This window comes from Zingiber officinale, chromosome 2B, assembly GCF_018446385.1.
Source record: "Zingiber officinale cultivar Zhangliang chromosome 2B, Zo_v1.1, whole genome shotgun sequence".
NCBI lineage: Eukaryota > Viridiplantae > Streptophyta > Magnoliopsida > Zingiberales > Zingiberaceae > Zingiber > Zingiber officinale.
This window is the reverse complement of record NC_055989.1, coordinates 26,164,203-26,236,291: the sequence shown is the minus strand read 5'-3', so window position 1 is coordinate 26,236,291 and position 72,089 is coordinate 26,164,203. Positions and strand designations below refer to the sequence as shown.

The following is a 72,089-nucleotide window of genomic DNA, read 5'->3' as shown; positions in this document are numbered from 1 at the left end:
AACCTATTGTGTTCTTTAGAAGTTAAATTAGGAATCACAGACGGAACTTAACATCATTGATTCCAAATTTAACTTATATGTTCTTAATGGTTTAGATTTGAATTGCAAGCGGAACTTAACACTATTGATTCAAATCCACCTATGTTATTAATTTCATTAAATATTAATTTCCAAAATTGGCTTCCAGGACTTCATGGCGAGGCACATGGCCTTCTTGGATATGGGAGCAACCACCACCACCTAGTCAAAGCCTTTTAAGGAAAGCGAATATTTAATTTCCTTAAATAACTCTAGGTTAACCAAAAAGAACAATCGAATCACAAATTCGAAAAAGAAGAAACACAAACTCGAAAAACTTATTCGGAAAACTAAATCTAATTGCCTCTTGTATTTAGAATTCTTACAAAGAAAATAACTAGTATGATGCGGAAGAAAATTACTAGATATACCTTCTCTTTGTAAGCTAATGACCTCGAGATCTTCTGCCGAATTCCTCGCCTCACCTTGGACGTCGTGTGGGCGATGATCCTCCAAGATGAACACCACCCAAAAGAATCCTTCCTCTTCCTCTAAAATCCGGCCACCGCCACCACCAAGGAGAAGAGAGCAAAGGGAAAGGGAGAAGGGAGAGGGTCGGCCACCAAGAGATCTCCAAGCAAGAGAATAAGAGTTGTGTCTCATGAAGTCCCCTCACCCCTTCTTTTATATTACTTGCCCAAGGCAAATAAGGAAAAACTTTTTATAAAAAATAAAATCATCCAAGAGTTTTTCCTTTTCCCTTTTTATTTTTCCTTTTCTTTCCTCTTGATTGAATCAATCACCAAATCGATGGTTGTGATCAATTCTATTTGGTTTAGGATTGACTTTGGCCGGCCCCTTGCTTTGGCACCAAGCAAGGTGGCTGACCACCATATTTAGGAAAGAAAAAAATAATTTTTTATAAAATTTTACAAGAAGAAAAAACTCTTATTAAATTTTACAAGCTCTCTTTCCTAGAGTTAAAAAAGGAAAGTTTTAAAAATTAAAACCATGTTTTAAAATTTAAAACTTCTCTTATAAAATTTCCTTTTTTATCATGATGATAGAAAATTTTAATTTTAAAACTTATCTTCCTTTTTTTTCTTAAACCATGAAGATGGTTAAAAAAGGAAAGTTTTAAAACTTTTAAAACTCTCTATTAAAACATGTGGGCAAATTCAAATAAGGAAAGTTTTTAAAAATTAAAATCTCTCTTTTAAAACTTATAGTTTTCTACAAAGAGAAGATTTTAAAAATTCAAAAAAAACCCTCCATGTTTGAATATTGTGGCCGACCCCTACTAGCTTGGTCACCAAGCAATAGGGCCAGCCCTTTAAGAGGAGATGTGGCCGGCCAGTGCTTGGTCACCAAGCAATGGACCGGCCCCCTTCTTGGACACCAAGATGGGCCTTTCTTTGGATGGACTTGAGGCTCTAATGAGGCTACGACAGGGACCTAGAGTAGAAATTAGTTTTGGCATTCCGATGAGCTTGAGTATCCCGTGCTCGCCCCAAACACACAACTCAAGTTCATCGATAATAACTCATTCCACTAGAGAGTTATTACTGCACTACCGCATCAATCCCAAATTATATTATGGGCTCCTTCTTATTATGAGTGTGTTAGTCTCCCTGTGTTTAAGATTACAAATGTCCACTAATTAAGTAAGTTACTGACAGCTCACTTAATTAATATCTAGCTCCAAGAGTAGTACCACTCAACTTTATTGTCATGTCGGACTAAGTCCACCTGCAGGGTTTAACATGGCAATCCTTATGAGCTCCTCTTGGGGACATTTTCAACCTAGATAACTAGGACAAAGATTCCTTCTATAATCAACAATACACACTATAAGTAATATCATTTCCCAACTTATCGGGCATATTGATTTATCGAGCTAAACCTCACCCTTTGATAAGTCAAAGAAATAAATATTAAATATATGTGCTTGTTATTATATTAGGATTAAGAGCACACACTTCCATAATAACCAAGGTTTAGTTCTTTTACTCAGCCAGTATAAAAAGAACTTTCCTAAATGGTCTTACTCAATACACTTAAAGTGTATCAGTGTAATTTATTAGTCAAGATAAACTAATACTTAATTACACTATGACTATTCTGATAGTTTGTTCATTTCTATCTTAGTCGTGAGCAACTGTTTATAATTTATAGAGAACCGACAACATGATTTTCTGAGTGTGACACCACACTCCATGTTATCTACTATATAAATTAATTGAACAATTACATTTAACAAATAAATACAGATATTGACCAATGTAATTCTTTTATTTCAAAGTCTAGCTTTTAGTTTACAAAAAGGAAAGTATCTTTCAATCTACAAAAAAGGAAAGATATCAAATCTTTTCTTAATCTTTTGTAGAAACTATAAAAGGAAAGATTTAATTTTAAAACTCACTTTTAAAATCGTGAGGATGGTTTCATAAAAGGAAAGTTTTAAAAATTAAAATCTTCTTTTTAACTTCAAATAAGGAAAGATATCAAACCTTTCACTTAATCTTTTGTAGAAAGCTATCAAAGGAAAGATTTAAATTTTAAACTCTCTTTTAAAACCATGGCTTCCACATAAGAAATATTTTAAAAAATAAAATCCTTTCTAATTTATTTTGGCCGGCCACACCAAGCTTGAGTTCAAGCTAGGGTCGGCCACCTAATGAAACCAACTCACCTTGGTTTGCCCAGCCCTAGCTTGGGTTCCAAGCTAGGCTTGGCCGACCACCTTAAGGTGGGTAAGAAGATGGCTATGGGTGGGTATAATACTTTATAAATAAGAGGCTATGATAGGGACCGAGAGGAGGAATTGGTTTTGGTCTCCCAATGAAATTAAGCTTCCCGTGTTCACCCCGAACACCCAACTTAATTTCATCAATAATAATTCGTACCACTAAAGAAATATTATTGAACTACCTCACCAATCCCAAATTACATTTTGGGCTCCTTCTTATCATGAGTGTGTTAATCTCCCTGTGTTTAAGATGTCGAATGTCCACTAATTAAGTGAGTTACTAACAACTCACTTTAATTAATATCTTAGTCCAAGAGTAGTACCACTCAACCTTATTGTCGTGTCAGACTAAGTCCACCTGCAGGGTTTAACGTGACAATCCTTATGAGCTTCTCTTGGGGACATTATCAACCTAGATTACTAGGACACAGTTTCATTCTATAATCAACAACACACCATATAAGTAATATCATTTCCCAACTTATCAGGCCTATTGATTTATCGAACTAAATCACACCCTTTGATAAATCAAAGAAATGAATATTAAGTATATGTGCTTGTTATTATATCATGATTAAGAGCGCACACTTCCATAATAACAAAGGTCTTGTTCTTTTATTTAGTCAGTATAAAAAGAACTTACCTTAAATAGTCCAGCTCAATACACTCTGAGTGTACTAGTGTAATTTTATAGTCAAGATAAACTAATACCAAATTACACTACGACTATTCCAATGGTTTGTTCCTATCCATCTTAGTCGTGAACACTATTTATAATTTATAAAGAACTGATAACATTTTCTTATGTGTGTGACACCATACACCATGTTATCTACAATATAAATTAATTGAACAACTACACTTAGTATAAATGTAGGCATTTGACCAATGTGATTCTTTTATTTAAAAAATAAATGTTTAAAAAAAGCTAGACTTTTAGTATACACTCTAACAGATAGTTAGCAGATATCAAAGTAATCTAGGACAGGGATATTGGACTTCCGTAAAGCATATATTGAAGTACCTGAAAAGGACGAGAGATTATATGCTAGTTTACCAGGCAGATGATTTGATCCATGTGGGTTACACGGATTCGAATTTCCAATCAGATAGGGGCAATAGTAAGTCAACCTCAGGGTATGTGTTAACTTTGGGAGGCAGAGCCATAACATGGAGGAGTGTTAAGTAGAAATGTGTTTCAGACTCCATCATGGAAGTTTAGTATGTTGCAGCCTCTGAGGCAGCCAAAGAAGCTGGATAGATCAGAAACTTTTTAATGGACTTAGATGTAATTCCTGGTTTGCCCAAAATTATCACAATTTATTATGATAATAGTGGTGCAGTAGCAAACTCGAAGGAACCACGAGCTCATAAGGCTAGTAAACACATTGAGCATAAGCACCACCTGATACGAGACATCGTAAAGCGAGGAGAAGTTGTTATCGCCTAGATTACATCAGAAGATAACTTGACAGATCCTTTGACTAAGGCCCTTTCGGCAAGAAATTTTGATAGGCATGTAGAAGGGATGGGAATCAGATGTGTGACAACATATAAGGAAGCATAGTATTTTAGTATTAGTGGGAGATTATTAGAATGTATACTAAAAACCTAGCTTTTTTGTATGAACATTTATTGAATGAACATTTATTTTGTAATATGAATCATATTGGTCAAATATCTGCATTTAGTTAAATGCAGTTGTCCATTTAATTTATATTATAGATAACATGGTGTATGGTGTCACACAGAAGATCATGTTATCAATTCCTTATAAATTATAAATAGTAGTTCACAACCAAGATGGATTGGGACAAACCATTGGAATGGTTGTAGTGCAATTTGATACTAGTTTATTTTGACTATAAAATTACACTAGTACACTGTGTGTGTATTTTGCATGACCATTTGAGGTTGTTCCTTTTATACTGACTGCATAAAAGAACATAACCTCTGTTATTATGGATGTGCATACTCTTAATCCCGATATAATAACAAACACATATACTTAGTATTTATTTCTTTAATTTATCAATGAGTGAGATTTATTCGTTAAATCAATAGGCCCGATAAGTTGGGAAATAATATTATTTATATGGTGTGTTGTTGATTATAGAAGGAAACTATGTCCTAGTAATATAGGTTGATGATGTCCCCTTGAGGAGCTCATAAGGATTGTCATGTAAACCCTGCAGGTGGACCTAGTCTGGCATGACAATGAAATTGAGTGGTACTACTCTTGGAGCTAGATGTTAATTAAGAGAGTGTCAGTAACTCATTTAATTAATGGGCATTCGATATCTTAAACACAGGGAAATCAATGCACTCATAATAAGAAGGAGCCCTTAAATGTAATATAAGATTGGTTCGGTAGTTCAATAATAACTCTTTAGTGGTATGAGTTAGTATTGATTAACTTGAGTTGGGTGTTCGGGGCAAACACAAGAAGCTCAAGCTCATCGGGAGACCAAAACTAATTTCTCCTCTCGGTCCCTGTTGTAGCCTCTGTAAAGTCTTATATCCACAAAGTCCACTTCTTACCCAAGTAATGGGCTGGACACATCCTTGCTTGGTGCAAGGGGGTCGGCCAAGTATTAGCTTGGAGTACAAGTAGTGGTCGGCCAAGCCTTGCTTAGTGCCCAAGCAAGGGGCCGACCATAGCATGATAGAAAAGGAGATTTTATTTAAAATAAAATTTTGATAAAATATTTTCTTTTTTAAAGACATCCACATGGTTTTAAAAGAGAGTTTTAAATTTTAAAATCTTTCCTTCTATAGCTATCTATAAAGGATTAAAAGAGAGATTTTAATTTTGTTAAAATCTTTTTTTTTGTAGTTATCTATGATGTTTAAAAAGAGAGATTTTAATTTTGATAAAACTTTCCATTTTTGTAACCATGATTTAAAACAAAAGTTTTAATTTTAATATTTCCTTTTTTGTAGCCTTCTATATTGTTTAAAAGAGAGAGATTAATTTTAAAACTTTCCTTTTGTAGCCATCACAATAGGAAATTTAAAAGAGAAAGATTTTAAATGTTATTAAAATTTTCTTTTTTTGCCTTGAACAAGGATTATAAAAGAGAGGTAGAGGGTGCCTTATGGGATAGACATCTCCATAATTCCCTTGCTCCCTTAGGGCCAGCACCTCTTCCTCTTCTTCTCCTTGTGTGACCGGCTCTCTCATCTTCTCCCCTTCACCTTGTTTTCTTCCCTAAGGCCGGTGGCACACATCTTCTTCTCTCCTTTTCTTCTTTCTAAGGTTGGCACTCATCTCTTCTTGGTGGCTGAAACTTGAAAGAAAAGAAGAAGCACTTGGTGGCCGGTTGCTTGGAGAAGAAGGCGAAGAGAAGGAAGTTTCCTATTTTGGCATTCTTTGGGTGGCCGAAACTTATAGGCAAAGAAGAAGGTTTGGGTGGATTTCATCTTGGTAGATCGTCGGCCACACGACATCCAAGAGGAGGAGAGGAATATAGCAGAAGATCAAGAGGTCTTTGTTTACAAAGAAAGGTATAACTAGTTCTTAATTCTGCAGCTACTAGTTTTTCTTTGAATGGATCCTGAAATACCAACACAAGAGGCTAGCGATTTCGTGTTTCATTTTTGTATTTTGATTTAGTGTTTTGATCTTGTGCTTCTATTGAGGTCTCTGTAGTTAAACCTAGGGTTACTGTAAGAAGTTTAAATATCCAATTTCTTTGAAAGGTTTTGTCTAGGAAGTGGTGGATGATCTCATACCCAAGAAGGTCGAGTGTCTCGTCATGTTTAACCTGGAAGCCAATCCTTGAAATAGATATTTAATCAACTTCTGTAACATGGGATGAACTTGGATTAATAATGTTAAGTATCATTTGCAATCCAAGTTTTAACTACTGAAGAACACATGAGTTGAACTTGAAGTAAAAATGTTAAGTTTTGTTTCCAATTCAAGTTTAACTCATGATGAACACATAGGTTGTTAGGAAAGTTCTGTGCTTGTACAAATTTTTGTACAGAGGAAGTAGAACAGAATTCTGAGTAGCGACCAACAATCTATAGAGTAGAGTCCTTGTTCTAGAATGAGGGAGTAATTATGGATTGGTTTTGATGTAAGACTCATATTTATGCTTTATTTCATTGGATGATTTCACTTGCTTTGTTTCGACTACTCGATCTCTATATCATGTTAATTGATTGTGTAGGAATTGCCAACCTCGTAGAGGGAATATCTTAGATTGTACACCCGAGGGGTCCTAGTGACAGGAGTAACCCGTTCACGGACATCTAGGGTACTTCCTTGAAAGGAGAGGCAACTTCTCCACAAGGAAGTAAGAGACCAAACTAAGCTCCTTATTTCTTTCCCTAATGACACCAATTAGAGTTACGTTCTTGTGATCTACAGAGGCGCCCTAGTGACATGGGTTAACCGTAACAAGATTTCATAGGGATCTTCTCTATTTGGTACTTAAGGATAGTTGCTTTAGCTTTCGACGAATGCATGTTGATGGACAATGAGTAAAGGATAGAATGTGATACGCCAATACCACCACAATGAAACTGAACTCCTAGAACTCTTCATAAACCAAGTCAATTACTTCTTCTTTGCTAGTTCTCGCTTCCGCTTCCCAATCTCATTTCTTTAGATAACTTACAACCATCAGTAGTTTAGCTAATCCAAAGTGAGCCATCGTTAGTGCTTATAACTAGTCCTCGTGGGATCGATAATCTTTAATACTGACGACGAATCTGTGCACTTGCAGTTCGTAACAAGTTTTTGGCGCCGTTTCCAGGGAATGTGTCTATAACATTAGCGAAAGTCGTTTTTCTTTATCTTTCCTTTTTCTAACATTATGCATTTTAGAGATAAATAATTTTATTTTTGTTTATCTTTAATTTTTGTATTTTTATTAAAATGCCTAATTTTTTTTATTATTCCATCTCTTTTCTTTACTTTATTCCATATCTTGTTTTTACGTGCGTAGAGCTAATCTTGCAGGACAACTTCTACCATTCGATCTAGAAATTGATAGGACTTTCCTGATAAGAAGAAACCTACAGAAAGCATTTCAAGCAGCACAAGAATCTTCAGAGATGGCTGACAAACTGTTGAAGGACTACGCAACACCTTATGCACGAGGGGTTCGGTCTAGCATCACTCGACTGCCAATTGAAGCCAACAATTTTGAAATCAAGCCTACAGTAATCCACATGGTTCAGCAGAATCAATTCGGAGGAGGACCACGTGACGATCCAAACCATCACTTAGAGCATTTCTACGAGATTTGCAGTACTATGAAAGTGAATAGGGTCCCTCCTGAATCAGTAAGACTACTTTTTTTGGATTCTTCCCGAAAGACAGAGCAAAGCAGTGGCTAAATTCTCTTCCAGCAAATAGCATAACGTCTTGGAAGCAGTGTGAGCAGAAATTTCTGGACAAATTCTACATGCCAAGCAAAATTGCCCACATGAGGAATTTGATTGCAAGCTTCAAACAGATAGAGTCAGAATCATTATTTGAAGCCTAGGATAGATTCAAAAGTATGCTGAGACAGTGCCCCCATCATGGCCTTGAGAAATGGTTGGTTCTACACACATTCAACAATGGAATCAACTATCACACGAAGGTATCCCTCAATTTTGCAGCAGGAGGAGCACTAATGAACAAGAGCCTTGATGAAGCTGAAGAGATCATAGAGAATGTGGCACAGAACCACCATCAGTGGGCAACCGAAAGATCTGGTAGTTCTTTCTCAGGGAATCCAATAAAGGCGTCGGGAAAATTCGACGTAGATATAGTCACACTCATGTCTACAAAGCTGGACGCTCTGACCAAGAAGTTTGAGGCCATGGGAAACAACACGGCCAATGCAATAGTTTGTGTTTGTGAAACATGTGGAAGTACGGATCATGCTCAAGATACTTGCCCCCTAGGGACAATACAAGCACAGATAAACCAACTTGAGCAATGCGATACAATAGTCAGTTACAACCAAAAGTAGAACAATCCGTACTCCAACACATACAACCCTGGATGGAGGAACCACCCAAATTTCTCAAACCGGAATAATCAAGACCAAGGACCAGAAAAACAGAGCTATCAACCTGGGCAACAGAGTTACCTATCTGGATAACAGATTTATCAACAATAGCAACCTTCACAACTGTCTAGAATCGAAAAGATGCTTGAGGAAGCCCTCTCAGAGCAAAAATAGATGAAGAATGAGATCAAGCAATTGACTCAAAGACTGAAAAATTTAGAAAAACATCAGAAGATGCAAGACAGCCAGATAGCCCAGATAGCCCAGTCTTTCTCAAGAGCACAGGGAACATTTCCAAGAAAGCCCGATATAAACCCAGTGGAACACTACAACCGCATCGAGCTGAGGAGTGGACGAACTTTGGGAGACCCCCAAATCATTACTCAGAAAGGACCTGACTCAGAGGAAGAGTCCTCTCTCCTAATGCCCAATCAGATCTAGAACAGGGATGGAGAGGGGGTCATTAAGAAAGTTGAAGGAACTCTTCAAATTCCCCTATAAAGTCAGACGATTCCTTTCCCTCAGAAACTGATAACATCCCAAAAGGATGAAGAGTTCAACCAATTCTTGAAGAAAATTAAGGAAATTTGTATAGAAGTACCACTGATAGACGCACTGCACCAAATGTTGACGTTCGTAAAATTCTTAAAGGGTATTTTATCTAACAGGAGGTAGAAGGGCGACTTCGAGACCGTAGCATTAACAAAAAATTACAGCACTCTACTTATGAAAAATATTCCAACAAAACTTCAGGATCGAGGGAGTTTTTCCATACCTTGAAAAATTAGGTCTGAACTCATACAGAAAGCTTTCTGCAACTTGGGAGGCAGCGTTAGCCTACTTTCGTACTCCTTGTGTAAGAAGCTAGGGCTCCATAATATTAAACTGACTACTATGACATTGAAATTATCTAATCATTCATATAGATACCCAATGGGAATAGTGGAAGACGTGTCAGTAGAAGTAGGCGGATGCATCATCCCCACAGATTTCATTATCCTGGATATGGAGGAGGATCCCAAGATACCGATCATCCTTGGAAGACCATTCCTTGCCACAGCTGGAGCCCTCATTGATGTGAAAAATCACAAGTTATCCTTGGAGATCGGTAAAGAAAGGATTGAATTTGATTTTTCTGATTCCTCTATCTGTGACCCCTCTTCTGAGGGAAATTCTAGCAAGATGAACATACATAAAGTCAACGAGTGCAGATTCCAAGAGAGGCCCCCTCCAGGGAGCAATAAGAAGTACATTTATCCTGCACGAGCGAAACTAAAGGTGCAAACTGGAGCATTAACCCTAGGAGGAGAGCCATGCTTCCATGGGTTTAGTCCAAACTAACTGAAATGGGATCGAGCTAAAGACCTGAAATAAGCACTTCTTGGGAGGCAAATGAAGAGTTTTTCATTTTAGTTCATCATTCAGTTTATCATTTTATTTCACTAAGTAAGTTCAAGTCGAGTACTTTTATTATTTCTTTATTTTTTTATGGGTATTCGTTTTCAGGATGTGCAGAGCCTCCACGAGATGGACGTGAGTGTTTCATGGGCGTGGAGGCGTCAGAGGAACCAAAATGGCGAAAGGCGAGTCACCGTGCGCTTAAAGGAGTCGACCGTGTGACCTCGCACAACCGTGTGAAGCTGACAGAGGGACAAAGGCCATGGGCCATGCAACCTTGCACTACCGTGTTGGTTGCTACTCGAAAAACCTAGAGGTTCCACTGTAGAAAAATTTTGTACAAAGGTCTGAACCTTTTCCTAGCTACCATGTGTTCTTTTAAATTAAATTTTGGATCGCCTGCGGAACTTAACACGTTTGATCCAAAACTTAATCTATTCATTCTTTTAGGTTTTGACTTGGGTCTCCTGCGGAACTTAACACGTTCGACCCAAATCACCTTAAGTTATTAATTCCATTAAATATTAATTTCCATAATTGGTTCCCAGTACTGACGTGGCGAGGCACATGGCCTTCTTGGATATGGGAGCAACCACCACCGACTAGACAAAACCTTTTATGGAAAGCTAATATTTAATTTCCTAAAATAACTTTAGGTTAACCGAAAAGAACAATCAAATCACAAGGGAAAGAAAAACAAAAGAACACTATATCGAAAACAAATTGAAACTCTAGAATCGTATGCCTCTTGTATTTAGTATTATTTCCAAAAATAACTAGTATGATGCGAAACAAAATTACTAGTTATACCTTTTAGAAAGACCTCTTGATCTTCTACCATATTTCTCTTCTAACCTCGGACGTTGTGTGGGCAACGATCTTCCGAGATGAGAACCACCAAGCACCTTCTTCTTCCTTACAAGTTTCGGCCATCAAAACTTCTCCTAGGATGAAGAGGTTCGGCCACCACCACCATGCTCCAAGGGATGCTAGAAAAGAGGCTTCTTTTCTCTCATTCTTCTCCTTCTTAGATCCGGCCACCAAAGCTATCTCCACCATGAGAAGGTTTCGGCCACACAAAGGAGAGGAGAGGAAAGAAAGGGCCGGCCACACCCAAGGAGAAAAGAGAGGAAAAATAGAATAGAGTCGTTAGCCTTGAAGCCTCCTCTACCCCCTCTTTTATAATCCTTGGTCTTGGCAAATAAGGAAAATTTAATAAAAACTTCCTTAATTCTTTTGCCATTGAAAAGGAAAATTTATTTAATTAAAATAATTTTCTCTTTTCAAATTATAATGGCCGGCCACTCTTCTCCCCAAAACAAGGAGAGTTTTAATTAAAACTTCCTAATTTATTTCTAGAAATTTATAAAAATTTCTCCAATAATTTTAATCCCTTCATGATTGGTTAATAAAAAAAAATTATAAATTAAAATCTTTCTTTTAAACATGTGGATAATTTCCAAAAAAGAAAGTTATCTCTAAAAATTAAAATCTCCTTTCAATCTACAAATAAGGAAAGATATTAAATCTTTTCTTAATCTTTCGTAGAAACTAATAAAAGAGAATTTTTAATTTTTAAACTTTCTTTTAAATCATGAATATAATTAAAAGGAAAGTTTTTACCAAAATTAAAATCAACCTTTTAATCTACAAATAAGGAAAGAGATTTTAACTCTTCTCTTAATCTTTTGTAGAATCTTATAAAAGGAAGGATTTAAATTTTTAAACTCTCTTTTAAATTATATTATCCAGATAAGAAAAATTTTAAAATTAAAATTCCTTTTTATTTTAATAGGGACGACCACATGAATTCACCCATGAACATACCCATGGCCGGCCCTAGGTTGGTCTCCAAGCTAGCTTGGCCGGCCCCTATAGGATGGGTAAGAAGGTGGGTATAGGTGGGTATAGTACTCTATAATTAAGAGACTACGATAGGGACCGAGAGGAGGAATTGGTTTTGGTCTCCCGATAAAATTAAGCATCCCGTGCTCGCCCCGAACACACAACTTAATTTTATCAATAATAATTCATTCTACTAGAGAACTATTATTGAACTACCGCACCAATCCCAAATTACATTTTGGGCTCCTTCTTATTATGAGTGTGTTAGTCTCCCTGTATTTAAGATAACAAATGTCCACTAATTAAGTAAGTTACTGACAACTCACTTAATTAATATCTAGCTCCAAGAGTAGTACCACTCAACTTCATCGTCATGTCGGACTAAGTCCACCTGCAGGGTTTAACATGACAATCCTTATGAGCTCCTCTTGGGGACATTCTCAACCTAGATTACTAGGACACAGTTTCCTTCTATAATCAACAACACACACTATAAGTGATATCATTTCCCAACTTATCAAGCTTATTGATTCATCGAACTAAATCTCACCCATTGATAAATTAAAGAAATAAATATCAAATATATGTGCTTGTTATTATATTAGGATTAAGAGCACATACTTCCATAATAACCGAGGTCTTTGTTTCTTTATAAAGTCAGTATAAAAGAAACGACCTCAAATGGTCCTACTCAATACACTCTAAGTGTACTAGTGTAATTATATAGTTAAGATAAACTAACACCTAATTACACTACGACCTTCCAATGGTTTGTTCCTTTCCATCATGGTCGTGAGCCACTGTTTAAAATTTATAAGGAACCGATAACATGATCTTCTGTGTGTGACACCACACACCATGTTATCTACAATATAAATTAATTGAGCAACTACATTTATTATAAATGTAGACATTTGACCAATGTGATTCTTATTTCTAGATAAATGTTCATACCAAAAGCTAGGCTTTTAGTATACACTCTAACAATCTCCCACTTATACTAAAAGACTAAGCTGTCATATCTGCTGCCATACATCTGATTCCCAACCCTTCAACATGCCCATCAAAAGCTCTTGCCTTAAGGACCTTAGTGAAAGGATCTATAGGTCATCACCTGATGCAATCTAGGCAGCAACAACTTCTCCTCGTTTATACGATTTCTCGTATTGGGTGGTACTTGCGCTCTATTGTGTTTACTTGCCTTATAGACTTATGGTTTCTTCGAGTTTGCTACTGCACCAACATTATTACAATAATTTGTAATAATCTTTGGACAAACCATAAATCATATCTAAGTCTATCTTGAGGTTATTGAGTCATTCAGCTTTTATGGCTACCTCAGAGGCTTGCCATATACTAAGCTTCTATGGTGGAGTCCAGAAAAACACCTATGCTTATCACTCTTCCATAGTTATGACTTTACCTCCTAAATTAAACACAAAACCCCGAGGTTGACTTATTATTATCCCTATCCGATTAGAAGCCAAAATCCATGCAGCCCACTAGGATTATATTAACTGCCTTGTAAGCTAGCATATAATCTTTAGTGCATCTAAGGTACTTCAATATATGTTTTACTGTAGTCCACTGTCCTTGTCCAGGGTTACTTTGATATCTGCTAACTATGCCCTTGGCAAAACAGATTTCTGATCTCGTGCATAGCATACATTAGGCTTCCGACAGCCGAAGCATAAAGAACTGCCTTTATTTCCTTTATCTCCTTTGATGTCTACAGAGACATATCTTTAGATAAAGTTACTCCATCCTGAAAAGTTAAGAAACCTTTCTTGCAGTTTTGCATGCTTAAAACGAGCAAGGATTTTTCTGATATATGAAGCTTGGGATAAGTAAAATATTCTTTTCTTGCGATCACTTATTACTTTGATCTCAAGAATATATACATTCTCCCAAGTCCTTTATATCGAATTATTTGGACAACCATACCCTTACTTCTGACAACATTTTGATATTGTTTCCAACTACAAAAAATGTTATCTACGTAGAGTACAAGAAATACCACCACGCTTCCATCACACCTTTTGTATACACAAGACTTATCCGGTTACTAAATCCATAGACTTTGATAAACCGGATGTTCTAAGACCTTAAAGCTTTGCCTCAGTCCATATACTGATTGAGCTTGCACACAAGATGCTCTTAGCCCTTTGCAATGAACCCTTCTGGTTGCTTTATATGGATGCTTTCTTCAAGACTTCCATTAAGGAATGCTGTCTTGACATCCACTTGCCAAATAGATAAAAGAATCCGGATAGACTTAAGTATGGCTACCAGTGAAAAGTTTCCTTTTTCATCAAGCCTTGCTTTGAAAGTTACTACCTTCCTGTCTATCCCTCTTTCCCTATTATAGACCTTTTTACACCCAACGACTTTTACACCATTTGGTGATTCTACAAACTTCCAGATTTTATTAGAATACATATATTCTAATTCTGTTATTCATTACTCTTTGCCAAGATGTTGCATCTTTATCTTGGAGTGCTTTATTATATGACCGGAGATCAGGTTCATGTCCTCCAGGGATCGAGTCCAAAAACTCTCCCAAAACATGAACCTATTTAGGTTGCCTAACAACCCTCCCACTACAACAAGGCACTTTCTGTAATTGTGTATCATTTGTGATACGTGTTGCAGTTTCCTTGTGGTATCTCATCTTGTACAGTTGGTACTAGATTAGACATATCTTTTATTATTTCCTTAAGAACAAATTTTCTTATGGGCACATAGTTTATTACATAGTCCTTTTCTAAAAAAACGGTCATTGATGCTAACAATGACCTTCTGATTTTTAAGACTATAAACCTACTTTCATTTCTCTAGGATAACCCTCAAACAAGTGAATTCCTGTCCAACTTATCATTGTCTCTCTTCTGCATATGTGCTGGACTACCCGAATCCGAATATGCTTCGAAATAGGCTTACGCCTATTCAGCAATTCTATATGAGTAGAGAGTTCTGTCTTTGGAAGGTACTATATTCACTTCCGTTTCCAGAGTATATCCTTAAAATGATTTTGGTAATATTCTAAATAACTCATCAATCTACTTATTTCCATAAGAGTCCTATACCTTCCTTTTTCTACACCATTCTGTTGGGGTGTACCAGGTGCAGTTAGTTGGGATTGAATCCCTACTTTTGATAAGTGACTCCTAAATTCTCCCAAGAGGTACTTGCCACTACGATCTTACCATAGTGACTTTTACTTTAACATTTCTCCGCATCAGCCTTGTACTCTTTGAACTAATCAAAGTACTTAGTCTTGCGGTACATTAAGTAAATTTATTTGTATCTTGAATAGTTGTCTATAAAATAGACAAAATATTCAATACTACCTCTTGTCTGGATAGTCATAGGATCACACAAATCAGAATGAACCGATTTCAACATATCTTTGACTCCATACCCCTTGGACTTAAAAGCTTCTTGGTTATTTTCCTTCCAAGTAAGACTCACAGGTTGGAAAGATTTCCACTACCAATGAACCCAAAAGTTCATCAGCTACCAATAAATCCTACTCAAGTATAACCTAGCTTTAGATGCCAAAGATATAATTGGTTCATTTTCGAAGGTTGCTTTCTCTTAAAATTAGAAGATGTGTTACTAATTTCCATTTGTTGCATCGTGGGAGTTATTGGATTATAAATTGTCAACCATCATACCAGAATAGATAACTTCCCTATTTTTCTTGATAACAACTTTGTTATCAAAATAGACACAATATCTATAATAGTTTAGAAACTGAAATTAGGTTCTTTCTAAACTTGGTACGTAAAGATAATTACTTAAAATCCATATTTTATTCTTATCAAAGGATAAACATCTCCCACTACAACATCTACCACTTTTACAGTAGTGCCCATGTAGACGGTGATTTACCTTTCATTTAGTTGTCGGGTTTTCTAGAACCCTGCAATGAATTGCAGACATGATTAATGGTATCTTGTATCTACACTCCAGGTTATGGTAGATAACACCACTAGACATGTTTCAACTAATGAATTAAATACACCTAAATTGTTCTTAGTTCTAAGAAGACAGTCTACCTTAATGTCCAAGTCCTATTTCCAATCATTACAATTGGGAGTACTAAGTCTTTTTCTATAGTATGACTACTAGGGATTGAAAAACATCCTAAGAATCACAAAAATATTTGGTCAAGATCAACTCCTTAAAATCTCCATGAATTTTGTGTATACAAAATCGAAGAGGAGATTTTATTCATTAATTTTATTATCTCGTCAACTTTACTTCATGACGAATAAAATTAATAGTTGATCTGTCTTTGATCAAATATTTGGTCAAAACTCTTTGAATTTAAAATAACATTGATTCCTCAAACAATATTATTTAAATTCACCAACACCTCAAACACCGTGAATTTTGCATGCCACGTTAGTGTGGACGTATACAAATTCATCATTTGTAAGAGGAGGGTTTTACCCATTGACTATCTTGTCAATATAACTTTTGATAAATAAAATTACCTCAAACATCATGAATCTTGTATGCCACGTTAGTGTGGACGTATACAAATTCAAACATTTGTAAGAGGGTTTTATTAATTTTATTATGTTGCCAATCTAGTTTTATGACAAATCAATAGTTGGTTTCCCTTTGGTCACACAAGTGATAGTAGTGACTCCGTTGGGGAGGATACTATTAAATGTGTCTAAGTGTATACCATTACTTGACACTAAGTCCATTAATAAGATTATGCCCCTTCCGTTGGGGAAGATCACACGCTCTTAATTAACTTCCTATAGTCATCCAAAAATGGAAGTCTATTCTAGTGATCCACAAACAAGCTCATCCGTTATGGAGGAAGGCACTTAGAGCCAACGCGCAAGCTTGTTTGCATCACTTACAAACCAGTAATGGAGACCATGGGATTTACTTAAAAATCCCTCTCCCACTTAGTTATTTATAAATGAGAAATTTTAACTATGCTAGCCTACTAAATATGTAAACCAACATGCACACACAGCACAATATAAAAGCAATAAATAGAAAATCTAATTTTCAACTATTATGGCTTTTATCTCTAGTTGTCCTCCGTGTGTTGCCAACCCTAGCTGCTGCCATCTTTGGCCACCGCCACCAGGTCTAGTTGTCGCATCCATCTTGCTCCTTGTTCCGCTGCGCCTCTGGTCCTCAAAAGGTTCCACGCATTGCAAGACTCGATCCGCGACATAAATAGAATTTTACATTTTTCGATCCTATATTCCTCGAAGGAATGTACATGTATCTAGATCAAAAAATAAAATTCTAATAAAACTAAATACAGCTCCTGCTGTATTTTATAATACAATCATACACACACAATAAAATGCCCTTGATATGTCCAAGGGTCCAATCACACACATAATAACTATAAGCCATAATAGTTGGATCCTGCATCCACAAAGTTAGCACATCCTACTATTAACCTGCCTAAATTATGTATGACATGTGCATAATTAAACTAATACCAAATACACAGAGGCAAAACCCTAGCTCTGATACCAATTGTTGGTTGCTACTCGAAAAACCTAGAGGTTCCACTGTACAAAAATTTTGTACAAAGGTCTGAACCTTTTCCTAGCTACCATGTGTTCTTTTAAATTAAATTTTGGATCGCCTGCGGAACTTAACACGTTTGATCCAAAACTTAATCTATTCGTTCTTTTAGGTTTTGACTTGGGTCTCCTGCGGAACTTAACACGTTCGACCCAAATCACCTTAAGTTATTAATTCCATTAAATATTAATTTCCATAATTGGTTCCCAGTACTGACGTGGCGAGGCACATGGCCTTCTTGGATATGGGAGCAACCACCACCGACTAGACAAAACCTTTTATGGAAAGCTAATATTTAATTTCCTAAAATAAGTTTAGGTTAACCGAAAAGAACAATCAAATCACAAGGGAAAGAAAAACAAAAGAACACTATATCGAAAACAAATTCGAAACTCTAGAATCGTATGCCTCTTGTATTTGGTATTATTTCCAAAAATAACTAGTATGATGCGGAAACAAAAATTACTAGTTATACCTTTTAGAAAGACCTCTTGATCTTCTACCGTATTCCTCTTCTAACCTCGGACGTTGTGTGGGCAACGATCTTCCGAGATGAGAACCACCAAGCACCTTCTTCTTCCTTACAAGTTTCGGCCATCAAAACTTCTCCTAGGATGAAGAGGTTCGGCCACCACCACCATGCTCCAAGGGATGCTAGAAAAGAGGCTTCTTTTCTCTCCTTCTTCTCCTTCTTAAATCCGGCCACCAAAGCTATCTCCACCATGAGAAGGTTTTGGCCACACAAAGGAGAGGAGAGGAAAGAAAGGGCCGGCCACACCCAAGGAGAAAAGAGAGGAAAAATAGAATAGAGTCGTTAGCCTTGAAGCCTCCTCTACCCCCTCTTTTATAATCCTTGGTCTTGGCAAATAAGGAAAATTTAATAAAAACTTCCTTAATTCTTTTGCCATTGAAAAGGAAAATTTATTTAATTAAAATAATTTTCTTTTCAAATTATAATGGCCGGCCACTCTTCTCCCAAAACAAGGAGAGTTTTAATTAAAACAAAAATTAAAACTTCCTAATTTATTTCTAGAAATTTATAAAAATTTCTCCAATAATTTTAATCCCTTCATGATTGGTTAATAAAAAGAAATTTTATAAATTAAAATCTTTCTTTTAAACATGTGGATAATTTCCAAAAAGGAAAGTTATCTCTAAAAATTAAAATCTCCTTTCAATCTACAAATAAGGAAAGATATTAAATCTTTTCTTAATCTTTTGTAGAAACTAATAAAAGAGAATTTTTAATTTTTAAACTTTCTTTTAAATCATGAATATAATTAAAAGGAAAGTTTTTACCAAAATTAAAATCAACCTTTTAATCTACAAATAAGGAAAGAGATTTTAACTCTTCTCTTAATCTTTTGTAGAATCTTATAAAAGGAAGGATTTAAATTTTTAAACTCTCTTTTAAATATATTATCCACATAATAAAAATTTTAAAATTAAAATTCCTTTTTATTTTAATAGGGACGGCCACATGAATTCACCCATGAACATACCCATGGCCGGCCCTAGCTTGGTCTCCAAGCTAGCTTGGCCGGCCCCTATAGGATGGGTAAGAAGGTGGGTATAGGTGGGTATAGTACTCTATAATTAAGAGGCTACAATAGGGACCGAGAGGAGGAATTGATTTTGGTCTCCCGATAAAATTAAGCATCCTGTGCTCGCCCCGAACACACAACTTAATTTTATCAATAATAATTCATTCCACTAGAGAACTATTATTGAACTACCACACCAATGCCAAATTACATTTTGGGCTCCTTCTTATTATGAGTGTGTTAGTCTCCCTGTATTTAAGATAACAAATGTCCACTAATTAAGTAAGTTACTGACAACTCACTTAATTAATATCTAGCTCCAAGAGTAGTACCACTCAACTTCATCGTCATGTCGGACTAAGTCCACCTGCAGGGTTTAACATGATAATCCTTATGAGCTCCTCTTGGGGACATTCTCAACCTAGATTACTAGGACACAGTTGCCTTCTATAATCAACAACACACACTATAAGTGATATCATTTCCCAACTTATCGAGCTTATTGATTCATCGAACTAAATCTCACCCATTGATAAATTAAAGAAATAAATATCAAATATATGTGCTTGTTATTATATTAGGATTAAGAGCACACACTTCCATAATAACCGAGGTCTTTGTTTCTTTATAAAGTCAGTATAAATGAAACGACCTCAAATGGTCCTACTCAATACACTCTAAGTGTACTAGTGTAATTATATAGTTAAGATAAACTAACACCTAATTACACTACGACCTTCCAATGGTTTGTTCCTTTCCATCATGGTCGTGAGCCACTGTTTATAATTTATAAGGAACCGATAACATGATCTTCTGTGTGTGACACCACACACCATGTTATCTACAATATAAATTAATTGAGCAACTACATTTATCATAAATGTAGACATTTGACCAATGTGATTCTTATTTCTAGATAAATGTTCATACCAAAAGCTAGGCTTTTAGTATACACTCTAACATATCGTGTGGCCTGTGCAGAGAAGAGAAAGACACCGGTCGTTCCAATTGGCACAGCCGTGCAAGAAGAACAGTGGAGGAAGGGACACAGGCTGTGTCAATTGGCATGGTCGTGCGATCAAAGCTGAAAAGAAGAAGGCACGGGTCGTGCCAATCGACACGGTCGTGCGACTTTGGCCGAAGGGTGAAAAGAGGTGGCCGTGCCAATTGGCACGGTCGTGCAAAACCATTTCCATCTCCTTCTCTCCCAAAATTTTTCTCCTCCCCACTACACCTCATCAAACCCTAATCCCCACCTCTAGAGTTCATCTTTACTTAGATCTACATCTAGATCTAACACTTCTTCAAGCCACAAATCCGGAAAGAGAGAAGCAACTCCCCTATTTTTCTTCCTTCTCCTCCTCTCCCATCTTCAAGATCCACCTCCACAAGAAATTCCTCAAAGTCTTGCACATCATGTCATAGATCTTGAAGAGACTTCGTCGAGGAAGCAGTGGATCTAGCCAAGGAGATATGCCGGGAGGCGACAAAGGCAAAGGGAAGGCTTCTTCTTCAAAAGGAAAAGGAAAAAGGGTGGCACGCGACGAAGGTAACGAAAATGAGTTCAATATTATTTTTAGAAATCATGAACAAAAAGCTAGATATGATATCCTTTTCGCTAGAAAAATTACATGCACTAAATATATGAATCCCATTACTTTAGATATGCTAGGAATTAGGGATGACGTAGATTGGATGATTAGTTCTTTAGACTAGAACAATATTATGTACGCTCATTCACCAACTTACCCCCTACTAGTCCTTGAATTTTGGAGCTCAATTGATGTTAAATTTTCATCTTAGCATGACTACGTAGGGGTCATAACTTTTAGGATGATGAATAAAGAAATTCGGTGGACTTTTAGTGATTTTAATAATTATTTTGGTTTACCTATTGATGGTGCCCGTGGATTTGATGATGAGATTAGATGGAATGAATTTTGGATGTCAATAATCGGATCAAAAGACCCTTATGAACCTTCTAGAGCTAAGGCATCCCGCATGTAAAACTCGACCTTTAGATATCTTCACTGAGTGATGAGCAAAACTATCTTTGGTCGAGGAGAGAGTGATGAGGTGGTTAGAAAGGTAGAGCTCTATTCTCTTTGGGCGATGTTGAATAAAGTAGATTTTGATTCCGGATTTCATTTTTTACAAAATTTGTTGAGAGCAGCTAAAGCATCTTCGGGGATGATAGTGTTTGGTGGATTGATCACCCAAATAGCATTCAATCTAGGTTGTGACCTTGATGGATTAGAGGTTATTCATGGTAATGACAAGATCGACATTGATTCTTGTCTTACAATAAAGATGATTTGTCGGGATGAGAATGAGTTTGCCTTCCCTAGGAACAATGGTTTTCCATTACCCCTTCCTTGCCCCGAGCGCACTTCAGTTCGCAACCCCACAAACTGGGTGATTACTGACTTAATCCCCGAAACTGTCCCCTCCATTATAGAAGACAGCAAGTACCACCAAGAGCCTTCGTCATCAGGATTCCCGCTGTTAGGATGTATACTAAAAGTCTAGCTTTTTATATGAACATTTATTTTGAAATGAGAATCACATTGGATAAATGTCTGCATTTAGTTATATGCAGTTGTCCATTTAATTTATATTGTAGATAACATGGTGTGTGATGTCACACAGAAGATAATGTTATCAGTTCCTTATAAATTATAAATAGTAGCTCACAACTAAGATGGATTGGGACAAATGATTGGAAGGGTTGTAGTGTGATTTCGTATTAGTTTATCTTGACTATAAAATTACACTAGTACACTATGTGTGTATTGAGTAGGACTATTTGAGGTTGTTTCTTTTTATACTGACTGCATAAAAGAACAAAACCTCTGTTATTGTGGATGTGCGTACTCTTAATCCTGATATAATAACAAACACATATACTTAGTATTTATTTATTTAATTTATCAAATGGTGAGATTTATTCAGTTAAATCAATAGGCTCGATAAGTTGGGAAATAATATTATTTATATGATGTGTTGTTGATTACAAAAGGAAACTGTGTCCTAGTGATCTAGGTTGATGATGCCCCCTTGATGAGCTCTTAAGGATTATCATGTAAACGTTGTAGGTAGACTTAGTCCGACATGATAATAAGGTTGAGTTATACCACTCTTGGAGCTAGATGTTAATTAAATGAGTTGTCAGTAACTCATTTAATTAACGGACATACGATATATTAAACACAGGGAGACTAACACACTCATGATAAGAAGGAGCTCATATTGTAATATGGGATTGGTGCGGTAGTTCAATAATAACTCTTTAGTGGTATGAGTTAGTATTGATAAACTTGAGTTGGATGTTTGGGTCGAACACAGGAAGCTCAAGTCCATCAGGAGGCCAAAACCAATTCCACCTCTCGGTCCCTGTTGTAACCTCTATAAAGCCTCACATTCACCCGTTTTGGTTTTGCTTCCTTCCCAAGAAAGGGGTCGGCCACATCCTTGCTTAGTGTCCAAGAAAGGGGTCGGCCAAGCCTTGCTTCCTACCCAAGAAAGGGGTTCGCCAAGCCTTACTTGGTGCCCAAGCAAGGGGCCGGCTAAACCTAAAGGAAAAGAAAAGAAAAAGAAAATAAAAAAAAGGGGGGAGATTTTTTCTCAACAGAATTAGAGATTTTTCTAAAAAGAATTACGTTGATTCTTTCTTAGAAATTTTCTAAAAAGAATCATATTAATTCTTCTTAAGAAATTTTTTTAAAAAGAATTATGTTATTTCATTCCTAGAGATTTTTTAAAAAGAATTATGTTGATTCTTTCTTAGAAATTTTCTAAAAAGAATTATACTAATTTTTTCTTAAGAATTTTTTTCTAAAAAGAATTATGTTAATTCTTTTCTAAAGATTTTTTCTAAACAAAAATCTATTACTTTTTCTCCTTTTTATTTGGGGCAAAGGGTTATAAAAGGAGAGGAGGTTGTGCCACAAAAATCAACAATTCAATTAAGAATTGATAAGTTTCTCTCCACAACTAAAACCCTCTCCTTTCCCTTAAGGCCGACGCCCATTCTTTCTTTTCTTTCCTCTAGGGCCGGCACCCCACTTCTTTTCTTCTTCCCTTTTCTTCCCTCTAGGGCCGGCACCCCATCTTCTCTTGGTGGTCGGAGATTGGAGGAAAAGAAAATGAAGAGACGAAGCACCTTGGTGGCTGACGGTTTGGAGGAGAAGAAGAAGAAGAAGGCGTTCTTTTCTTTGCGTCTTTTGGTGGTAGGCTGCTTGGAAACAAAAAAGGTTCGGGTGCTTTTTTGTCTTGGTAGATCGTCGCCCACACGATGTCCTAGAAGAGGAGAGGAATATGGCAGAAGAACAAGAGGTCTTTGTCTACAAAGAAAGGTACAACTAGTTATTTATTCCGTAGCACAACTAATTTTGTTTTCTTTGTATGGATCCTGAAATACCAACACAAGAGGCTAGCGATTTCATGTTTTCATTTTTGTGCTTCGATTTGTGTTTCGATCTTGTGCTTTAATTGAGGTCTCTATAGTTAAACCTAAGGTTACTATGAGAAGTTTAAATATTCAATTTCTTTAAAAGGTTTTGTCTAGGAAGTGGTGGATGATCCCATAACCAAGAAGTCCTAGTGCCTCACCTACGACCTGGAAGCCGATCCTTAAAATAAATATTTAATCAACTTCTGTAATATGGTTTAACTTCAAAAGAACACAAGGGTTGAACTTGGAGTAAAAATGTTAAGTTTTGTTTCTAATCTAGGTTTAACTTTGAAGAACGAACTTGGAGTAAAAATGTCAAGTTTCATTTCCAATCCAAGTTTAACTTCTGAAGAGCACATGGGTTGCTAGGAAAAGTTCTGTGCTTGTACAAAAATTTTTTGTACAGGGGAAACAGAATGGTATTCCAAGTAGCACCCAGCAAGTGGTATCAGAGCTAGTTTTCTGCCTCTCTGTGTTTGGTTTTTGGTTAAATTATGCACTTCTCATACATAAGTTTAGGCCGAATAATAGTAGGATGTGCTAGATAGATTAACTCTGTGGTTGCAGGCATCCTAGATCCAACTATTATGGCTTTTGTTGTAACGCCCGCCCCTCTGCTAGGGCGGGGTTACGGGAAGACATACATGCATATTAAAATATTTCTAAAACAGCGGAAGTATTTATTAATATATTATCTTAAGTTTATAAATTATTTTCCTTTTTAACACCCATAACTAATTATCTAACCATTTATGATCATATGAGCATGTTAAGCCTAAATTGAAATTTAAAAAGGTCATGATATCAATTCCCAACATAAGCATGAATAAGTATTATGTAATCATGCAAAACATAAACATAAGATAGACATGGTTCATAACATGCATAAATTAACATAAGCATATCTTTTTCCTTAGCCAAGCCACCACCACACACATCTCTTGCCCCTCCTGCTGCTCCCTTAGTTTATCCATCCTTTACCTTTATCTGCGGTACAAGGAAAAATAACTATAAGCGCACAGGCTTAGTAAGATCCTTTCCTACTCACAAAAACCATGTATCATAGCATAATCACATAAACATATAGCATGGAGTCGTAAACATCTAAAACATCATATCATGTAAAAGAGCATCATAACATATCATATCATACTACAAACCCAAAACGTCATGTTGTATCATATCATAAAAGAGCATCATGTCATATCATATCATATCATAAAAGAGCATCATGTTATATCATATCATATCATATCATAATGAGCATCATGTCATATCATATCATAACATAGAAGAACATCATGTCATATCATATCATATCATAAAAGTACATCATATCATATCATATCATAACATAAAAGAACATCATGTCATATCATATCATATCATAAAAGTACATCATGTCATATCATATCATAACATAAAAGTATATGCAAGATGTCTTTCAAAAATATGCGTCATGTCATGTGTAAGATGTCTTTAAAATAATATCATATAATACTTAAATATAATCTCAACATGAGGGCCCGTCTATGTACCACATAACATAAATGCGCGTAATCCCTAGGACGGGGTAGCTAATCCCGGACCTACTAGGGATACTAGGTCCGTACTACGTCCATCGACCTAAGGGCGAACTAAGGAGCCCATCCCTTGGACACTAAGGTCCTGGTACAAGCCACATAAAAAGTAAAATAGCATGTCTTATTTACTTATCATATCATGAAGAGTGCTCTTAGTCCCAACAAGAAGGGAAGCAACTCTTAGGCCTTTACTTGTCATATCATAAAGAGTGCTCTTAGTCCCAACTACTAGGGAAGCAACTCTTAGGCCTTTGCTTGTCATATCATAAAGCATGCATACTTGAGCATATAGTCCATCATAAGAGTCATTATCATGCATGATTCATAAGCATACAAAAAGGAGCATATGACATATCATAGGAAAAACATAATCATGCATGGAAATCATTAACTAGCATCTCCTAATTCATATCATAGCATGTGAGACACATAGTAAATCATAATTGGGTCTCTAACCCTAATTCCATAAAGTGGCCGAAACTCACAAGGTATTGAATCTAGGTTACAAGCAACATAAAAGCATGTGAACCCTAAACCAATTTCATATCATAAACCATAAAGAACATCATGAGCATGTTTAGTTTAAGTTCCAAGCTTCCTAGGTCCCTCGTCTTGTTATGGCCGAAAGTTACCAAGCCTAGCCCTAGGTTACAAGAAACATAAAAGCATGTGAACCCTAAACCAATTTCATATCATAAACCATAAAGAACATCATGAGCATGTTTAGTTTAAGTTCCAAGCTTCCTAGGTCTTTGGTCTTGTTATGGCCGAAAGTTACCAAGCCTAGCCCTAGGTTACAAGCAACATAAAAGCATGTGAACCCTAAACCAATTTCATATCATAAACCATAAAGAACATCATGAGCATGTTTAGTTTAAGTTCTAAGCTTCCTAGGTCTTTGGTCTTCTTATGGCCGAAAGTTACCAAGCCTAGCCCTAGGTTACAAGAAACATAAAAGCATGTGAACCCTAAACCAATTTCATATCATAAACCATAAAGAACATCATGAGCATGTTTAGTTTAAGTTCTAAGCTTCCTAGGTCTTTGGTCTTCTTATGGCCGAAAGTTACCAAGCCTAGCCCTAGGTTACAAGAAACATAAAAGCATGTGAACCCTAAACCAATTTCATATCATAAACCATAAAGAACATCATGAGCATGTTTAGTTTAAGTTCTAAGCTTCCTAGGTCTTTGGTCTTGTTATGGACGAAAGTTCAAGGACATGAAACTAAGCCTAAGCAACATACAAGCATAAGAATATCAAGCTAACTTCATATCATATCATAAGGAAAACCATGAGCATATTAGATTTGGTTTTTAAGCTTTCTTAGGCCTTTAATCTCATCATGGCCGAAAGTTTAAGGAACATGAATATAAGTTCTAAGCAACATACAAGCATAAGAACATTAAACTAATCTTCTATCATAGGGTACATATCATAAGGAAATAGTGAGCATGTTTAGTTTAAATCTTAAGCTTCCTTAAGATTTTTATAGTTTGGTGGTCGAAAGTTCCAAGAGGCAACCCTAGATTTTTGTAATCTAAACTCATGGAAAAACACATGAACTACTTGTAACACAGGTGAGAGGATACTTACTTTCTTTTGCTTGGTTTTTTTCTTAAAAGAAGGTACCCTTGTGAAGAGGAAGAAGAAAGCTTCTCCTTCTAGTTCTCCCTTTTGCTTCTCTTGCTTGTAAGAAGTAGATCTTGAGAACTTATTCTTGTGAATTAGTTTTCTTAGGGAGAAAAAAACCTTACCTAGGATTCGAAAATGGAAGAGGGAAGAGTCCTAGGTCTCAGTGGAGGAGGAGGAAGGAGAAAGAAGGAGGAGGAAGAAGAAGGAGGAAGAAGTAGCCAAACTTTCTTTCCCTTCTCTTCTCTCATTCCTATTTATTCTCAATGAGGATGAAAAATGTCCCAATTCATCCCCTTAACTCCTCTATTCTCTCACCCTCTTCATTCCAACAAAAATAGCAAGAAGGAAGGAGAAAAAGACAACTTGTCTTTGTCTTTTGCTTGCTTCTTCTCTTAACCAAGAGGAAGAGGAGGAAAGCTACTTGTTTTCTCTTGTTCCCTTACTTACTCATTCTCTTACTTTTAACTACAATTTCCATTCTTTGCTATTCATATATCATTCATGACTCTAGTGGTTATCATACACCAATTTAGCTTTATCTATTATGAGGGGTTCATGGTTCAAGCCTTAACTTCTCTTTCTTTTTATTTCTTTTTGGTTTTATTTCCATTTCCCTTTTATTCTAAAAGAGAATACCCATATGTATAGCTTAAATATTTTGTGGGTGTTACATTTGTGTGCTTGTGTGTGATTTGAACCCTCGGGCATGTCGAGGTTGTGGTGTGTGCATGATTGTAATAATTAAATATGGCTAGTTGTCGTATTATTATTATTGTTGTTTTACATTCTGTTCAATCTAGATTACATGTACATTCCCTTGTGGAATATAGGATCGATAAATGTAAAAAAAAAAATTTGTCACGACTTGTATCCTTGCTATGCGTGGTGCTATTTTGAGGACCTGAGGCGCGGCGGAGAAGGAAGCGAGATAGACGCGACGGCTTGATCCATTGGCGGCATATGCGATGGCTTGATCCATTGGCGGCATTTTGGAGGATAACGTTGGATGAGGTCATAATAGTTGGAAATTTTATTTTCATATTTATTGCCTTTATATGCTGTTTTATGTTCTGTGATGTGTGTTGTGATGTGCGTGTATGATTAAAATTTGTCGATTTTAAATAACTAAGTGGGAGAGGGTTTATTTAATTAAATTCCACGGTCTCCATTACTGGTTTGTAAGTGATGCATTCAAACTTACGCGTTGGCTTGAGTGCCTTCCTCCACATCGGACGAGTTTGTTTGTGGATCACTAGATCAAACTTCCTTTATGGATGATTATAGGAAATTATTTAGGTTTGTATGATCTTCTCCATCTGAAGGGGCACAATCCTATTTAATGGACTAAGTATCAAGTAATAGTATACACTTAGGCGCATTTAATAGTATTATCCCCATCAAAGTCACTGCTATTATTTTGTATGACCAAAGACAAACCAACTATTAATTTTATTTGTCATAAAGTTAGGTTGACAAGATAATAAAATTAATGGATAAAACCTCCTCTTATAAATGTTTGAATTAGTATACGTCCACACTATCGTGACATACTAAATTCATGGTGTATTGAGATGTTGGTGAATTTAAATTATATTGTTTGAGGGATCAATATTATTTTAAATTATAAAGTTTTGACCAAATATCTTATTTTGTGATTCTCAGGATTGTAAAATGGCTTTCAGTCCTCTCGCTGTTATTTTAAAAGAAAACAAATTTACTGGTCCCAATTATATTGATTGGAAACGAAAATTGGATATTATCTTAACTATTGAGAGATATAAGTTTGTACTTTTTAAGGTATGTCTTAACGAACCTAATAGCGATTCTAGTGAAGAGGAGATTGACAGGCATAGGAAATGGGTCAAAGCAGATGAGATGGCGCAGTATTACATTTTGGCATCTATGTCAAATGTGCTGTAACATCAGTATCAGGCCTTACCTACTGCCTATGACATAATGTACAATCTCAAAGAATTCTTCGGACACCAGAATCGGGCTGCTAGGCAGGAGGCTATGAGAAACTTGATGACAACCACCATGACTGAGGGGACACCCGTAAGGGATCATATCCTCAGGATGATGGCTCATTTGAATGAAATACAAATCCTTGGAGCTGAAATCGATGGGGAAACCCAGGTCGATATCATTCTTTTGAGCAGTTCTGCCTGAACTATAATATGAATAAAAGGACATATTCATTGGCGGAATTCTGACAGAACTTCAAGTAGTAGAAGGGCTATTTCATCAAACTTCTCAAATTCACATTGCTGAAAACGTTTTTGCTTCTAAGCTGAAAGGCAGGAAGAAGAAAAAGAAACAAGTTGGTTCATCAAAGAAGATGATTCGACCTTAAGTGACTGGACCGCAAGCAGGGGTGAAGAAGTCGAAGAGCAAGTGCTTCACATGCAAGCAATCTGGACATTGGAAGGTGGACTGTCCTCACAGAAAGAAGAACAATAAAGGTATATCTTATTCATTAGTTGTTGAAACATGTTTAGCAGTGTTATCTACTAGTACCTGGTGTGTAGATACGAGAGCTACTGATCATGTCTGCAATTCATTGCAGGGGTTCTAGGAAATTCAACAACTACATGAAGGGGAGATCATCGTCTACATGGGCAATGCTACGAGAGTGGTGGATGTTGTAGTGGGAGATGTTTATTTATCTTTTGATAGCAATAAAACATTGATTTTGAGAAATTGTCTTTATGTACCAAGTTTTAGAAAGAACTTGATTTCAGTTTCTAAACTATTTATGGATGGATATTCTATTTCTTTTGATGACAAAGTAGTTGTCAAGAAAAATAATGTAGTTGTCCATTTTGGTATGTTAGTTGTAAATTTGTATACTCTAAATCCAATAACTCTCATGATGCAACAATAGGAAATTTAAAAGAGAGAGATTTTAATCTTTCCCTTTTAGAATTACCAAATTTGTTTTGAGGATATACTCTGGAAACGACAATGAAAATTCTGAACCTGGTACCTTCTAAGTCAGTACCCTCTACTCCCACAGAATTGTGGAACGGCGTAAGCCTAGTTTGAAACACATTCAAATTTGGAGTAGTACAGCACATGTGCTAAAGGGAGATGCTGATAAGTTGGAATTACGTACAGAAGTTTGCTTGTTTGTGGCTTATCCTAAAGGAACGAAAGGTGGTCTATTTTATAGTCCTAAAGATCATAAGGTCATTATTAGCACCAATGCCCGATTTTTAGAAGAGGACTATGTGATGAACCACATGCCCATGAGAAAAATTGTTCTTTAGGAAATAAGAGAAGACACGTCTACTTTAGTACCAATGGTAGAAGATGAGATACCACAAGAAATTGCAACGCGTGTCACAAATGATGCACAATTACAGGTAGTGCCTCATCATAGTGGGAGGGTTGTTCAGCAACCTGATAGATTCATGTTTTTGGGAGAGTCTTCGAACTTGATCCCTGGTGAACATGAACCTGATCCCTGGACATATGATGAAGCACTCCAAGATAAAGATGCAGCATCTTGGCAAAATGCAATGAACTCCGAAATAGAATCTATGTATTCTAATCAGGTCTGGGAGCTTGTAGAACCACCAAATGGTGTAAAAGCCATTGGATGTAAATGGATCTACAAAAGAAAAAGAGGGATAGACGGGAAGGTGAAAACCTTCAAAGTAAGGCTTGTTGCAAAAGGGTATACTCAAAAAGAGGGAATCGATTATGCGGAAACCTTTTCACCGGTAGTCATGCTCAAGTATATCCGGATTCATTTATCTATTGTAGCTCATATGGATTATGAGATTTGGCAAATGGATGTTAAGACAGCTTTCCTTAACAGAAGTCTTGAAGAAAACATTCATATGAAGCAATCAGAGAGATTTATTGCGAAGGGCAAAGAGCATCTTGTATGCAAGCTCAATCGGTCCATTTATGGACTGAAGCAAGCTTCGAGATCTTAGAACATCCATTTTGATGAAGTGATCCAGTCTTATGGATTCATTCAGTGTCCAGATGAGTCTTGTGTATATAAGAAACGTGATGGAAACGTGGTGGTATTTCTTGTACTATACATAGATGACATTTTGCTCATTGGCAACAATGTCAAAGTGTTGTCAGACGTAAGGGTATGGTTGTCCAAGAAATTCGATATGAAGGAATTGGGAGAATGTGGACATATTCTTGGGATCAAATTAATAAGGGATCGCAAGAAAAGAATGTTGTGTTTATCCCAAGCTTCATACATCGATACTATCCTATCTCGTTTTAGCATGCAAAACTCCAAGAAAGGTTTTCTACCTTTTCGGCATGGAGTACCTTTATCTAAAGATATGTGTCCTAAAACATCAAAGAAGATAGAGGAGATGAAGGTAGTTCCTTATGCTTCGACTGTAGGAAGCCTAATGTATGCAATGCTATGTACGAGACCGGATATCTATTTTACCGTGGGCATGGTTAGCGGATATCAAAGTAACCCAGGACAAGGAATTGGACTGCCGTAAAGCATATATTAAAGTACCTGAGAAGGACTAGAGGTTATATGCTAGTTACTAAGCAAATGGTTTGCTCCCTGTGGGTTACACAGAGTCAGACTTCAAATCAGATAGGTATAGTAGTAAGTTAACCTCGGGGTATGTGTTTACTTTGGGAGGTGGAGTCATAGCATGGAGGAGTGTTAAGCAGAAATGTATTTCGGACTCCACCATGGAAGCCGAGTATGTGACAGCCTCTAAGGCAGCCAAAGAAGCAGTATGACTCAGAAACTTCTTGATGGACTTAGATGTGATTCCTGGTTTGCCCAAATTATCACAATTTATTGTGATAATGTGGTGCAGTAGCAAACTTGAAGGAACCACGAGCCCATAAGGCAAGTAAACACATTGATCGCAAGTACCACCTAAAACGAGACATCGTATAATGAGGAGAAGTTGTTGTCGCCAAGATTGCATCAGCAGATAACCGAGATCCTTTCACTAAGGCCCTTTCAGCGAGAGCTTTTGATGGGCATTTTGAGGGGATGAGAATCAGATGTATGACAGCATATATGGCAGCATAATCTTTTAGTATAAGTGGGAGATTGTTAGGATATATACTAAAAGTCTAGCTTTTTGTATGAACATTTATTTTGAAATGAGAATCACATTGGTCAAATGTCTGCATTTAGTTAAATGCAGTTTCGGGGCAATGAAAATGATTTGTCGGGATGAGAATGAGTTTGCCTTCCCTAGGAACAATGATTTTCCATTACCCCTTCTTTGCCTCGAGCGCACTTCAGTTCACAACCCTGCAAACTGGGTGATTACTAACTTAATCCCTGAAACTGACCCCTCCATTATAGAAGAAATCAAGTACCACCAAGAGCCCTGGTCATCAGGATTCCCGCACCCTTTCGGATATCTGGAACCTCCTAGGCACTCTTGTTCCTATGGTACGGGACCTTCTAGATTTGATTTTTCTGACTTCCGTGCCTACTTAGACTCCCTTCATGAGAAGCAAAATACCCAACAATGATTGTTGGAGGGCCGCTTCAAGTTATCTGACGACCAGTTTAGGGAGGTACAAGATCATTTTCAATTTACTAGGGACTTCCATAGTCAGGTGACATGGTTCGTTCAGGATTATGAGGTTGACCAGGAAAGAATAAGGAATTTTATGGATGATATAGATATTACTAGACAACAAGTAGATGCTCTTTATCAATATCATCAATACCTTGCCCATTTTCCTGGTATGCCTAGATTTCTCCTCGGCACACATCAGGGACCCCCTTATCCCTGACCCCCGCCACCGTATTGATTTCATCGGGACGATGAAAAGTTTAAGTCTGGGGGGTGTTGTGTCTGCACAACCTGAGTCGAGTCGAGTTTTCTTTTCTTTCTGCATATTTTTTTTTCTATTTTGCATATTTTATTAGTTTGTTTTGTTTATTCATTTCATATTTCTATTTGCATCTCATTTGCACTTTCTTACCTAAAAAAAAATAGTTTTGATACATATTTGAGAATATCAAACCTTCTACTTTTTCTGCTACTTGTCCAATAGCAAAATGACTAGTATTTTTTTAGTTCATGTGTTGTCAAAATAGTGTTAGTATGTTTGGTGTATCTCATTTCTCTATCTTTAGTAGCATGAAATAAGCTAAGTATTGTACGGAGTTTGGTATAAGTCTTGGCCTAACCTTGATCTTATTTTCACTACACTTAAGTACTTAAGTTTAAATAGTAGAAATATTTTTGAAATAGTTATGATTCATCCAAATTGTTTAGTACTTTTGTTCCCATGGTGATTTCTTATTTACATTTTGGTTACTAGATGACCTCGGATCATGGAAGCTCATTTAGAAAAATCAAAAACCCAACATATGCATCTCGCATTTGTGATTACTGCTAGACCTCTATAGCACCAAATAAAATTTAAAAAAAAAATAAAAATATATATATATTTGAATAAGGAATAAAAAAATAGTTGTCGTGAGTGGAAACTAACAATTCACCCCTTTGAGATCGAGTTAGGTTACTGGGAAAATGAATGTTATATTTCTCTTGATTCCGAATAGTATCCTTTGAGACCTTGTGTAATTTAAGGAAAATGAACTAAGTGTGTGGCAGGTAAGTGCCTATCACTGGGAACATTAGGAATTCAATTGTATGATGATTTAAGTAGGACAAAAAATTAAAACTTGAAAAGTTTAAGGTACTTATTGCACCGAGCACAAAGAACTTATGATTAGGTCATACTTAGGTTACTCCATAATCATGCTTATCAATGAAACTAGTTGATAGAGTTAGGAGAATACACTAGGGATTATGAAACACTGCCAGACGCCCATGAACATAGTTTCCAGTGTTTTGCTTGAGGAAAAGCAATGGTTCAAGTCTGGGGGTGTTGTAACACCCACAAAATGATAAGCTATGCCTATGGGTATTTTTTTTAGAATAAAAGAAAAAAAATGGAAATAGAAACCAAAATGAAATAAAAAGAAAGAGAGGTTAAGGTTTGAACCTTGAACCTCTCACAATAGATAATGCTAAATTAGAACATGATAACCACTAGAACCATGAATGATTTATGATTTGTAAAGAGTGGGAATTGTAGTTAAAAGTGAGAATATGATTAAGTAAGGGAACAAGAGAAAGTCAAGTAGCTATTCTCCTCTTTCTCTTGGTTAAGAAAAGAAGCAAGGAAAAGAGAAAGACAAGTTGTCTTTCTCCTCCCTTTGCTAATTTTGTGGGAATGAAGAGGGGAGAAGATGGAGAAGACAAGGGGATGAATTGGGACACTTTTTCCTCATTGGGAATAAATAAGAATGAGTGAAGAGAAGGGAAAGAAAAGTTTTGATAATTTTTCCTCCTTCTTCTTCCTTCTCCTTCTTCCTCCTTCTTCCTTCTCCACCGAGACATAGAGCTCTCTCTCCCTCATTTCCAAAATCCAAGCTAAGGTTTTCTCTCTAAGAAAACTAATTCCTAAGAAGGAGTCTCAAGGTTTACTCCTTACAAGAAAGAGAAACAAAAGGGAGAACTAGGAAGAGAAGCCCCTTCTTCCTCCTCACAAGGGTACCACTTTCTTTAGGAACAACAAGCGAAAGGATGTAAGTATCCCTTCACCTGTGGTACAAGTTGTTTATGTTTTCCATAAGATTAGAATGCTTGAAACCTAGGGTCACAATGTTGAACTTTCGGCCAAGTGTAGATAAAAGACCTAGGAAAGCTTAAGACCAAAACTAACCATGTTCACTATGTCCCTATGATATGTATGCTATGATAGGAGATTGGTTTGGTGTTCTTATCCTTGTATGTTGCTTAAAACTTAATTTCATGCTCCTAAGGTGTTCGGCCAAGACGTGAATAAAAGGTTTAGGGAAGTTCAAGACCTAAATAAGCATGTTCATTATGTTCTTATGATAAGTACCCTAGTACAGGAAACTAGTTAATGTTCTTATGTTGTATGCTTACTTAAAACCTAGATCTATGATTTTGAACTTTCGGCCAAGTATAGATGAAAGACCTAGGAAAGCTTAAGACCTAAACTAACCATGTTCACTATGTCCTTATGATATGTATGCTATGATAAGAGATTGGTTTGGTGTTCTTATGCTTGTATGTTGCTTAAAACTTAATGTCATACACATATGGTGTTCAGCCAAGACTTGAATAATGGATTAGGAGAGGTTAAAAATTTAGGTTATCATGCTCATGACCTTCTTTAAGAAATGGTATGAAAGATTCTAAGTGTTTGCATGCTTGTATGTTGTTGGAACCTAGTGGTATTACACTATAGGGTTTCGGTCATGATGTGAATGAAAGACCTAGGAGAGCTTAAAACTTAGTCTAACATGTTCATGACTCTCCTTAGGATATGATATAAAGTTAACTTAGGGTTATCATGTTTTGATGTTGGTTGAAATCTAGACACATGTTTCTTTATGGTTCGGCCATGGTGAATTTTAGTGTCTAAGGAAGCTTTAAACTAAATCTAGCATGCTCATGATTTCCTTTATGATATGATATGAAGTTAGCTTGATATTTATGCTTGTATGTTGGTTAGAGCTTAATTCCCTTCTTCATGAACTTTCGGCCATGATAAGGATCAAGACCTAGGAAAGCTTAAAAATTGGATTAACATGCTTATGACTTTCCTTATGATATGATATGAAGTTAGCTTGATATTTATGCTTGTATGTTGGTTAGAGCTTAATTCCCTTCTTCATGAACTTTCGGCCATGATAAGGATCAAGACCTAGGAAAGCTTAAAAATTGGGTTAACATGCTTATGACCTTCCTTATAATATGATATGAAGTTAACATGAGATTGTTATGCTTGTATGTTGTTAGAGCTTAATTCCCTTCTTCATGGACTTTCGGCCATGAAAGAATTAGAGACCTAGGGAAGCTTAAAAATTAGATTAACATGCTTATGACTTTCCTTATGATATAATATGAAGTTAGCTTGATATTTATGCTTGTATGTTGGTTAGAGCTTAATTCCCTTCTTCATGAACTTTCGGCCATGATAAGGATCAAGACCTAGGAAAGCTTAAAAAATTGGGTTAACATGCTTATGACTTTCCTTATGATATGATATGAAGTTAACATGAGATTCTTATGCTTGTATATTATTTAGAGTTTAAGTTTATACTCTTTGAACTTTCGGCCATGATGGGATTAGAAGCCTAGATATGCCTCACATGCTACGTTATGAATTAAGAGATGTTATTTAATGATTCCATGCATGATTATATTTTCTATGATAGGTGATGTGTTCATTTATACCTATGAACCATGCATGATAATGTCTCTTATGATGTGCTATATGCTCAAGTATGCATGCTTTATGATATGACAAGTAATATGCTCATTTATGTATGCTTATGATCCACGCATGATAATGTCTCTTATGATGTGCTATATGCTCAAGTATGCATGCTTTATGATATGATAAGTAAAGGCCTAAGAGTTGCTTCCCTATTTGTTGGGATTAAGAGCACTCTCTATGATATGACAAGTGAAGGCCTAAGAGTTGCTTCCCCTTAGGGACTAAGAGCACTCTTCATGATATGACAAGATATGATATGCTATGTTATGACATGAACCATGATATGCTATTTTACTTTGTATGGCTTGTACCAAGGATGGGCTCCATAAGCACCCCTAGGCCGACGGACTATGAACGGGTCTAGTAAAAAGGGATGAGCTCCTTAGTCCGCCCCTAGGTCGACGGTCGTAGTACGGACCTAGTTCCCTAGTAGGTTCGGGGCTAGCTACCTTGTCCTACGGATTGCGCGCATTTATGTATGTATGTGGTACAAGATGGACCCTCATGTTGATATTATGTTCAAGTACTATATGATATGTTTAAAGATATATTGCACATGACATGACACATGTTTTAAAAGACATCTTGCATGATATGATTTATGATATGATATGCTATGCCCTTATGATTTATATGACATGATGCTCTTATGATTTATGATATGATATGCTTTTATGATTTATATGACATGATGTTTTTTTTATTGATGATATGATACATCATGATATTTCTTTATGATATGCTATGCCCTTATGATTTATATGACATGATGCTCTTATGATTTATGACATGATATAGCATGATGTCCTTTATGAGATGATATGTTATGATGCTATGTTTTCACAATATTATGTTAGATAATTATGTTTCCATTGTTATATGCTTATGTGATTATGCTATGATATATGGTTTTTGTGAGTAGGAAAGGATCTTACTAAGCCTGTGTGCTTATAGCTTACTTTCCTTGTACCGCAGATAAAGGCAAAGAATGGATGAACTAGGGGAGCCGCAGGAGAGGCAAGAGATGTGTGTGGTGGTGGCTCGGTTAAGACAAATAAAAGACCTGCTTATGTTATTTTTTTATGTTAACATGAACTAAGTTTATTTATGTTAATGTTCCGCATGACTTCATGATACTTCCGCTATTTTACTTTAGAAAGAAATTTTAATATGCATGTATGTTTCCGCAAGTAGTAAAGTAACCCCGCCTTACTAGCAGGAGGGGCGGGCGTTACAAGTTGGTATCAGAGCCAAGTTAGCCTTCCCGCTACACACACATCAAGCCTCTACCCTGCCGCTCCAAGTAAGACTTTCTGTACTTACTCTATTCTATTTATATATAATAGGAAATGTTTTAGTATCCATGAACCTAAGTATGACTGATATGGATTTCCTTTATGTATGATAAGCGATATTTAATGTGCACGAATATAAGTAGGGATGACTCTAGACTTATGCTAGCTTTATTGTTATTTATGAAAATAGATATGGCTAGAAGACGCGGTAACAGGGCCGATGAGACAGTGACCCCACCAGATCTGACCCAGGTAGTCACAGATCTCCAGCGTCAGATCACGGAACAACAACAAGTAATCACTGCTCTGATGAATCAGCAAGGAAACCCTGTCACCCCACCAGCAAATCAGAATGCAGTGCCCGTCATACCAATAGCTTCACTAGTACCACCGGTAGCCCCTGCCCTAGTGGTCCGACAGGAGACCTACTTGATACAGTGGCTAAGGCTGAAGCCAGAGAACTTCTCGGGTACTTGTGAGCCATGGGACGCCCAAGCCTGGTTCAAGACGGTGGAAAGTATTGTGGAATTGCTGGACTGGCCCATATCGGAAAAGATCAAATGCGTGTCATTCTATTTTTCTGGAGACGCAAGAATGTGGTGGGAAAGAGTTAAGGCTAAGAGACAAGTTAATCTGATGAATTGGACGGACTTCGAGGCAGAGTTCTTCGAGGAATTCTTCCATTGCAGGTAACGAACCGACATTACGATGAGTTCACCGAGTTCCAGCAAGGTGACTTATCAGTGAACGAAGCAGTGAAGCGCTTCAACAGTCTTGCACGCCTCTGCCCAGAGTTAATCGGCACGGAAAGAGAAAGGGTTAGACCGATGCTGAAAATGCTCCGACCCGAGATAGCATTGAATGTGGCCGGCGGAATTAATAGACCGCAGACTACAGAAGAACTGGTCAGCAGTGCCCTGATCACCGAACATTATCAGAAGGCGATGAACGAGAATAAGAATCAGGCACAGACGGAATGACAGAAAGCTCAGGGTACCAAAACGAGCTAGAAAGGAAACTCTAATGGAAAAAGGAAGCAATGGAACAACACTAAAGGAGGACCAGCAAATAAGCTACCTAAGTACCCTCAGTGTACCATTTGTGGGAAGCAACATTCCGGAGTATGCCACAAGGGTACGAGAAAGTGTTACGGTTGCGGACAGGAAGGACATATGGCCAGAGACTGCCCTACCCAGTCCCAGATACCATCCCAGTCGTATAACAAGAACAGGAGTACCCCCTCACAGCTACACCTGATGTAGGATGCCATTGAAGGAACTCCGATTAGCCAAGGGAGATTGGAAGCCCCACCAGCTACGACGAACGCCAGGGTTTTCTCTCTTACCAAAGATGATGTGGCGAGTGCCTCTACAGTTGTCACAGGTCAGCTGCCTATTTTCAGTCAGTATGCTAATGTGTTATTTGATACTGGGGTGACACACTCGTTCGTCTCTACACCCTTCATGAAGAAGTTAGAGATACCACCACAAGCTTTAAATGGCAAATTCTTAACAACCCTACCTTCAGGAGAAGTAATGCCATCTACTCATATGTTGCGAGCCGCACCCATCAGAATCGAAGATAGAGAACTCTACTGTGACCTGATAGTGCTTGACATGCAAGATTATGACAGTATATTGGCCATGGATTTTCTGAACAAGTACGGCGCTTCAATCGAGTGCCGTCAAAGAAAAGTGATTTTCTGACCTGAAGATGAACCGATATTCGAGTTCATTGGGGAACCCAGGGAAAATTGGTGCTACGAGACTGAAGATGTGACTGGACAACTCTCTACCCTGACTATAGCACCGACGCTGTTCGATGATGTATTGGAGAAGCAAACTCATGACCTAAGCATCCAACCGGATAAAGAAAGAAGTATTAGAGGGAGAGAATGACGGATTCCGTATCGCTGATAGTGGAATATTGTACCTCAAGGATCGTTTATGTGTTCCCGACGACCCGGAGTTGCGAAAGAAGATACTAGAAGAAGCCCACGCAACGCCCTATGCAATGCATCCGGGATCCACCAAAATGTACCAAGATTTGAAAAAGAAATTCTAGTGGTCCGGTATGAAAAGAGATGTGGCTCAGTACGTCAGTACCTGCCTGACCTGTCAGAGGGTTAAAGCAGAACACCAGAGGCCTGGAGGATTACTGCAGCCTGTCCAAATTCCAGAATGGAAATGGGAAGATATCTCTATGAACTTTATTTCAGGATTACCTAAGACAACGAACGGCTATGACGCTATATGGGTAATCGTGGATAGATTAACCAAATCCGCCCATTTTCTAGCAATCAAGATGACTTATTCAATTGAGCAACTGGCTCAATTATATGTCAAGGAAATTATTAGATTATATGGGATTCCTAAGACCATCATTTCTGACAGAGATGGTCGCTTTGTTTCACATTTTTGGGAATGTGTCCAGAAGGCTCTTGGCACAAAGCTATTGTTCAGTACTGCCTTCCACCCTCAGACCGACGGATAAACAGAAAGGGTGAACCAAGTACTAGAAGACATGTTACGGGCTTGCGCCTTAGACTTCAAAGGAAGCTGGTGCCGATATTTATGCTTAGCGGAATTCGCCTACAACAATAGTTACCAGGCTACTATTGGAATGGCGCCCTACGAGGCTTTGTACGGGAGGAAATGTAGATCCCCTATATGTTGGTACAAAGGCGGTGAAAAGAAAGAGATGGGATTCCAAACAGAGTTCATCGATAACACCACCCGTGTTATACAGAGCATCCGTCAAAGAATAGAAACTACTCAGAGTCGACAGAAGAATTACGCGGATAAGCAACAAAGGCCATTGGAATTCAGTGTCGGAGACTCAGTATTTCTCAAGGTAGCTCCTATGAAAGGAGTAATGAGGTTTGATAAGAAGGGAAAGCTAAGCCCACACTATGTGGGACCATATCAAGTTCTGAAAAGAATTGGCAAGGTAGCTTATGAAATAGAGTTGCCTCAGGAGATGTCAACATCCAGAACGTGTTCCACGTTTCGATGCTAAAGAAATGTATTCCGAGCACGGACCAAGTGATCGAACCACGGATAGTACAAGTGCAAGAGGACCTAACTTATGAGAGACGACCAGTTCAGATATTAGATCGAGATGTCAAAAAACTAAGGAACAAAGAAGTACCCTTAGTAATGGTCCTGTGGCAAAATCAACGGTTCGAAGAAGCCACTTGGGAACGAGAAGACGATATGAAACGGAAGTATCCGGAGCTATTTTAAGTTCGAGGATGAACTTTCTATGAGGTATGGGGTACTGTAACACCCACGAAATGATAAGCTATGCCTATGGGTATTTTTTTTTAGAATAAAAGAAAAAAATGGAAATAGAAACCAAAATGAAATAAAAAGAAAGAGAGATTAAGGTTTGAACCTTGAACCTCTCACAATAGATAATGATAAATTAGTACATGATAACCACTAGAACCATGAATGATTTATGATTTGTAAAGAGTGGGAATTGTAGTTAAAAGTGAGAATATGATTAAGTAAGGGAACAAGAGAAAGTCAAGTAGCTATTCTCCTCTTTCTCTTGGTTAAGAAAAGAAGCAAGGAAAAGAGAAAGACAAGTTGTCTTTCTCCTCCCTTTGCTATTTTCGTGGGAATGAAGAGGGGAGAAGATGGAGAAGACAAGGGGATGAATTGGGACACTTTTTCCTCATTGGGAATAAATAAGAATGAGTGAAGAGAAGGGAAAGAAAAGTTTTGATAATTTTTCCTCCTTCTTCTTCCTCCTCCTTCTTTCTCCTTCTTCCTTCTCCGCCGAGACATAGAGCTCTCTCTCCCTCATTTCCAAAATCCAAGCTATGGTTTTCTCTCTAAGAAAACTAATTCCTAAGAAGGAGTCTCTGTTGGAGTGTATACTAAAAGCCTAGCTTTTGTAAACATTTATTTGTTAAAATAAAAGAATCACATTGGTCAATATCTGCATTTATTTATTAAATATAATTGTTCAATTAATTTATATAGTAGACAACATGGAGTGTGGTGTAACACTCAGAAGATCATGTTGTCGGTTCTCTATAAATTATAAACAGTTGCTCGCGACTAAGATAGAAAGGAACAAACTATCAGTATAGTCGTAGTGTAATTAAGTATTAGTTTATCTTGACTAATAAATTACACTAATACACTTTAAGTGTATTGAGTAGGATCATTTAGGTATGTTCTTTTGTACTGACTTAGTAAAAGAACTAAACCTTAGTTATTATGGAAGTGTGTGCTCTTAATCCTAATATAATAACAAGCACATATATTTAATATTTATTTCTTTGATTTATCAAAGGGTGAGGTTTAGCTCGATAAATCAATATGCCCGATAAGTTGGGAAATGATATTACTTATAGTGTGTGTTGTTGATTATAGAAGGAATCTATTTCCTAGTTATTTAGGTTGAGAATGTCCCCAAGAGGAGCTCATAAGGATTGCCATGTTAAACCCTGCAGGTGGACCTAGTCCGACATGACAATAAAGTTGAGTGGTACTACTCTTGGAGCTAGATATTAATTAAGTGAGTTGTCAGTAACTTACTTAATTAGTGGACATTCATAATCTTAAACACAGGGAGACTAACACACTCATGATAAGAAGGAGCTCATAATGTAATTTGGGATTGGTGCGGTAGTGCGGTAATAACTCGCTAGTGGAATGAGCTATTATCGATGAACTTGAGTTGTGTGTTCGGGGCGAACACGGGATACTCAAGCTCATCGGAAGGCCAAAACCAATTTATTCTCTAGGTCCCTGTCGTAGCCTCATTATAGCCTCCAGTCCATCCAAATGTAAGGCTCTTCTTGGTGTCCAAGAAGGGGGCCGAACCATTGCTTGGTGACCAAGCAATGGCTGGCCACATCCTCTTGAAGGGGCCGGCCCTATAGCTTGGTGACCAAGCTTGTAGGGGCCGACCATAATAATTCAAAAAGGGAGGGTTGTTTTGAATTTTTAAAATATTCTCTTTGTAGAAAACTATAAGTTTTAAAAGAGAGATTTTAATTTTTAAAACTTTTCTTATTTGAATTAGGTCACATGTTTAAATAGAGAGTTTAAAAGATTTTAAAACTTTCCTTTTTTAACCATCCTTATGGTTTAAGAAAAAAAGGAAAAGAAGTTTTAAAATTTAAATTTTCTATCACCATGTTAAAAAAGGAAATTTTATAAGAGAGTTTTTAAATTTTAAAACATGGTTTTAATTTTTAGAAACTTTCCTTTTTTAACTCATACTTTAGGAAAAAGAGCTTGTAAATTTTATAAGAGGATTTCTTCTTGTAAAATTTTTAAAAATTATTTTTCCTTTCCTTTTAATTGTGGCCGGCCACCTTGCTTGGTGCCCAAGCAAGGGTCGGCCAATAGGATTAAACCAAATTCAATCCTAAACCAAATAGGATTGATCTCAACCATTGATTGATGATTGATTCAATCAAGAGGAAAGAAAAGGAAAAATAAAAAGGAAAAAGGAAAAACTCTTGGATGATTTTATTTTTTGTAAAAGGTTCACTATGTGAAAAATGACTTTTTACTTCGCCACGATTTACTTCATCAATTTAAATATACGAAGTAAAAGTGTATAATCAACTTCGCTGAAAAAACTGACGAAGTATATACAAATATAGACTTTGCAGATTTAAAAACGCGGGCTTCGCTTTAAACTGAAATAAGCTATTACTTTGGAAAGTTGTTAAATACCGAAGTAGTAAGGTCGTGAATAGAATTTTTAGTGTTTACTCCGAAGTAATAGTACAAGAGTTAACTTTTATTTTGAGACCACTTTTATTTCCCCCCACTTTTTCGTTTTCTTAGGTTAGGGCTTCCCTCTGCCGAAATAAGGTTGGACCTCCTCTTCCTTCCCCTTCATTTCAGTCCTCTCCGTTCCCCCTCGTTAGGGCTTCCGAGTTGGAGTCTTAGGCAACAGAGACGAAGGTTTCCTCGTTAGGGCTTCCGAAATAAGGTTTGACAACTTGAACTTTCTTACGCAGGGTTTAAGTTGCAAGTGTTTGAGATATACCGTATGTTTTCTTTCCTTCGATTTCTTTTCCTTATTCTTCTTCTTTTTCTCCTCCTTTATTTTGCAAAATAAGGGGGAGGCGCCCCGCCGCTCTCCGTCCCTCCGAATCTCCTCGCCGCTTCCCTCTTCCTCTTCTGTGAGTACGCCGGACTTCTTGACCTCTTGCTCCAGTTTCAAAGATCTGATTTTGTCGTTTGGTTTGTCGAGTTTGTGGTTTGATCTTGGCTCCGAGGGTTTTGCTGATGCCGGCCTGTCCCTTACCTGGGTCGGTGGCAAAATTTCGCGGTTTCGTGTGGTTGACTGAGTGGCGACGTTAGATTGCTCTAGATAAAAACTAGTCGCGGAATTGGTGTTTGATTGGAAAGCTGTGTCTGCGGGGTAGCCATGCGTTTGACTACCTTTTCCTATGTAATTAAAGAGGAATTGAATAATGTGAAACCTAGTGTCGTGAAATCTGGTGATAGGTTAATTTTCTTCCTCGCGTTGGTTGTTATAGAAAGGTGAGCTTTTGTTAGGTGTAACGTAACTACCAAGTAGCTCAAAGTTATTGAGCGAAGTATGATTCATGTAATTTCTCTTGCAATAGAGAGTACCAGGAATGTTCACTTTCATTACAACGAGTTTATGTTATTTTTTTTTTCTGTTCAGTATACGCAGTTGATCATTATGAAGAGCTATATGTTTCAGGTAAGTTGCTTAATCCTAAAATGTACTTGTCATTCAGGTCTACTGAACTTCTGCAATCTAGACAAAATATTGGTTAATAGCTTTGAACTAGCGAATCAGGTCATGGAGGCAAAGGAAACAAATTTATTGCTTGATACTTCTCCAAACAGTGCTCCACAACCTTTTATTCCTTTACTTGCTCCTTCCCCTATGGCAGCACCATTTTTCCACAATAGCACTCCAAAATTATCAGGTTTCTTTGGTTTCATGTATAACTGGCTAGATATAGATTGCAAGTATTCTTTTATTGTATGATCTTTTATTTGGTTTGTCATGTTGTTGTAGGGCAATGTTCATTGAACTTTTCTGCAGTTGACAATTTGTTAAGAACAACTGCTGTTGATTGTTGGGCCTCCTTCGCTCCTTTCTTAGCCAATGTTATTTGTTGTCCGCAGTTCGAGGCTACCCTTGTTATTCTAATTGGACAAGCAAGTAAAGATTCAGGTTTACTTGCGTTGGACTCTGTTCATGCAAATTATTGCCTATCAGATATTCAACAGATTCTTGGAAGTCAGGGTGTCCCTAGTGACCTTCATGATATTTGTTCCATCCGTTCTTCTAACCTCTCTGAAGGATCCTGCCCAATTAATGATACCATTGGGTTTGAGAGTGTTGTTGACTCTTCTAAACTCCTTGCTGCATGTTCAAAGGTTGATGCTGTGAATGAATGCTGCAGACAAATCTGTCAAAGTGCCATCAATGAAGCTGCAAAAAACCTTGTCTTGAAGGATGGCAGATTGATGACGAATATGGAAATTAATGATACAACAGTGGAGTATTCATCTACTGTGAACAGCTGTAAAAACATTGTCCTTAGGTGGCTATCTAGTAGACTTGATTCTTCATCTGCAAAGCAAGTGTTGAGAGGACTATCAAACTGTAATGTTAACGGAGGTAACTTTACAATTTCTTCTTCCAGACTCTTTGCCATCTAGTTTAGTAGTTTATTTGAGTTGCTTCTTGATTTGGATTCACAATCTGCTAGCATGAGTGAATGTCTAATTGTTGTTATGCTCTTTTGAGTATAGTATGCTCACTGGACCAATAATCATGCTTTATGAGTTAGGAGTTTGGTAACTAAAAGATTAACACATAGTTAATGGAACCTATAGAGGTGATATGGATGCTCAAGTAACAAGGAGCAATGGATTTTTTTTATATTAAAAAATGCCATTATTATTTGTCTTAGTGGTAGCATGATAGATTATTGAATTATGAATTAATGTTGTAGGGCATGGTTTAAGTTGATCAATTGATTTCACAGTATTTGAGTTGAATAATGAAAGGTAAAGTGTTGCCAAACAAAATTTATATTTAATTATAAAGGAGATTCAGTATTAATGACATGGTGTGAAGAATAAGGGGAATGTGGTGGCATATGGCACGATAGTATCCGACGGAGGCCCAAATGTAATGCTGCACAATGCTCCACTTGGGGAAGGCAACTTAAAGGTGTCTATTGATGTTGTTTTACAGGAGGAAGCAGAGCTTCCAATTCCACTTAAGTCGGGACCAACAGTAATGGTAGATGCTGTTGGAACTGTGGTTGGCTGGCCAAAAGAATTGGTGATATTTCCGACGACAAAGGTATTTTCAGTTCACTTTTCTGTTGCTATAGTTATATATTTTGCTACAATTATTTAAAATTACAGAAAAAGGAGAAACCTGCACCACCATTTGCTATTTTGGAGGTTCCTGATGAGAAAAATAAATTCAAGGAAGTTGAAAGTGCTCTACCAATGCCATGCAAGTTTTTGTATTCTTTTGTTGTTAGACTGATGACTGAGGAGGAGACCATTCCTATCGAATTTGATGAAGCCATGTTTGGACGTAATGTGAGTACATCGTTGTTGAGAGAGGATGTCATGCACTGTATGGAAATGAGAGAGATAGGGCTCAGGCAAATTTTGGTTTACATGGGGTAAGTTATGTCTTATATACAATTCTTCTCTTTGAATGAGTTCATGTCTTAAGTAACCATGTTTTTTATTACTTGAATGCAGTTACTTGTACAAGTACTTGAAGGAAACAAACAGGGCTGAGTATGTGTCGTTTGTGGATCCCAACAAAATACCAGCCGCTCAAGATGGCAATACCTCTTCACAACACATTGCTAATCAGTTGAAAGCATCAAACGGAGACAGCATATGCCTTATCCCATACAACACTGGGTAATCGTGCAAGTCTCATTGTACAATTTTTGCTTTTTTGTCATAGTGCATGTGAAATTGAGAATGCAATACATTAATTTAACTAAGCATCTAATCACCATGCGATTGGAACTACTAAAACTTAAGGTTCAAAAAACTGTTGGATCATTTTTATTGCACATTTAATGAAATGTTATTGTTACTATAAGAGTACATATAATAATACATATTTATTTGTCTTATCATGCTTTTGTTAATTTAATTCATGATTTTTTTGTCAACTTACTGTGTTTTGATTTAAAGTTTTCAGTTACAAAACATAACATGATGGTTCTTTCTAAATTGCAGTTTGCAGGTTGTGTGAAGAACCAGTACTATACGCAGACACAATATGATGAAGTGAGAATTAAATGGAGTGAATTTGTGTACTCGTATTTAAAGTGAATTACAGATTGTGTGAATGAACCAGTACATGTTTTTGGTTTTTTATGGCTTATTTTGATCATATTTAGGGAGATTTATTTTGTATAAACATATGCTGAAATCATGGCTTATTTTGATCAAGGCTTATGAAGTTACCTTTTGTGATGCTCAAAATTACTGAAGTCTAAAAATAATGAAGTAAAAAGAGAAAAATTACTTCACTTTATTCATAAAATCCGAAGTAAAATCTACTTATAACTTCGAAGCAATACAATTTGTTGCTGTAAAATAGTGTCAACTACTTCGGTTATTACCAAAAATTTCGAAGTAGTATCTATCTATTACTACGATCCAGAACGAAGCTAAATGTAATTTAATTGATAATTACTTCAGGAATTAACGATATATGACGAAGTAAAAGTAATCCATTACTTCATTTTTAACCGAAGTTAAAGTAGGTATATTACTTCACAACAAATACTAAACGATGAAGTCGAAAAGGATTTATTACTTCGGTGTTTTTAAAAACCAACGAAGTTATACGCACTTTTTACTTCGTAATATGTCCGAACCCGACACCCAATACAACTTCGTTTTTTCTGGGCCTACGACTTCAGAGTTTATCCGAAGTAAAATGAATCTTTTTACTACACGCGTGTCTATTTCGGTAAAAATAGGTCTTTTACTTCAGGTAATAAACGAAGTAAAAAGTCGTTTTTCACATAGTGGTTTTTCCTTATTTGCCTTGGGTAAGTAATATAAAAGAAGGGGTGAGGGGGCTTCATGAGATACAATTCTTATTCTTTTGTTTGGGTGATCTCTTGGTGTGACCGGCCCTCTCCCTTCTTCCTCTCCCTTTGCTCTCTTCTCCTTGGTGGTGGTGGTGGCCGGATTTTAGAAGAAGAAGGAGGAAGCTTTTGGGTGGTGTTCATCTTGGAGGATCGTCGCCCACACGACGTCCAAGGCGAGGCGAGGAATACGGCAGAAGATCTCGAGGTCATTAGCTTATAAAGAGAAGGTATAACTAGTATTTTTCTTCCGCATCATACTAGTTATTTTTCTTTGTATGAATTCTAAATACAAGAGGCAATTAGATCTAGTTTATCGAATTTATTTTTCGATTTTTTGTTTTCTTCTTTTTCAAATTTGTGATTCGATTGTTCCTTTTGGTTAACCTAGAGTTATTTAAGGAAATAAATATTAGCTTTCCTTAAAAGGCTTTGCCTAGGCGGTGGTGGTTGCTCCCATATCCAAGAAGGTCATGTGCCTCGCCATGTAGTCCTGGAAGCCAATTTTGGAAATTAATATTTATGGAATTAATAACCTAGGTAGATTTGAATCAATAGTGTTAAGTTCCGCTTGCGATTCAAATTTAAACCATTAAGAATAGATAAGTTAAATTTGGAATCAATGATGTTAAGTTCCGTCTGCGATTCCTTATTTAACTTCTAAAGAACACAATAGGTTATTTAAGGAAAGGTTCGACACTTGTACAAAAATTTTTGTACAGTGGAACCGGTACGTTTTCCTAGGTTTAACCAACAGTCTTAAGGTTTACTCCTTACAAGAAAGAGAAAACAAAAGGGAGAACTAGGAAGAGAAGCTCCTTCTTCCTCCTCACAAGGGTACCACTTTCTTTAGGAACAACAAGCGAAAGGATGTAAGTATCCCCTCACCTGTGGTACAAGTTGTTTATGTTTTCCATAAGATAAGAATGTTTGAAACCTAGGGTCACAATGTTGAACTTTCGGCCAAGTGTAGATAAAAGACCTAGGAAAACTTAAGACCTAAACTAACCATGTTCACTATGTCCCTATGATATGTATGCTATGATAGGAGATTGGTTTGGTGTTCTTATGCTTGTATGTTGCTTAAAACTTAATTTCATGCTCCTAAGGTGTTCGACCAAGACATGAATAAAAGGTTCAGGGAAGTTCAAGACCTAAATAAGCATGTTCATTATGTTCTTATGATAAGTACCCTAGTATAGGAAGCTAGTTAATGTTCTTATGTTGTATGCTTACTTAAAACCTAGATCTATGATTTTGAACTTTCGGCCAAGTATAGATGAAAGACCTAGGAAAGCTTAAGACCTAAACTAACCATGTTCACTTTGTCCTTATGATATGTATGCTATGATAAGAGATTGGTTTGGTGTTCTTATGCTTGTATGTTGCTTAAAACTTAATGTCATACACATATGGTGTTCGGCCAAGACTTGAATAATGGATTAGGAGAGGTTAAAAATTTAGGTTATCATGCTCATGACCTCCTTTAAGAAATGGTATGAAAGATTCTAAGTGTTTGCATGCTTGTATGTTGTTGGAACCTAGTGGTATTACACTATAGGGTTTCGGTCATGATGTGAATGAAAGACCTAGGAGAGCTTAAACTTAGTCTAACATGTTCATGACTCTCCTTAGGATATGATATAAAGCTAACTTAGGGTTATCATGTTTTGATGTTGCTTGAAATCTAGACACATGTTTCTTTATGGTTGGGCCATGGTGAATTTTAGTGTCTAAGGAAGCTTTAAACTAAATCTAGCATGCTCATGATTTCTTTTATGATATGATATGAAGTTAGCTTGATATTTATGCTTGTATGTTGGTTAGAGCTTAATTTCCTTCTTCATGAACTTTCGGCTATGATAAGGATCAAGACCTAGGAAAGCTTAAAAATTGGATTAACATGTTTATGACTTTCCTTATGATATGATATGAAGTTAGCTTGATATTTATGCTTGTATGTTGGTTAGAGCTTAATTCCCTTCTTCATGAACTTTCGGCCATGATAAGGATCAAGACCTAGGAAAGCTTAAAAATTGGGTTAACATGCTTATGACCTTCCTTATAATATGATATGAAGTTAACATGAGATTCTTATGCTTGTATGTTGTTAGAGCTTAATTCCCTTCTTCATGGACTTTCGGCCATGAAAGAATTAGAGACCTAGGGAAGCTTAAAAATTAGATTAACATGTTTATGACTTTCCTTATGATATAATATGAAGTTAGCTTGATATTTATGCTTGTATGTTGGTTAGAGCTTAATTCCCTTCTTCATGAACTTTCGGCCATGATAAGGATCAAGACCTAGGAAAGCTTAAAAAATTGGGTTAACATGCTTATGACTTTCCTTATGATATGATATGAAGTTAACATGAGATTCTTATGCTTGTATATTGTTTAGAGTTTAAGTTTATACTCTTTGAACTTTCGGCCATGATGGGATTAGAAGCCTAGATGTGTCTCACATGCTACGTTATGAATTAAGAGATGTTATTTAATGATTCCATGCATGATTATGTTTTTCTATGATAGGTGATGTGTTCATTTATACCTATGAACCATGCATGATAATGTCTCTTATGATGTGCTATATGCTCAAGTATGCATGCTTTATGATATGACAAGTAATATGCTCATTTATGTATGCTTATGATCCACGCATGATAATGTCTCTTATGATGTGCTATGTGCTCAAGTATGCATGCTTTATAATATGATAAGTAAAGGCCTAAGAGTTGCTTCCCTATTTATTGGGATTAAGAGCACTCTCTATGATATGACAAGTGAAGGCCTAAGAGTTGCTTCCCCTTGGGGACTAAGAGCACTCTTCATGATATGACAAGATATGATATGCTATGTTATGACATGAACCATGATATGCTATTTTACTTTGTATGGCTTGTACCAAGGGTGGGCTCCATAAGCGCCCCTAGGCCGACGGACTATGAACGGGTCTAGTAAAAAGGGATGGGCTTCTTAGTACGCCCCTAGGTCGACGGTCGTAGTACGGACCTAGTTCCCTAGTAGGTTCGGGGCTAGCTACCCTATCCTAGGGATTGGGCGCATTTATGTATGTATGTGGTACAAGCCCGGCCCTCATGATGATATTATGTTCAAGTACTATATGATATGTTTAAAGACATGTTGCACATGACATGACACATGTTTTAAAAGACATCTTGCATGATATGATTTATGATATGATATGTTATGCCCTTATGATTTATATGACATGATGCTCTTATGATTTATTATATGATATGCTTTTATGATTTATATGACATGATATTTTTTTTATTGATGATATGATACATCATGATATTTCTTTATGATATGCTATGCCCTTATGATTTATATGACATGATATAGCATGATGTTCTTTATGAGATGATATGTTATGATGCTATGTTTTCACAATATTATGTTAGATGATTATGTTTCCATTGTTATATGCTTATGTGATTATGCTATGATATATTATTTTTGTGAGTAGGAAAGGATCTTACTAAGCCTGTGTGCTTATAGCTTACTTTCCTTGTACCGCAGATAAAGGCAAAGAATGGATGAACTAGGGGAGTCGCAGGAGAGGCAAGAGATGTGTGTGGTGGTGGCTCGGCTAAGACAAATAAAAGACCTGCTTATGTTATTTTTTTATGTTGACATGAACTAAGTTTATTTATGTTAATGTTCCGCATGACTTCATGATACTTCCGCTATTTTACTTTAGAAAGAAATTTTAATATGCATGTATGTTTCCGCAAGTAGTAAAGTAACCTCGCCTTACTAGCAGGAGGGGCGGGCATTACAGGTGTGATGTGCATAAATATTATGATCATTTATGCATGTTTTAACGCACATTCACTTGCTTTATATGTACATATTCTTTACATCATAGCCTCTTTTATCATGTACTCATCATATATACTCATTTATTCAGATATCTGCTCTTTGTTTGGTTTTGTGTTGACAGAGACAACTTTCAGAGCAAAAATAATGATTATCGATGCATCTGAATGAGCCAGAGAGCATGTTTGTGCAACCTTGCACGATTGTGTGACCAAACAGAAGAGGAGCAGTGCACGGCCGTGCAACTCTTGCACGGTCGTGCTGCCTACCAGAGGCAGATCAGAGAATGGTCGTGCAAACCTGCATGGCCATGCCCCCCACGACCGAAGCCAAGCAAGGAACGACCGTGCAGCCCTGCACGGTCGTGTCCCAGGAGCCAAGATGGAATTTCACACGGTCGTGCCAATTGGCACGACCATGCAGCGCGGCCAGAGACAAGAAAGGGCACAACCGTGCTATATTGGCACGATCGTTCCATCGCAGCCGTGCTCTAGCCTATAAAAGGGTTTTAACCCTTCTTCTCAGGGGGGGAGAGCCGAGAAACGAGCCGTCAACAGGAGAATCACCTTGGTGCCATTCCATGTCGTCCCGGACATCGGTCCAGCGATCTTTCATCACCACATCAACTCCAGAAGCAAAAGATTGGATCCGAAGATCACTCGTCGTCATTGGATAAGTATACTTCTTCTTTCTCTCTTCGTGTTTGAGAATTGTATGTTTAAATACACTATGTCTTCGGGTTTTTCTCCGACGTCTATGGAGTAGAGTCCTTGTTCTAGGATGAGGAAGTAATTGTGGATTGATTTTAATGTAAGACTCATATTTATGCTTTATTTCATTGGATGATTTCGCTTGCTTTGTTTCGACTACTCGATCTCTATATCGTGTTAATTGATTGTGTAGGAATTGTCAACCTTGTAGAGAGAATATCTTAGATTGTACACCTGAGGGGCCCTAGTGACAGGGGTAACCCGTTCACGGATATCTAGGGTACTTCCTTGAAAGGAGAGGCAACTTCTCGATAAGGAAGTAAGAGATCAAACTAAGCTCCTTATTTCTATCCCTAATGACACCAATTAGAGTTGCATTCTTGTGATCTATCAAGGTGCCCTAGTGACAAGGGTTAACCGTAACAGAATATCATAGGGATCTTCTCTATTTGATACTTAAGGATAGTTGCTTTAGCTTCCGGCGAATGCATGTTGATGGACAATGAGTAAAGGATAGAATGTGATACGCCAATACCACCACAATGAAACCGAACTCCTAGAACTCTTCATAAACCAAGTCAATTACTTCTTCTTTGCTAGTTCTCATTTCTTCTTCCTAATATCATTTCTTTAGATAACTTACAACCATCGGTAGTTTAGCTAATCCAAAGTGAGTCATCACTAGTACTTATAACCAGTCCTCGTGGGATCGATAATCTTTATTACTAACGATGAATTCACACACTTGCGGTTCGTAACAACTAGCCAAACCCATGTCAAAGGTCTAGGCACCTGGAGGGGGTTCGGGCACATGAAAGTGGATAAACTTGATGGATCAAATTTCGACAAAAGCTCACCACGTCAGTATAGTCCAGGCACTCGGGAGGGACTCTAGGCACTCGAAATGGGCCTATATAAAGGTCTTTGTCCAACAGTTTCAGAAGATCATCTGCTACAAGTTTTATTCTTGTGTGCTGCTCCGAAAAGGCTCCGACGATATCCAAAGGCTGCTCCGAAGTTCAAAAAATAAAAGATTTCAAATTTCTTTCTATTTGTCAGTAATAATTATTTCAGTTATTGTACTTAATACTTGTAACACATTATTCAAACTGATAGTGATTGTCTAACAAAAACAATTGACAATCGCGGGCCTTAGAGTTGGAGTCGTCACAGGCTCCGAATTAAGTAAAACTTGGCTTTGTTAGCATTGTCATTATTTTCTTTATTCCACTACGTAATTCATTTTAACTCATGATTTTTGACAAACGCTATTAACACCCCCCCTCCCCCCTCTAGCATCTTAAATGATCTAACTACAACAAAAATAGTCAAAGACAACGGATAAAATCTGTTGTCATAACCTTTTAAAAACTATTATAATTGGCAGTGTTGTTAAAAGTATACTCAACGACAACAATTTTAAGTTACGTTGTTGTCTTTGATACAAAAGATAACAGTTTTGCAACGGTATAAAACCATTGTCTTTTGATGCTTTTGACAAAAATTAAATTCCGTTGTCTTTCTTAAGGACCCCAATGTTAGTTGATGGATCGACAACAATTTAAAATCGTTGTCTTTAATTAATTTTTACAATAGTCTAAAAACTGTTGTCTATCTTGATTAAAAATTACTTTGACAATGGATAAAAATCACTATCTTTGAATTTTTTCACACAATATTTCAAAACCGTTATCTTATATCACTTTTTCTAATAGTTAAAAAAACTTTATTTTTAATTTTTTTCACACAATATTTCAAAACCATTATCTTTAATCACTTTTTCCAATGGTTAAAATATATTGTCTTTATAAGAAAAATGATTATCTATTTACAATATATATACATATAAACAACCAATTCAAAATAAAATATTTACAATATATATATATATATATCTAGTTCAATTCAGAAGCATTTATTTACTACAATATGGTCAACCACATCTATCATCAAAATCAAAGCATAGTTGATGGGAATATTGGAAGTTTGGCAATATTCATAGCAAGTTTAGCAAAGCCATTAAACAGATGAGTCGCCAATCCAAGAAACATGGTGCCAAAGAAGAGAACTCCATCCTCCACTAAATCATGTTGCATCATTATCCTAAGGAAGACTCATTGCAATGGCTTCGAGAATTATAAGCTGCAAAATTATCAATTGTTATATCAAGATATCAAATTAGTTCAATTGTTTGCTTTCACTCACCTGAACTACTTTGAAGATATATACAAATTAAATGAGTTACGCTTCATCAGCAGCCATTCCCTTGAAATGCAAGCTTTTAGTAACCCATCTTGTTGATTCCACACTTTGAAGTGGTCAGTGCAGCGGGATGATTCCTTCCCCTATCGAATTCAACACCGAGCTCTTCCCTTAGCTTTCGGCTAATATGGAATGACTAGAAGGCTTCCCCTAGCTCTTCCCCATAAAATGTACCTTTAGTTGAGTAAGAGTAATCCTAAAATCAAAGTCAACATTCAATACAAGTGCATTGATGGAAAAAAACAAGTTCAGCGCCAAATCAAATCTTGGAATTATTATAACAAAACTGACATATTGAAAAAAGAATTTGCACTAGTAGAATACATGGTTTAAATTTCAAAGGCAATTGAAAAATCATATAAAATTAGCAAATTAATATTTGTGACTATACACATAATGGTAAAGGTGTAGAAAATATGTTCTAAATATATGATAGACGAATTAATTAAATGCGGTAAAAATTTATAGCGATCTCCCGCAGATCTGCAGTTGGCAATGACGAAACTCGCTGTCGGAAGAGCGATCACAGGATCGGAAAGCCCTCCGCAATTCCACAAACCAAATCCCGCCGCCTTGGATGTTCTCCTCTTATTCTCGTCGCACACTTGCAATTTCACTCACCCTGAGCCTTGGACGGACCTCCTTTATATAGGGAAATACACTAGGGGCATAATGGACTTTTCCATTATGAGTAGTGGGGAACATGGCCACATTCCCCACTATCCCCATTTCCAACATCTCCCACTCGTCCAAGGTAAGTCACTAAGACTAGTTCATTCAGGTAAGTCACAAAGACTTAATAAGTCACATAGACTATTAGAGAGTTTGGTCACATAGACCATATGAGAACATCCAATCCATATTTAGAGAAAATGGTTCGTGCGACAGCAAGCACACTGAGCGATAGTTGCTATGAAGATTGTAACACCTTGACTTAGCCGCTCGTTGAGCAATCAATGCTAATAAAGTTGTTACACTTTGCTTAGCTGCTCAAATAAATTAGAGACACACTCTTCATGACACATAGCCTCTTTCCTGGTGGCACATAGCCTTTATCCAGAATCCATCCAATCTTCAAGTGACACACAGTCATTATCTTGAAGATATCCATGTCTTGCTATTTACCCAGATTAAATAATTTTCATTTACATCGATATGAACATCTCTAATCCCTTATAATGACCATTATGCCATGAGCATGTTCCATATCCAATATTCACATTCATTTCCGTACATAACAGAAATGGGTCGACCAGTGAATAACAACAAAAGATGTAAATATATTTAATCTTCCTTTTTAGTTAGAATCAATTCATTTTAATCAGTCGCTTTCCTAGTTATGCTCCATAGACCGAATCATCCATAGCCATAGGATACACGCTAAAGTAGCAGACACTGATTAAAACTTCAAGTAAACAGCTAAATAGTCACTAAGGCAAAAATTGAGATTAACATATAATCTCAAAGGTCTCACATAGTAGAGAAACAGGGATTCATTCTCCTACTACCTTTATTGTCGCAATAGCACATGTGGTATGAATCACATGCTACGATGTTATTCTCTTTACTAAAAAGAGCGCATGTTGTCTTCAAATTTAACATCGTACAGATTTTGATCTAGACATACTTAACATCTAATCCGGAATTCAACATATGAATTCTAATCTGGCCTTCAATAGGTTCAGTAAATGGTGGGTTCATTTACTTAGATCATTATTTACACATAAATGATCTCATCTTGACACAATTATCAAGGCGACCTCAACTTATGAATCTGTCTCTAATTTCATAATTTCAGCTACGTAAGGTGTTTCATAAGTAACGGTCTTACCCATATTTGTGCTTAACAAACAGAGATGATTGTCCATGTGAGTGGACCAATCTCCACCTGCCAACATTCTCACCGAGATCTTATATGAATGTAACAAATACAACATATACACTGAATAAATTATGGCAAATTACACAATCATAACACAAAGTTTGATTGTTATTTCAATATTGTTACATTCTACGAAGTTCCAAAGACTTTACATGTTCTTTAAATGACTCTTTAGTCATTGGCTTAGTAAAAGGATCTGCAAGCATAACGCGTGTAGGGACATACTCAAGAATGACTTTTCTTTTAGCCACAATATCCCTTATAAAATTATATTTAATTTCTATATGCTTGCCTTTGCTATGATATTTGGGATCCTTGGAAAAAGCTATTGCAGCTTGACTGTCACAGTAGACAGTTACTGGACTCCCACTATCCTCAGCAATTTTCAGATGCTTCAGAAACCTTCTCAACCAGACTGCTTCTTGCACAGCTGCTGAACATGCCACATATTCAGCTTCCATAGTCGACAAAGGTACACAAGCTTGTTTCTTGTTGTTCCAGGAGATGACACCACCATTCAGCAAGAATGCATAGCCTGATGTGGACTTTCTATCATCCAGGTCTCCAGCCCAATCTGCATCTGAATAACCTTTCAGACTCATTTCTGATCCTTGAAAACAAAGACAATAATCTGTTGTCGCCTTCAGATATCTGAATATCTTTTTTATTGCCTTCCAGTGTCTCGGTCCTGGGTTTGACTGGAAGCGACTGACTAAGCCCACAACATAGCTGATATCGGGACGTGTACACAACATAGTGTACATCAATCTACCAATAGCACTGGCATATGGTTTTTTATTCATCTCAGCTATTTCCTCTGGAGTTTTAGGACACATACTCTTGCTCAACACAGTATCTTTCACAATAGGTGTATGTTCTATGTTGCAATTAGACATGCTGAAATGATGTAACATCTTATTTATATAAGACTCTTGTGACAGACTCAAAAGTCTTTTAGGACGATCTCTTATGATCTTCACCCCTAAGATATATTCAGCTTCTCCCATATCTGTTGTATCAAATTGTGATGACAGCCACTTCTTGACTTCATTCACATATCCTATGTCATTTCCAACTATCAGCATATCATCAACATATAATGATAAAATGACATACTTTCCTTTTTCCAGTTTCAGGAAAACACAATGATCCTCATTGATCATCTCAAAACCATAAGATAAAATGACTTCGTTAAATCTTATGTTCCATTGTCTTGACGCTTGCTTTAGCCCATATATAGACTTTCTAAGTCTACATACTTTTTGCTCTTGGCCTTCAGCAATGAAACCTTCTGGTTGAACCATATAGATTTCTTCGTCAAGATCACCGTTAAGGAAAGCGGTTTTTACATCCATTTGATGTAATTCTAAGTCATAATGTGCCGCACAGGCCAAAATAACTCTGATTGATACAAATTTCACTACAGGAGAAAATGTCTCTTCAAAGTCAATACCCTCCATTTGGGTATATCCTTTTGCAACTAAACGAGCTTTGTATCTGTTAATCGATCTATCTGCTTTCTCTTTATTTTGAGAATCCATTTATTCCCAATAGCCCTTCGCCCCGGAGGAAGATCGACTAATTCCCAAACATGATTTTGAATCATGGACTCCATTTCTTCAACCATTGCAGCTTTCCATTTTTCTCTAACTCTACATCCCAATGCTTCCTCAATGGATTGAGGTTCGTCATCGTCAATTGGAAGTGTAACCAATGCCTCATTCTCAATATCAAACCTCTTCTTAGGTTTGATCTTACGAACACTTCTCCGTAAGATGGGCTATTGAGAAGTCAACTCATGACTCGGCATATAACTCCCACTTGGTTGACTAGACTCAGGTATCCCTTTTGATACCTCTCTCATTGATAATATCTCATCCTCCTCAAATAGAGGAACATTTTCATCAACATCACCTCTGATTGGGAACTCTGTTTCGAGAAAAGTCGCATCTCTCGAGTCTATTTCGGAGATGGTTCCATCTAGTTGCTCACCTATGAAAACATAACCTTTGGAGGTCTCATGATATCTTATAAAGATACATTTCTTACCTCTAGGCCCTAGTTTTCCATACTTGTGAGAACTATCATGAACATAAGCAGCTGACCCCCAAGGTCTCAGATTACTTAAATCTGATTTTCTGCCTTTCCAACGTTCATATGGGGTATATAGAACTGACTTTGAAGGCACTTTGTTAAGTATATAAGCTGCAGTTAATAATGCATCTCCCCAATAGGAGATTGGCAAATTAGCTTGCGCCATCATAGACCTAACCATTTCAAGAAGAGTCCTATTTCTTCTTTCAGCTACCCCATTTTGCTGTGGAGTTTCAGGAATTGTCAGCTGTCTAATAATCCCTCTATCATTACATATTATCTTGAACATATCAGACAAATACTCCCCACCACGGTCAGTGCGTAAAGTCTTAACTTTACGTTCCGTTTGATTCTCAACTTCGTTCATATAACGAATGAAGCAATCTAATGCTTCGGATTTGTGAGAAATCAAATACACATGACCGAACCTAGAGAAATCATCAATAAATGTAATGAAATAGGAAGCTCCATGTCTAGCCTTCACATTCATTGAACCACAAATGTCCGAATGAATTAACTGCAATGTTGATTCAGATCTAATAGCCTTACCAAATGGTTTCCCAGTTGCTTTTCCAGCAAGACAATGCTCACATATAGACAATTGAATTTTAGCTCGAGTGCCCAATAGACCCTCTCTAGCTAACCGATTCATTCGTTCTTTTCCTATGTGTCCTAATCTAGCATGCCAAACCTCATCAGTTATATCTGCATCACTAGTTAAAGCAATGTTTGAAAAACAACCATCAATAGCATAATTGACATCTGGTTCTACATCAAGAACCATAAAATCATTTGTTAAAACACCATATCCGATTGACACTGAGTCAATCTTAAGTTCAACAGACCAATTGAAAAAATTAATACAATACCCTAAATCAAGAAGACACGTAACGGAAACAAGATTCCGTCGAATTTCAGGAGCATACAGGACATCATGTAGAAATAAAACTCTACCACCACGTAGGTTGAGTTTGCAAGTGCCGACTCCTTTGACTTCAACTCTTGCATTATTTCCCACATAGATCCACTTGTTGCCAGCTGGTACCCAACGGTACTCAACAAATGTAACTCGTTCCCAAGCTACATGGTTGGTTGCTCCCGAATCTATAATCCACAAAGGATAAGAATCAGCTAACAACACTGAACTAGCAACAAAATGCTCTTGAAAAGAATACACACTTGGATTTACCTTTTTTGGCTCAGTGCACTCCCGAGCAAAGTGGCCCTTTTTACCACAGTTAAAACAAGTCAACTTGTTTTTAGGTTTCTTTCCAGTCTTCTTGACTATCTTCTTGATTGGGCCCTGTCCCACAACAGCAGCTTCCTTCTTCTTTCCCTTCCCTTTCTTGAACCATTTCTTTTTCTTGGATCCATATGATCCTGCAGAACCTACAGCCACATAGGCTTGTCCAGAAATCCTTGCGGATTCAACTCTCTCCGCCTCCAATTCTACATGGTGTGAGACATCAGTGAAAGTCTTGATACTCTCACTGTGAGTTAAGGTTTGCTTCATGGTCTCCCAAGAATCTGGAAGTGAATGAATAACTGCTTGAACCTGTTGTTCATCAGTCAACTCATGACCAGCAGTTTTAAGCTCCCGAATGATGTTCGACATCTCCCTGAGGTGTTGAACCATTGATACATTTGGACGCTTTTTGCAGCTGTCAAACTTGATTGTCAACTGGCGAAGCTTGCTCAGACTTACTCCACTATATTTATCTTTAAGGGCAACCCAGACTTCATGAGCAGTAAGATATGACTCATATTCAAAAGCTAGGTCGTCTACCATTGAACTAATCAATATACCCTTTGCAGTGGAGTCCTTTTTCTTCCATGCCTTATAGGCATCAAGATCTCGTCTGTGTTGTGCAGTGGGACCATCTACAGGTACTTCCATAACCTGATTTACAGCTTCTAGAACTTCATGTTCCTCAAGTACATATTGTATCTTGAGGTGCCAGATCTTATAGTTATCCCCCATTAAATTTTTCACCTTTGTTGAGTTCAGCTATTATGTTTTTGGTTGTCATAATCTATCATAAATAAACAAATTATTTAGTATTCAGTGTATATCATATGTATGCAATTTATGATTAACTTAATATTACTTTGAGTTGGTTTACAAAATCAAGTGACAACTATGTTTTCACTCATCATCCGTATGACCAATCAAATTAATATTAATCAATTCTATTACATACATCCCAACAAATGAACTAATCATTTATAATATCATTAAATGAACTAATCATTTAATATATCATGTTTTTTTTAATTAAATGAACTAATCATTTAATACATCATGAACTAATCATGCATCATGTCAAGCAAACAGCATAAATAAATGAACACGTCATTAACATAAAATTATGCTGCATATTGTTAACATATAACTAACTGACATGAATTAAATAGACTCACTATTGTTCATACAAAACGACAATAAAAATAACAGAACTCTAATAAACTAGATAGGCAACTATCACTCCCACTAGGACAGGCACTAGTGTAGTGGCCAAAATAATCCCTCTCAGCCTGGACTCATGAGGGGTAATCACAGGCAGGACAACTTCAAGATTTTCAATTGGATCCCACACACACTCTCCCAGATCCTCTTCAGATTCATCTTGATCCTCCTCTGGATCTTCAGGATCTTCTGAATGCTCTTCAGATTCTTCTGGATTCTCCTCTGGAGGATCTTCAAGATCTTCTGAATCCTCTTCAGATTCATCTGGATCCTCCTCTGGGTCTTCAGGACCCCAATAGAGATGAAGCAACTGTCTGCACATCTCTGAATACGAGATGTGTCCATCAAAATCATCCCAAAGTTGGAATGCTATCTGCCTAAGGTTTTCTGGCAGTGAATAGACTAGAGCAAATCTTCTGTGTGTGTCTTCGACTGGAAATTCTTCTCGCTTGAGTTTCCAGAACAACCGATCGAGCCGACCAATAAGCCATCCGAGTCCTTGAACAGGGTCGAAATCAAGCTCCTTAATCTCCTCCCAAAGCTCATGTTGTCGTAAATCACGACTAGCCATCTGAAAAATTGAAAATAAATAAGTCAGTACAAAACCGACTAACCAGTATAAAATCGGCTTATTTCAATTTATACAGGCATAGTACCAACATAATAAATCAAGAAAAATAAATCTTCTCGATTTTCAGGAGTTTAAGTCGACAATTAGAACTAATCTAATTGGTCAGACCCATTGGATCGATTGATTAGGGATCCAGATCCTAAGCTCGGTCCATTGTCCTTAATTAGAACTAATCCAATTGGACAGAGATTTTTGTACCTATGTTCTGTTACTTTTTCTCTAGGTCCATTCCTACCAATTTCAGACTTATTGATCATACTCATGTCCGTTTGATCAAACCAATGCCCATTGGTTTAAGTCCGACCAATTAGAATAAATCTAATTGTTTTGATCAAAACTGACCCATTAGAACAAATCTGGTCATTTGATCATATTTGGTCTAAGTCTAATTAATCAACCCAAATTGATTTTGGGTTTGGATCAAATTGGTTCGGTTAAACCAACTAATGATTTAAACCTGAACTGAATCTAAGTGGACCAAAATTACACTTGATCATTTATCATAAATGACAAATTAATTAAACTTATTTTCAATTAATTACTGTATGCACCCAAATTGAAAGTAATGCTACGGTATAGTAGGCATGTATTAGCATATTTCAATGATGCATTATTTGACAAACAAAACATTATACTTTAATTAACATGCATGCAATAATTCATAATGAAACATTATCATTTTTTTAAATTTAATTGCATGCAGCATGAAACATTATCATCTTTGCTCACGTTTATTTTTTTAAATCAAACTTTTTCTCACACGAAGCACTGTGCTTCGTTATCGTCGTTTTCTACGCCATATGCTCCCACATTTGCACGCTGCTCAAGCCACGCACGCCACACACCGCGACGGACACGGTCGCCGGCCACGAAGGCCACTGACGCATCGTCGACCAGCCAGAATACCTTCGCTGACCTTTGCCGGCTCTAGTAAAAATCACGAAATCATCACGATTTTCTATCTTGGCAACAGCAGTGCTAACGTTGGCAAAACGACTCAATCGCTGAAATTGCAACCCAGTTGCAAGTCTTCCTGTGACCATATTGTCGGCAACCATCGGAGACAAACTTCGTTCCACATCCCTTCTTTCGAGATGGTGACTCTTACCAGCGACCCCGTCGCCGGTGTACAACGTTGTATGCTACGACACATTAGTCGTGGAAAATAGCGACGACATGAGAAAAAACATCCGAATGACGATTTCATAATTCGTTTCTAAGCATTTAGAAATAACTACGCGCTCTGATACCAATGTAGAAAATATGTTCTAAATGCATGATAGACGAATTAATTAAATGCGGTAAAAACTTACAGCGATCTCCCGCAGATCCGCAGTTGGCAATGACGAAACTCGCTGTCGGAAGAGCGATCACAGGATCGGAAAGCCCTCCGCAATTCCACAAACCAAATCCCGCCGCCTTGGATGTTCTCCTCTTACTCTCACCGCACACTTGCAATTTCACTCACCCTGAGCCTTGGACGGACCCCCTTTATATAGGGAAATACACTAGGGGCATAATGGACTTTTCCATTATGAGTAATGGGGAACATGACCACATTCCTCACTATCCCCATTTCCAACAAAAGGTGTAGAAAAAACCTGGGTAGGCTTTAAAAGTGAGGCAAAAATCTGATGTAGCATTGACTGCCATAGATAGCAGCACTGACATCAAAGCCACTGCCAATTTTTCCTTGAGCTAAATAATGAGCACTTTGGACAACAATGTGTACTAAATCAAGATCTAAATGAGAGATTTTGTCATCTGACAGGTTTTTGCTTGAAAATGGAAGAATAATAACTCCAAGGTAATGAAGGAGTGCTGCAACAACTAATGTGGTCATTGCCGCTGATGAGCCAAGTCTTGTTTTTACAATCTCAAGTTTGCATTCCGCTTCATGAAGTGTTCCATTAGAAGCCACTCGATTAATAGTTATTGAAGAAAAAGGAGGAAGTGAAGCCAATGCATCACGAGTCAAAGTTAAGCCATGCGCTTCAATATGAAGATAATATTTGTAGATAATTTATCCATATATAATTTTAACTATGTAAACTGACATTTATGATCAAAATACAGTAGAAGATAAACCAAAGATGTGAACATAAATTGATTAATTAAAAAAAATAAATGCAAGTATGATAACATTAAAAAGTGTGAAACAATTAAATTAAGCTATAAAAAACTGGATCCATCAGGTGCTAAGGGCAAACAATCTAGGAGAAAATAATTTCTCTAAAATAGAAAGATGGGAGTCACTTGATTTCGGTAAGAATAGAAATCATTGCTTCCTAAGATTGTAATATATCAAGACTTGCATGGAGAAGTGTAAAAATTAGAGAAAAGAGCTAATAAAGTTCAAATTATATCTCTAAAAATAAATTTAAAAAATACCTTGTAGAAGTAGTTTTTGTAATTTATCCTTTTCCTTTATAGAGTGTATTACCTTAGATGCAGCTATAGCATATTGCACAGCTTGCTCCACAAAAGGGTTGACTGAGTCCCTGAAATAATAAGTTGATAGATAACTAAGCAATTTACCCTGTATTAGAATGCCTCATTTCTATTCCACCTTTGTAATATTCATTGATCATTATCTTTGGAGCACGAAAAATCAACCTTTATTGAGAATCAACTAAATCCTTTCTTTTATATAATTATAAACTACAGAACCAACTAACTCTATAGTCATGACAAAGCAATATGTTGTTGTGTCCAAAGGTAATTTCGCAATAGTTAGACCAAAATTGATAAGGCTGCATCAAATACCACTGGCCTTGTGATTGCACAAACATATGCACATACAACAAAAATAGTCAAAGACAATGGATACTAATCAATCTTTGGGTCTGATATGATTCATATCAGGCAGAACATGAAAGTTTATAATATGTATTTTCATCAATAATGGTAACAAAGGGTAGGCTTATCTAGCTATTTGAAGGATGTGTGTAATGGAGACAAATATAATTTTTGAGAGAGTTTAAATTCATAGTTGAAGTTATATAACCTAGTTTCCATATGCATGAAAAAAAATTAGTGACCAATCATTGAGAATAAACCTTAATAAGTATGTTTAGCATGAAAATTTTAGGTATAAGCTAAATCTAGCTAGATATGGTTATATGACTACAAAGCTGGCTAAAACTGCGCTCTCATATTGTATGCAAATTATATAAAGATCAAATACCTTACAAGTGACAAATTATGTGTCATCATTTAGAATCAATTGTGCAATAGCATACAAAAGAACAAATACCTATACTACCAATATGGTTCCATAGTTCAACTCACTCAAAATAGAATCAATGAGCCAAGCTAGCTTGCTTTAAAAAAGTCACAAAATGATTTTACCAATTAGTAAAGTATTAGGAAACAAGGTATATCAAAGTTACTCAATTCTAAAAAAGGTTGCAATGTTTGAAATGAGCAAAAGGCCAACAAACTTCTCAATGTAATTTGATAGAAGATAATCAAAACTAACATGAGGCAACCAGAGGTACAGTGTTGCATATTGTTTTTCATCCATCTGCTTTACCTACAATTTTGAAGGGTAGGAATTAAGTTCACACCAAATTTTAATGGAAAAAAAAAATCTCTACTTAAAACTCATGTGGAAGGAGAAAATGCTTATTTACAACTTGATGCTTGAGTTTATGATTCCAATTTACCACCTTATTGTGATGCAATGTGAGACTGACCTAATTGCATAATATGATCTGCCATTAATTGATGCTGCTAGAGACTAACCTAGGTAGCATTCAATACTTGTTTCATTCACAATGCTTAATTACTCGACTAGAAATAACAGATAAGATGTCTTAAACTTCGACACTAGATTCATGCTTACACCAAGTTTAAATGGATGATAGCAACTAAAAGAACTGGATATGCAAGCACTAGCACATGAAAAAGAAGAATGACAATGGCATTTTACCTTGTGATGTAGCACATCTACATTTGCCAGATGTCGGGTCAAGATGGAAGTCTTTGCATGGAAAAGGCATCAAGGAATAAAAGCACAATTGCTTGCCATTGTTTAAGCTTGAAGGCAGGCAATGCTTCTAAATATGACATTGTATCAAGATAACAACCCTGAAAAAAAAGATTAGGGTGAATGCTTTACCAAAACCTAGTGTATATGCTGTTTTTTTTAACACAGTGAAGGAATTGTCACAATTTATAAAACCTAGACTTTTTACAATCAAAATACTTGATCATGTTCATTGTATGCTCTTTGGAAAGAGGATATAGAACAAAAGCAGCAAAAGGAACATCAGTGAGTGATAGTACACCAACTATTTGTCGGATCGAAAGGAAGCGATAGAGGGGGGTGAGGTGAATATAGTTTCTTAAGACTTTTTCTTTTATCGAAAGAAACTGATCAAAGTAAAGCAGCGGAAAATAATAAGATTAATAAAGATGACTCAGGTGGTTACTTGATTCGGAACCTATGTCGACTCCTACTCCAAGACCTGATCACACTGTTGGGCAATTCACTATAATTCTTCTTCTCAAAATCTTTAGAAAGGAGCAATTTGTATAGATGAAAAGATAGTAACACACTGTTATCTTTTAGAAAGTAAACAATGCAAGTTTAACTAAAATATACCAACAATAAAAATAGATGTTGAAGCTCGTCAGCACTTCTTAGTGTAGTAGATTGTTCGTGAAGTTGAGGTGCCTAATGATAGAAGCATGAGTAGAGTAGAATAGAGAATTTTCACAGCAAAAGTTATCCTCGTAGGCTTAGATCTTAAGGTCCTTTTATAATCTAGGTTCGGTCGACAGAAAAGCCCTTCGGTCGACTGATCCGTTAAGTCGACCGAACACTCTATCGGTCGACAGAATATTACATTTTCCTTCAGTGACAAGATCTAATCTTCATGTAATTAATACCATTAAAGGTTTGATCGACTAATCCCTCAAATTGCCTTGGGATCTGAATCTGCTTTACATTAATGCTAATAAATATTCGGTCGATCGATCCACTTGCATTCCAAATGTGTTCTGCTAGATTACTCTATGTTGTGTCATCTTGGTTCAGTCGACCGATCCCTGAGTTTGGTCAACCGATCCACCTAGATCCTATAAAATAGAGTTAGTTTAAATACTCTTGCATAATAAAGTTAGCACAATATAGTATGATGCGTGAGTAGTAAAGTATGAGTAGACAGTAAACTTTGTTAGGATATATACTAAAAGCCTAGCTTTTTGTAAACATTTATTTAAAAATCACATTGGTCAAATGTCTACATTTATGTTAAATGTAGTTGTCCATTTAATTTATATTGTAGATAACATGGTGTGTGGTGCCACACAGAAGATCATGTTATTAGTTCCTTATAAATTATAAATAGTAGCTCACAACTAAGATGGAATGGGACAAACCATTGGAATGATTGTAGTGTAATTTGGTATTAGTTTATCTTAACTATAAAATTACACTAGTACACTATGTGTGTATTGATCAGAATCATTTGAAGTTATTTTTTTTATACTGACTACATAAAAGAACAAAACCTCTGTTATTATGGATGTGCATACTCTTAATCCCGATATAATAACAAGCACCTTTGATTTATCAATGGGTGAGATTTAGTTCAATAAATTAATAGGCCTGATAAATTGGTAAATAATATTATTTATATGGTGTATTGTTAATTATAGAAGAAAACTGTGTCCTAGTAATCTAGGTTGGTAATGTCCCCTTGAGAAGCTCATAAGGATTGTCATGTAAACCCTGCAGGTGGACTTAGTCCGGCATGACAATGAAGTTGAGTGGTACTACTATTGGAGATAGATATTAATTAAGTGAGTTGTCAGTAACTCATTTAATTAGTGAACATTCGATATCTTAAACACGGGGAGATTAATGCACTCATAATAAGAAGGAGTCCATAATGTAATTTGGGATTGGTGCGGTAGTTCAATAATAACTCTTTAGTGGTATGAGTTATTATTGATGAATTTGAGTTGGGTGTTCGAGGCGAACATAGGAAGCTTAAGCTCATCGGGAGACCAAAACCAATTTCTTCTCTCTGTCCCTGTTGTAGCCTCTATAAAGCCTTGTATCCACTAAGTCCACTTCTTACCCAAGTAATGGGTTGGACACATCCTTGCTTGGATCAAAGGAGCCGACCAAGTATCAGCTTGGAGCCCAAGAGGTGGTCGGCCAAATCATACTTGGTGTCCAAGCATGGGGCCGGCCACACCATTAGAACTAAAAAGAGATTTTATTTTTTGTTAAAATCTTTCCTTTTGTAACCATTCATGAAGGGATTTAAAAGAGAAATTTTAATTTTAAAATTTCCTTTTATAGCCATCCTCATGGTTTTAAAAGAAAGTTTTAAAATTTTAAAATCTTTCTTTTTATAGCTATCTACAAAAGATTAAAGAGAGATTTTAATTTTGTTAAAATATTTCCTTATTTGTAGTTATCTATAATGTTTAAAAGAGAGATTTTAATTTTTGATAAAACTTTCCTTTTTGTAACCATGATTTAAAAAGAGAAGTTTTAATTAATCTTTCCTTTTTGTAGTTGTCTACATAGTTTAAAAGAGAGAGATTAATTTTAAAACTTTCATGTGCAATAGGAAATTTAGAAAAGAGATATTTTAATTGTTGTTAAAATTTCCTTTTTTATGGGAGGCCACAAATAAGGAAGTTTTAATTATGTTTAAAACTTTCCTTTTTTGCCATGACCAAGGATTATAAAAGAGAATGAGAGGGTGCCTCATGAGACACACAACCTAAGCCTTGCCCCCTCTCCTCTCTTCCTTGTGGCCGACCCTCTCCCTTCTTCTTCTTTCTTTGTTTTCTTTCCCATAAGGGCCGGCGACACCTTTCTTCTTGTCTCCTCTTTTGCTTCCTTAGGGCCGGCGGCATCAAGGATTGGAAAATCCTTGTGGCCAGTTGCTTGGAGAGAAAGAAGAAGAAGAGGAGAAGCACTTGGTGGCCGATTGCTTGGAGGAGAAGAAGAAGAAGGAAATTTCCTATTTTGGCATCCCTTGGTGGCTCGAGAGTCTTGGAGGAGAAGAAGTGGTTCGGGTGGATTTCATCTTGGTAGATCGTCGCTCACACGACGTCTAAGAGGAGGAGAGGAATATAACAGAAAATCAAGAGGTCTTTAGCTACAAAGAAAGGTACCACTAGTATATTATCCCGCTGCGTACTAGTTTTATTTTCTTTGTATGGATCCTGAAATACCAACACAAGAGGCTACCATTTTTAGTTTTTCAATTTCGTGTTTCGATTTCATATTTCGATCTTGTGCTTCTCTTGAGGTCTCTTTAGTTAAACCTAGGGTTACTGTAAGAAGTTAAATATTCAATTTCTTTGAAAGGCTTTGTCTAGGAAGTGGTGGATGATCCCATAACCAAGAAGGCCTAGTGCCTCGTCATGTTTAACCTGAAATCCAATCTTTGAAAAAGATATTTAATTAACTTATGTAATATGGTTTAACTTCTGAAGAACACCTAGGTTAAATTTGGAATAAAAATGTTAAGTAACGTTTACAATCCAAGTTTAACTTCTGAAAAGTAACTTGGATTAATAATGTTAGGCATCGTTTGCAATCCAAGTTTAACTTTAATAGAGCACATGGGTAGCTACGTTAAGTTCTGTGTTTATACAAATTTTTGTACAGGGAAAACAGAACGGTGTTCCGAGTAGCAACCAACAAACTTGTCTTTGATCTCAACTTGAAAATCTACCAATTTCTTCAGTTGGATCAGTGATCTAGGGATTGTCCCTTCCGGGGACACGACCTCCCCGTCATTCCACTCCAGTTGATTATCTCAACCTACTTACCAATCATTGGTCCTTTAGACCTATTTGAACTTTCTCTGCTTAGTGTTTGATCGCCTGATCCACTAAGACTTTTCCTGTAATACTAAATTTGTAACACCCGTAAATTTCCTTTCTTCTAAAAAAAGAAAAAAAGAATAGAAGAAGAGAAAAGAAATAAAAATATAATCATAAATGGCCCAGGCTAGGATTTGAACCCGAGACCTCTTAGTTGAGATTAGTTTAAGTTGCCATTAGGGTGGTGGTAAAGCATGACATGAGCAATATGAAACAATTCATTATATGTAGATTATATATGAAGAGATGCTCCAACTTTCACTTAGTATAAAAGAGGATAGATGAGATTAAAAACCTAATTTTCATCTCCTCTTCTCCTCTAGCTGAAACTTCTCCTTCCTCCTTTCAAGTTTCGGCCAAGATCAAGAAATCTAGGTCCAAGCTTCTAAGTTCTTCAAGTGGAGGATCTAAGAGGAGTGCTTTTGCAAGGAATGGTATGCGAGTGAAGGGTGGCTTCGAGATTAAGGCGTGCAAGAGAGAGGATTGTCTTCCCTACACCTTATAGTAGTAAGATCTAGCGAAAAGTGTAAGTATCTCTCACCTGTAGTATGAGTAGCTTCGTTGATACATGTTACGATATGTTTTAAGTGTGTTGCATATTATGATATGCTTATTGCATGTTGAAGGAGATAGATGTTATATGTAAGATGCCCCCTAAAGTTTTGGGATTAAGAGCATGTTTAGATAATCTTGATTTGCTTCCCATTAAGTTTTGGGACTAAGAAGTATAATCAAGTGCCTAAAGTGCTTCCCTATAAGCATGGGGGAATTAAGCGCACATAAGATGTTTGGTTAAATGTCAAACAAGTGCAAGTACAAGAAATTAATAGTTAAAAGAAAGTATTTTACTTTAGAAAGGCATGTACTGGACACAAGGTCCATGGGTGGGCTCCTAAATTGCCCTTAGGCTCCTAGACCGCCTAGTAGTACCTTGATAGGTTGGGGATTAGCTACCTTGAATCATATTAAGGATGTGCGCAAAGTGGTACAATGTCGGGCCCAAGCAAGTGATTATTATGTTTACTAATTAAGTAATATAATGTTTTCAAACTTTATGGTTTGTCTTAGTGGAGATTTTCTAAGTTGAGAAGTTGAGTTATATCGTGTAGCATTGATGAACTTTTTAATAGGCCATGAATCTTGTGTTCCTTACATTATTAGCATGATTTTTAAGTTAATGGATTGCATGATAAACTGGTTTAAAAATACATGTCACGTATATATTTCCGAAGTATGGTTTTCGTGTGAATTACTGTCAAGTGCATATTTATGTTTCCCTAAGCAGTTTTAAAAGCATGTTTATATTGTTGCATTTTCCTCAAGCAGTTTAAAATCATGTCCTCTTTTAATGTATCATTTTGTGAGTAGATGGTACTTACTAAGCATCCGCTTATAGATTTACATTCTCTTATACTGCAGATAAAGGAAAAGGAAAGCTTGAGTAGGAGGAGGCGGCTGGAGCAGTGCTTGGGTGTGTGTATATGACAGAACAATGGAAAGAAATCAGAGAATTTGTTATTATGGGGAACATGTAGAACTTTAGTTTTTTTTCTTCTCTTTGATTTACAAAAAAATACTGGCACTAATTGGTTTAGAATGAATTTGACGGCTTGGTAGAATTTTGAATGGCAAGTGCAAGTGAAAAAGGGGAGAACAAGCTCTTTCGGTAGAGAAGGGGGATCCTCAGCATGGCCCGTGGCACGGCCGTGCGGGTTCGCATGGCCTTCCACTGCCTCCTCTCGGCCAAGGTGACATGGTCGTGTGGAAACACACGGTCATGCCCTTCCTCCTCTCAGCAAAGGAGACACGACCGTGTGGAAACACACGGCCGTGCCCTTCCTCCTCTCGGCCAATGCTACACGGCCGTGTGATTCCACACGGTCGTGTATCTCTCTCTCGGTCGAAGTGACACGGCCGTGTGGGTTCACACGGCCATGGCCCTCCCATCCTCTTCCAAGGGTCACGGTCATGCGACCCTCACACGGCCGTGCCCTGCGCCAGTGGGGAGTACAGTACCTGTCAGGGCCACACGGCTTAGACCCAATAGAAGTTTCAGACTCCCTTTGGCCCTACTTGGCTACAAGTCATGTCCTACCAGTCATAACAGGTTAGAATAGATATGTGGACTAAGCAGCATGTAATAGGTAAGAATGCTGAAAATTTAGATGTACGAGGAAAGAGTAACGTTTGTCTTGTAAGTTAAGGGTATGAGTAAGGGCGGGCGTTACAGTTTGGTATCAGAGCAAGTTCCATCCTTCCGTCACACACCTCAAGCATTGATCGTGCAACTTCCTAGTAAGAAAGTACTGTTTTCATAACTTTTATTCATCTAGTTTCCGTTATGATTAGTAAGGAATGCTTGTTAAGATTTAGCATGATAATATATAAAAGTAGTGATGATAGCAAGTAGGAATAAGGATGGGCTGACGTATGTCTCACTGGTTTGGTTTATGATATGTAGAATGGCTAGAGGACGACTGGCTAGACAGCCGAGAGTTAATGAACCTCAACCAGTGGAAAATGAGTCTGCTCCACAGCCCAACCTATTAGAAGTAGTGGCTCAGCTGCAGAGACAATTGGCGGAGCAGCAGCATGTTATTGCTACCTTGACAGCTAACCAGCAAGCTCCTCCCATAGTTCCACTGGAAGCCAATATGGTGACACCTATTACGGCCAAAGTTCCATCAGTTACACCTATAGCCCCAACAAAGGTAGTGAGGCAAGACGCATACCTCATCCAGTGGCAGAAACTGAAACCAGAGAATTTCTCTGGCACCAATGAACCATGGGATGCTCAGGCATGGTTCAAAATCCTGGAG

General features: G+C 36.9%; 1 protein-coding gene, 1 long non-coding RNA gene and 1 other non-coding gene across 3 annotated transcripts; 2 read left to right on the top strand and 1 right to left on the bottom strand.

Moving 5' to 3' along the window:
* Window positions 1-8,206: 8,206 nt before the first annotated feature.
* Window positions 8,207-8,312, bottom strand: LOC122049957. The gene has a single exon (XR_006131192.1). It is a non-coding gene; the product is annotated as a small nucleolar RNA R71 (small nucleolar RNA).
* Window positions 8,313-44,302: 35,990 nt separating this feature from the next.
* Window positions 44,303-45,979, top strand: LOC122048206 (uncharacterized GPI-anchored protein At1g61900-like). The gene is made up of 3 exons (XM_042609799.1): window positions 44,303-44,345; window positions 44,438-45,046; window positions 45,629-45,979. The coding sequence occupies exons 1-3, from the start codon at window positions 44,303-44,305 to the stop codon at window positions 45,655-45,657; spliced, it is 681 nt and encodes a 226-aa protein (XP_042465733.1). The 3' UTR covers window positions 45,658-45,979.
* A 73-nt stretch (window positions 45,980-46,052) lies between these two features.
* Window positions 46,053-46,688, top strand: LOC122049044. The gene is made up of 3 exons (XR_006130791.1): window positions 46,053-46,073; window positions 46,156-46,323; window positions 46,651-46,688. It is a non-coding gene; the product is annotated as an uncharacterized LOC122049044 (long non-coding RNA).
* The last annotated feature ends 25,401 nt before the right edge of the window (window positions 46,689-72,089 follow it).

Bases quoted from the DNA above. Each gene is read 5' to 3' on its own strand.
- LOC122048206 (XM_042609799.1), top strand. From the start codon at position 44,303: ATGGCAGCACCATTTTTCCACAATAGCACTCCAAAATTATCAG. The intron at 44,346-44,437 runs GTTTCTTTGGTT...ATGTTGTTGTAG, and splicing joins TAGCACTCCAAAATTATCAG to GGCAATGTTCATTGAACTTT. The intron at 45,047-45,628 runs GTAACTTTACAA...GTTGTTTTACAG, and splicing joins AAACTGTAATGTTAACGGAG to GAGGAAGCAGAGCTTCCAAT.